General features: G+C 34.2%; 5 protein-coding genes, 1 long non-coding RNA gene and 2 pseudogenes across 6 annotated transcripts; 3 read left to right on the forward strand and 5 right to left on the reverse strand.

Annotated features, from left to right (window-relative positions):
- Positions 1-4,594: 4,594 nt before the first annotated feature.
- Positions 4,595-6,402, reverse strand: LOC128174574 (uncharacterized). The gene has a single exon (XM_052840094.1). The coding sequence runs from the start codon at positions 6,269-6,271 to the stop codon at positions 4,595-4,597; it is 1,677 nt and encodes a 558-aa protein (XP_052696054.1). The 5' UTR covers positions 6,272-6,402.
- Positions 6,403-6,898: 496 nt separating this feature from the next.
- On the reverse strand, positions 6,899-10,225 carry LOC128174575 (uncharacterized). The gene has a single exon (XM_052840095.1). It carries the CDS (start codon positions 10,223-10,225, stop codon positions 6,899-6,901), a length of 3,327 nt encoding a protein of 1,108 aa, XP_052696055.1.
- Positions 10,226-11,767: 1,542 nt separating this feature from the next.
- On the forward strand, positions 11,768-14,458 carry LOC128173718 (uncharacterized; annotated as a pseudogene).
- A 1,202-nt stretch (positions 14,459-15,660) lies between these two features.
- LOC128174576 (uncharacterized) lies at positions 15,661-21,795 on the reverse strand (annotated as a pseudogene).
- A 4,223-nt stretch (positions 21,796-26,018) lies between these two features.
- On the reverse strand, positions 26,019-34,980 carry LOC128173721 (uncharacterized). Its single transcript, XR_008242545.1, has 5 exons — positions 34,771-34,980; positions 29,880-29,960; positions 29,531-29,613; positions 26,976-27,061; positions 26,019-26,375 (listed from the first exon to the last, which is right to left on the reverse strand). It is a non-coding gene; the product is annotated as an uncharacterized LOC128173721 (long non-coding RNA).
- A 5,253-nt stretch (positions 34,981-40,233) lies between these two features.
- Positions 40,234-41,124, forward strand: LOC128174577 (uncharacterized). The gene is made up of 3 exons (XM_052840096.1): positions 40,234-40,424; positions 40,523-40,595; positions 40,937-41,124. Exons 1-3 carry the CDS (start codon positions 40,242-40,244, stop codon positions 41,122-41,124), a joined length of 444 nt encoding a protein of 147 aa, XP_052696056.1. The 5' UTR covers positions 40,234-40,241.
- Positions 41,125-52,551: 11,427 nt separating this feature from the next.
- LOC128173714 (uncharacterized) lies at positions 52,552-57,048 on the reverse strand. Its single transcript, XM_052839380.1, has 4 exons — positions 56,737-57,048; positions 55,859-55,955; positions 53,201-53,425; positions 52,552-52,861 (listed from the first exon to the last, which is right to left on the reverse strand). Exons 1-4 carry the CDS (start codon positions 57,034-57,036, stop codon positions 52,647-52,649), a joined length of 837 nt encoding a protein of 278 aa, XP_052695340.1. The 5' UTR covers positions 57,037-57,048; the 3' UTR covers positions 52,552-52,646.
- A 959-nt stretch (positions 57,049-58,007) lies between these two features.
- On the forward strand, positions 58,008-70,737 carry LOC128173679 (uncharacterized). The gene is made up of 7 exons (XM_052839352.1): positions 58,008-62,317; positions 62,464-62,531; positions 62,621-64,430; positions 64,521-64,601; positions 64,713-64,787; positions 64,900-65,055; positions 65,168-70,737. The coding sequence occupies exons 1-7, from the start codon at positions 62,239-62,241 to the stop codon at positions 70,405-70,407; spliced, it is 7,509 nt and encodes a 2,502-aa protein (XP_052695312.1). The 5' UTR covers positions 58,008-62,238; the 3' UTR covers positions 70,408-70,737.
- The last annotated feature ends 1,352 nt before the right edge of the window (positions 70,738-72,089 follow it).

The raw sequence follows: 72,089 nt of genomic DNA on the forward strand, positions 1-72,089 counted from the left end.
AAAAAGAACATGGTATCTTCTGTTTCTTCAGCTTAATTTTGCATAGGGACAAAAATTTACTTCAGAACTAATGACGAATTTAAAGTTTATAAATTTCAGCTCAACACTTCTTTACAAGTAAATCGTACAATTAACCGTTAGTAATTATGATTTAAGCATACTTTCTTTTCCATGTACAAAACAAGTTTTCCCGGAAGACATTTATCACAGGGTATGTAGTTAGGAAGTTCAATGTTTACTATAGTTTTACGATTTTTTCCCTACAAAATGGGTTTTCTTAACTTATAAAGAACCATGAACCTTTTTCTCTTTCGAATTGTGAAAGCCCTTATAGATATACACCCTGGTATTCGCTGTTAAACAAACATGCCCACCAAGTGATTTCCGAGACTTTAAAAAATATTTCTTAATAACAAATTTAAATACCTTAAAGCTGACATGAACTCATAAAAGCGTTTGGTCGCCATATTAGTTTTCATCGCTCCTCTACTGCCACTGGGGTATATATACCGGTCGAGAGAGTTACGGTCGGTTGCTTTCCGATCGAGGCATTCAGGTTACACGGACTTCTAAATGCATGAACTACATATTGTAGTAAAATCGTTGTAGTAAAGAATAATGGAATCAGCAATCGATAAAATACAAAATATATTTATTCTTTGAAAGAATTTCCAAGGTATCCGTACTATTTTGCACAAATAGTGCAGCCTTACTTCACATGCACATCGAACACGCGTGTCGTTCATACAGAGTGCATAACGTCTGCATCTTTTTGAAGTCACCGGCGGCACTACATACAACACAGTAGATAAATGATAGTAAATCCAAGAAAGTAACAACGTGACATCGTTTCCATCGGTTTCTACAAAAAAAAAATCCAAGCGATCATTGACAATACTCGATCTGCCACAGTGTGTGATTGCGCATGTGCAATGTTATAACACACACAGGAAAACGGTCTAAAATTATCGAGGATTTTTGAAGCATCTGTGTCTGGATTTCAGTTTGTCTTGTTTCGTCGTTCATTGGATATTTCTTGCCAGTGCAGTAGTTGTCATATTATTTTTTGTTCAAAACGCGTTTCTATACGTCTTTTCGTCCAAGGTAACGTGTTCGGGTGAATGAAATACCTGAATGCGGTGAAGCATGAATAGTGCTTTCGGCCTTATATAGGGGGTGTGTAGCGATGAGCAGAACAATAGAAATCGACAACTAATATGGCGGTAGTCGGAGATAAAAGGGAAATAATGCGTATTTATGAATTCATGTCAGCTTTAATAGAGAAAAATCACAATACAGGTGTCAAGATTCATTCACCTGTGAAAGAGGCGCTAGAAGGATTACTCCACCTTAAATGAATCCGTCTAACATAATACAAGCATTTAGGGGTACTTATTTTAAACTTACTGATCAATATACTTCATAAACAATAAAGAAAACAAAACAAACACAATGAATTCATAATTTCCTAAAAATAATTCGGAAATAAAAACGTTACCAGAAAAGTTTGAAAAGTAGTTAAACATCCACGGATTGTTAATTCTATCCTAATTAGGTCGCTTGTTTTTTTTTCCACTAGGGCATCAAATTTTAGCTCATAAATTTAAGACGGACAGTGTTTAAAATGTCAAATTACTTAAATGATTCTCGGTCGTATGTGTTTGATTCATTTTGATAAACGTGTACAATGTTTTAAGGTATAAATTAACATTTTGCGAAGGTCTGCAGATATGTTAACCCGTACCTAATATATTTTTTTCTCCGTTTTGAATGAAGGTCTCAAACCAATACATTTCCAAAGTTTCACTACAAATCATGGTTTTAGACAAAATAATTCCCTATTTCGATCTGAGAGATTTCCTGCCAGCAACATGGATTGTACGTTTTATGAGATAAAAACAACATGTATAACAGTGAAATACAAGCTTGATTTGGCCTCCTGGGAACATTTCGAGGCTATTTTGGTTGTTGACTGTCTGTTGTTTCCTGAGGGGGTAAAAAGCCTGGACTCGAACAATGATATTTAAACTCAGTATGATATCCGCACAAGCGCGAGAATTGTCGTATTCTTAATCTGTAGGTCTCGGTCTGTAAAAAATCTTAACGTTTACCATAATTATTTTCGGTCTAAAACGGGGGTTTTCACTCCAACGTTCAAAATGTAAACAAAAGCTTTGTTTACATGTGCATAGCAATGAATTGTAAGCTTTGTAACTCGCTTATATCTCAACAATTGACACCTACATTTTGGTTGCCTATTAAAAATGCCTTACTTAAGCATTGTAAACATTAAACCCGGGAATTTTTTTTGGACAAAAATCGTGACCATGCCCCTTTAAGAATTGTACTTTTTTTTAGAAGTTGTTTAAAGTGTCCTGGAAGTCTAATAAAAAGTTATGTTGAAAAGGTGTAGTTTAATAAATAAAATATCTTATTTTTTTCTGCCTAAACATCTTTTATACATGAGATATCGGCGAAAAACGGCGATCTCCCCTTTTTCACACCTTTACGAAACCAAAAACAAGCTGTTTCCGGATGTGACGTCCCAACACAGCTTTGGCGCTATTTTTGATGTAAACACTTTGAAGAAATACTCAGGTTTTCATCGTTAAAATGAGTGGGAAAAGCAAGGGACGCATGTGTGTAGTAGAGGCAGACGGACGATGTATCGGTGCATTCCTTTCTCAAGGATGAACGTCAGAGGGCTGCATGGACTCGTTTTGTGAAACTCACCAGGGCTGACTGGACTGGACCATCGCAGTATACTGTGATATGTAAGCGAACATTTTAATGAGGAGTGTTACGAACGGCAGCATTTTCTTATGAAGGATTTTGGTATCCCTACGAAGAAGCGATTGGTTCCTGGATCGGTCCCTTCCATTTATCCGAAGAGGAAGAGAGACGAGCTGAATGAGGCGTTCATCGCGTGTCCGAGTCCTTCCTTGCCTCCGCCAACACAGGAACGCGGGGCTCACGCAAAGCGCGAAAAACTAAGGGTAAGTTGAATAAAAACAAAATGTAATAATCAGTAAATTGTTTTCGATTTTATGCAATATTGCATTATAAGTTCGAATTTCCTCGGATATATATGGAACAAGTATTGGAGGCGAATCCAAATCGCCATTTTATACGGGACCTTATCATGATTTCAAATGATGCTTTAAATAATTATAACACCACAAACAAAATATTATTTAATTTTATGTGCATCTTTTTTCAGATTTTGTCAGAACTGCTGCAAAAAAACAACATTCCATCTTGACAGCATGAGATACAGCAAACTTGTAATGACCAAGAAGATCCAGCTTTCGTAAATACAAATATAAAGCAGCTACCTTAGCTATCGGTTGATTTATGACCTGTTAAAACATAAGTCATAAAGTGATGAGACTATCCTGCATGTTTAGTATTGCTATTAATGCTACAGTGATTCTCATATTTATTATTGACTAAAAGTTTGAAATAGTTTATAGATAAATTTAGTAACTAGCATTTTCTTTTTAGAAATAGAAATATGGCAAGCTAACTTAAACATATTTTTATGTTTAGGAATCTGAAGAAGTTGCTACTTCCTCAATTGCATGCCAGACCCCAGCACCAGTGAAAGTTGGAACACGAAGCATGAAAATTCAAGTCGGTGCAAAGATGAAAGAAAAAGGTAAGTTGTAGGAATTCACAAATTTGAGTGTGTAAACATATATGTGTATCTCTAGTAAGTATCATGTATTGTTTAGTATTTTTAACAAAGAATTAATCGTTGTTGCAGAAAATGCATTTTTTTTAATAATTTAAATGTAAACTGTAATTTTAAGTCTGTTTTTCATACAATTAGCCACTTTATCTAATCTAAAATGTTAAAAAGTGATACATTAAGCATGTTGTGTGCTGTTAGAAGAACAGCTAAGTTAACCATGGAAGGCAATGTTACAATCTTCTAAGTTTTATTGATAAAGCGTATGCCAACATATGGTAAAAGGCTGTTACAAAAAATAGAACACAAATAAAGACAGCATTACAATACCATGTCATACAATACACACACAGTCACATGCATTTATATTCTAGCAAGCTATCTTTAAGAGTTAATAGAGAGAAATTACATATTCAGAAAGCTTAATAAATTCAAGATCTATTAATATACCAGAAACTTTTAAAACAAACTGTTGATACTAAATATACAGAAATAGCACATTTAAATATGGCCGCCAAAGTATCGATTAAAGTATTTAACTGTGTTCGATTAAAAAGAGTTGATTTACACATAAAAAGCAATCTAAGAAACAGAGATATTCATAACTATGAGTTTATATAATCAGTCTTACATTTTGAGCAGGCTAGGATAGCATTCAAATCAAGGAAACGAAGGTGGAGCACCTCGTGTATTTCAACTAGGTAAAACGTTGGATCAACGAAAACATTGAAGAGTTCCAAAATACAAAAACATTAGATAACTCGTACAACAAAGACAAAAAAGGGGCATAACTCTTGTTTGATTACAGCAAACTCCCCGTCTGGTATCTTACTGATACCACTATTACATTTAGTAAAGAAAAATAATACAATAAACAATCGATGACAAGGTTCGACTAGACTATTACTCTAACAACACGACAAGTTCTTGCACTGGTCTGGTATAGAAGGTAGGTTTCCCGTCACGGATGGTTCTAACCTCAACTTTCCGGACTAAGTCATCTTCACTCTTAAAAACTCTCGAGACAACGCCTACTGGCCAATTGTTCCGATGCTCCGAAGAATCTCGAATAAGTACAACATCATCAGGATTCAGGTTGCGATGTTCATGCTTCCATTTACGGCGGGTTTGTAGAATGCTCAGGTATTCCCTCCTCCAATGACGCCAAAAGATATCAGCGAGCACCTGCACATGCTTCCATTGCGCTCGATAGATGTCTGGAAGATTCAAGGAATCGGGCACAACAGGTAAGAAATCCACTTTTCCTGTCAGAAGCATGGACGGACTAAGAATCATGGGCATCTCTGGGTCTGTCGATATTGGAACAATTGGGCGCGAATTAATAATGGCGCAGACTTCACATAAAAAGGTAGCAAGAGTTTCATGTGTGAGGGGTTTGGATCTGGATTCAAGTAGCATAGAGTCTAAAATCTTTCTGGTCATCCCTCTCATTCTTTCCCAGATGCCTCCCATATGTGAAGCATGAGGAACATTGAATATCCAAGTAATTCCAGAGTTGCGCAAGAATTCTTGAACGGGTCCTTCCTCTACCTTTACTGTATTCATCTTCATTTCTTCAGCTGCTCCGATAAAATTGGAGCCTCTATCAGAGTGTATAAACTTCACAGGGCCACGGATTGCCAAGAAACGACGGAAGGCGTTTATAAATGAAGAACTTGACATCTCCTCTACAATTTCTATATGCACTGCCCTACAAAATAGGCATGTAAAAATGATTCCCCATCTTTTGCTGTTAGCGGCACCTCCTCGAGTTTTGCGTGTAGCCACCTGCCAGGGTCCAAAGGCATCAATGCCGACTGATGTAAAGGGGGGTCCTGGGGTTATCCTGTCTGTAGGAACATCAGCCATTTTCTGAGTTTCTAAACTGCGTCTTAGTTTACGACAAGTCACGCACTTGTGTATGAGAGAAGAAATCAATCGTTTGGCGCCAATGAGCCAATATCCTCCTGTGCGCAGAGCTCCTTCCGTAATAAGTCTTCCTTGATGCTTGGTTTGTTCATGAAAGTGACGAATAAGTAAGGTGGAAACGTGGCTAGCTTTAGGTAGGATGATAGGGTTGACTTCTCTTGCAGGTATTTGTCCGGCTGCTCGATTGATCCTGCCTCCAACACGAAGTAGCCCATTCTCATCAAGATAGGGTGAAAGTGTCGCAATACTGCTGTTCTTTGCTAGAGGTTTATCATTGGCCAGGCATTTAATGTCTGTAGTAAAATGTGCTTGCTGAGTTTCCTTCAGAATGAGAATCTCAGCTTTTCTAAGAGCATCACACTGGCTAATGGGTTTGGTGTCATGATATCCATCACGTCGATTCCGAACTATGCGTTGAAGAGATGCGATTGCGGAAACCAGAGACTTCCAGCTAGAAAAACGCTCAAAGCGCTTTGTTCCGAGACAAGCAGGCACCGGGAAAAGATGGTTGGTGGTGATTTTTGTCATCAGTGGCCTAACTTCCGCATCATAATCAGGTTCAATGAGTGGAAAATACTCCGAGGTACCAGTGCATTCTGATGTACTTGTATTGCTTAACCACTGTGGGCCAATTATCCAAGGAAGCTGCATGATATCAATGACTGAAGTGATACATCTGGTGCAGGAATCGGCAGGATTCTTGTCTGTAGGAACATACTTCCATTGATCAGCAGTGGAGATTTTCAGAATGCGGTCCACTCTATTACTCACATACGTATAAAAACGACGAGTACAATTGCTGATATATCCCAGCACAACTTTGCTGTCTGTGTAATAATGCATAGAGTCCAATGAGATGTTTAGCTGTATGGATATTATTTCTGCAAGTTCTGTTGCCAGAACAGCTCCACAGAGCTCTAAGCGTGGAATAGTGTGACCTCTAGGTGGGGCTAGCTTGCCCTTGCCCATCAAGAACCTAACGCTGTTGCAGCCTTGGTCATCTTCCACTTTAATATATGCTGATGCTCCAATAGCTTTTTCAGATGCGTCGCAAAATATATGAACTTCAGCAGTCTTGGCTAGGCTCACAGACATGTGCGATAACATCCGTGGTATGGCGACTTCTTTTAAGCTCTGAAGTGAAGACTGCCACTCTGTCCACTTCTGAAGGTAGCTGGAGGGTAAGGGTTCATCCCAGTCTACACCAGGGGGTGTTGCATCTCGAAGGAGGATCTTTCCACTTATAGTAATGGGTGTTATAAATCCTATGGGGTCAAATTAACTATTCACCGTTGACAATAGACCACGTCGAGTGAATGGCTTTTCCTTCACTGGCACTGTAAATCTAAATGTGTCATCTTTCAGGTTCCAACAGAGACCAAGGCTTCTATGGACCAAATCGTCGTCGTCAAACTCCTTGAGTTGTTCACCATGGTCACTTGGATCAAATGCTTCCATCACTGCCAGTTTATTAGAGGTAATTTTGTGTAGTCTTAATCTACCTTCTGACTTCATGACGGACTGGGTGCGTTTCATGAGGTCGATAGCGCTGGCTTCATCAGGCAAGGAAATGAGTCCATCGTCAACATAAAAGTTACGATTCACAAAGTCCTTCACATCTTCATCAGCATTCTCTACTGTCTTGCGTATTCCGTAAGTTGCTATGGCAGGCGATGGAGTATTGCCAAATACGTGTGCACGCATTCTGTATTCAACAAGGATGTCGTCAGGATCATTCTCTCTGTACCAATAAAAACGTAGGAAGTCCCGATGGTCCTCATCCACCCGAAAACGGTAGAACATTTGTTCAATGTCCGCAGTAATTGCCACTTCATCCTTCCTGAAGCGAAGTAGGATTCCTAATAGGCTGTTAACCATGTCTGGACCAGAGATAAGAAGGCTGTTGAGTGAGATACCTTCATTGACAGCAGATGAATCAAAAACACCTCTAATTTGTTCTGGCTTTCTCGGGTGGCGAACTCCAAATAACGGTAGATACCAACAAACTGCATTTGAAGACAAAGGAGCCACTTCTGCTGCTCTACTGTCCAGTACTTTACGCATGAATGCCACAAACTGTTCTTTCTTAACATGATCTCTTTGCAAGTTTGTATGCAGTATTTGGGCTCGGTGAAATGCTTGTGGTTTGTTGTTGGGTAAGTATTCAGGAAGTTGTCTAAAGGGCAGAGGGGCTGTCCAATAACCTTCCTCGTCCTTCTTGAAAGTTTTGTCCATAAGCTTTAGGAACAAACGATCCTCAACTGATAAACCAAGTTGGTCATCGTCAGGCGTCTTTGTGAATACATTATCACCCCGAAAACCACGAGCACAAACTAAACTGTTAGAAGTTGAAATCTGTTCTTTGATGTGCAAATGATTCGGACAAAGTTCATTGCATGTCACTCTACCGTCATTCAAAACTGAGACTTTCTTCACGTTAAGGGACGTTCTCTGATGAATCCTCCCAAGACAGACTTCGCCAATAATGGCCCAACCAAGAACGAGTTTCTGTGCGAACGGTGCTCCTCGGGGTCCAAGGATTTGCTCTTCAACATGATTGGCTTCCAGTAGATCTCTGCCAATCAGTAAGTGAACTTTTGAGTCTGGATCAAACTCAGGAATCTTAGATGTGATAACACTAAGATGATGATAGGATTCTGCAATCTCCGGTGTTGGGATTTCAGATAAATCGTTAGGTATGTCCTCGCATTCGAGAGTAGATGGAAGGTCTAAAGTAACGTTCTTGTCAATAGATCGCACTTTGAGTCCGAGAACATTTCTGCCATACATAGCTGTCTTTCCTGAACATGTAGTTAGGGTGAATTTGGTAGGTACACTAGAGATATTCAGGATATCTAACAGTTCGGGTGAAGCAAGTGTCTGATTGCACTGATCGTCCACGATCACATAAATACGGTGCACATTGTTCGGGTTGTTTTCATGAAACACATCCACAAGAAAGGTTTTGCTGCAAGATTTTCCTTGGAATCTGTCCCCGCAGAAAGTCGTACACTTTGATGTCACAGTACTACTTGTCGAAACCTTGGACGTTGAAGGTAAGTTTGCTTGGCCAGGACCAGAGGAGAGTGGTTGTGTAAAGGAGTTGCGAATTCCCTCCCCGCCATGAATGCTTGGGCTCCAAGATGAAACTTTATCCACATGTAGTGCTGTGGCGTGGTTGGAATACCCGCAGATTTTGCACTGAATTCTCACTTGACAGTCCTTAGGTAAGTGTTGGGTTGACAAACAACATCTTGTGCAAATGTTTCTGCTTTGTAAAAAGTTTTTTCTCTCAGTAAGTGGCTTTGCACGAAAACCATAACAGTCATGTATGCTGTGATCAGCCTTGTGATAAGGACACCGGTTCGGATCAACTCGTCCAGGGTCAGTCACCTCTGATTTACGACTTTGCACCATAGGAGTACGTACGGGTCTGTTCTTATTAGCAGGAACTGCTGGTCTGCTATACACAAATACAGGGTCATTTCTTATAGCACACATTTCCTTGAGAAAAGTAACAAAAAAGGAAAAGGGTGGAAATGGGACTTGATTTGTTCTTTTGTGGGCAGATGCTCTAGTGATCCACTTTTCTTGGAGGCTGTAAGGTAACTTGCTGATAATGGGGTTCACTCCTGAAGATGAATCATAATAGGCTAAGCTTGTGGCAAACTGGGGGTTTGTTTTCAACGATTCAATCTTGATTAAAATGTTCAGTAGGTCGTATAGTCTACTATTTTCACTCGAACCTATTTGTCGAAAGTTCTCTAATTGTGAACGCAGCGAAGACTCAATCAGTTCAGGTCTACCATACATCTCGTCTAATCGTTCCCATATCAGTTTGACAGCACGGTCGGTTTCACCAGAGTTGGCATTACGGATGCTGGTGGCCACTTCCTTCGACCTTCCTGAGAGACGGTTTACGAGCAATTCAAGCTCTTCAAATTTTAACACTTTTAGTTCAGCCACAATGCTTTGAAATGAAGATTTCCAAGAATTATACGATTCAACTTTATCGTCGAAATTAGAGAATCTTTCTGGAACAAGCTGTTTTCGCATGAGGAATAATGTCAACTCTGACAAATGTGAGTCTGCAGATGACATCTGGGTTTGAGTGTTCTGTATATCAACTGTATTTGACAGAGGATCAACATGATCAACAGGAAAATGAGCTGCACTATTGTCTGCAAAATGTTGTCGCTGGATATAAGACGGGCGATAAGGTGTGGGAATTGGAACACTTTCGGCAGGAATCGGAGTACGAAGGTCTGCATCTTCACGTTCAATGTCATTATCATGTGAGTTCAAGTTTTCAACATATCTTCTAGTTCGGTCCTTTCTATTGTCTGTTGTAACAGATAACGACACATCATCCTCTTCATCCATCATCACAGCACTTTCTTGTTTGAGTAGATTCAGATTTATCTCTTCTTCTTGTTTCTTTCTTGCTGCTTCCGCTTTGTGGGTAATTTCTTCTTGTTCTAATTTCAGCTTTTCTTTCTGAAGTTCTGCTTCCTTCTTCAGGTATGTTAATTTCCGCTCTCCTCTTCTTCTTCTTTCTGAACTTGAAGTAGTAGAAATATGTGACGCATTTTCCACCAGGTCCATTCTTAAATTCTTTATTTCTTCTAAAGCGTTTTCTACAAGTTGTGACGCTCTTGTATAATTTGCTTTCAGTTTCTCTTCTTCTTTTCTTGCAAGTTCATTATTAACTCTGCGTAAACATTCTGCATACACATTGACTCTTTCGGTGTATTCTTCAAACACAACACGAATGTCATTGTCGAGTTTTCGTAAAGATTTTACATCTTTCTCACTATCATGTATACTAAGTATAGAATCTTCAACAGAATTCCAGGCTCTGTCTATAAGTTTTCCATTTTCCTTACACAATGTTTCAAAGTTCTCTAAACCTTTCTCTGTAAACTTAATTTCACGTTTAACTTCTCTTTCTTCTTTGTCTGCTGACTTATCTTCTTGTTTATCTGCTGACATTTTTTCAAGCTGACTGTATCACACTGTGTACTGTATGGGGTAATGTGAGTTTCAATGGATCCATAAACCTGGTAAATCCTTTTACTGTGCTGTTAGAAGAACAGCTAAGTTAACCATGGAAGGCAATGTTACAATCTTCTAAGTTTTATTGATAAAGCGTATGCCAACATATGGTAAAAGGCTGTAACAAAAAATAGAACACAAATAAAGACAGCATTACAATACCATGTCATACAATACACACACAGTCACATGCATTTATATTCTAGCAAGCTATCTTTAAGAGTTAATAGAGAGAAATTACATATTCAGAAAGCTTAATAAATTCAAGATCTATTAATATACCAGAAACTTTTAAAACAAACTGTTGATACTAAATATACAGAAGTAGCACATTTAAATATGGCCGCCAAAGTATCGATTAAAGTATTTAACCGTGTTCGATTAAAAAGAGTTGATTTACACATAAAAAGCAATCTAAGAAACAGAGATATTCCTAACTATGAGTTTATATAATCAGTCTTACATTTTGAGCAGGCTAGGATAGCATTCAAATCAAGGAAACGAAGGTGGAGCACCTCGTGTATTTCAAGTAGGTAAAACGTTGGATCAACGAAAACATTGAAGAGTTCCAAAATACAAAAACATTAGATAACTCGTACAACAAAGACCAAAAAGGGGCATAACTCTTGTTTGATTACAGCACATGTTGGCCATATAACTCTAAAACATTTCTGGCAATTTTTTAGACTCACAAGCTGATATGAGGTCAAGAGTTAGAAGTATAGGAGTCCAATGCAATGGCACCGATATCCCCCCACTACCTAGACCAGACAGAGAACCAGCTAGAAATGAGCCTTTGAGCAGCAGCGAGGAATCCAGCGAGACAGACAGTGATCATGGGTCTGTCTATGAGCCATCTTCTACAGGATCTGAGGAGTCCCAAATCCAAGATGATCAGAAAGTATGCTTGGAACAATAAAAATTATATGATATATGTATTTGAAAATTTATTTCTCAATTAATATTTTTCTGTCTAAATATTGACAAATGCTGCATATTATAATTTAAAAAATGATGTAAATATCCATCATTTACTAATCTTGTAATTATAATTAATATGAATTTATTTTGTGTTTTCTTTTTTAGGAATTATGTACCCAATCCTTTTGAAGAAACCAAATTCATCGTCTCCAAGTCCAAGCTGATGGAGCTGTTCAGTGCCTGTCGGAGATGTCATCGACATGCTGTGGATTGTGTTCAACACCTGGTTCGAAACAATGGTGAAGATAGTAGCTGAATGCCAGTTTTGTGGTTTTTCATGGCAGTGGTGCAGTCAACCATACCTTTCATCCATTCCAGCTGGAAACCTTGGACTATCTGATGGTATTCTCTTCTCTGGTGCCCTTGCAGCCAAAGTCCTTAGGGTCCTGCAGTGCATGGGAGTAGCCACCATCACCCAGAGGACATTTTCCTCCCACCAGTCATCGATTTTGTTCCCTTCTGTGGCTAGAGTATGGGACAAGCATCAGAGGGATTACGTCAGGATGGCAGAGGAAATAGGGGAACCACTTGTCCTTGGTGGAGATGGCAGAGCTGACTCTCCTGGACACTGTGCCAAGTACGGGTCCTACAGCACCATTGACTTAGAACAGGCCATTGTTGTGGATATTCAGCTTGTTCAGGTAATATATATATTTTTCTTATTTGATAAAAATGCCATTAATCTTTATCATGCATTTTTATTTAAGGATCTACAATTATAACCAAAATATTGTTTACATGTTATTTGTGTGTGTGTGTTATTTTAACATGATTTTTATTACTAATTACAGAGTAATCAAGTGAAGAACAGTAATGCTATGGAGAAACGAGGACTTGAGCTTGCTGTGAGATGGCTTCAAGAACATCACTTGCAGATTGGCATCATCATTACAGATCGCCATCTTCAGATCCAAAAGTGGATAAGAGAGAACCTCCCACAAACAACCCACTATTATGATGTGTGGCATGTAGCAAAAGGTAAGCTAGTTGCCAGAAAAGAACAATTAGTCTTAAAGAACCAACAAATCCATGTTTGTATTGTAGTATTACAGCTGTTCACTTCATCATTTATTTTTATTCAGGCTTAACAAAGAAGATACTGGCAGCATCAAAGCTTAAAGAATGCGAAGACATCTCTAGATGGAACAAAAGCCTGACCAACCATTTGTACTGGGTGGCAGCCTCTACGCCAGATGGGGATGGAGATGTAATGTGGGCCAAGTGGGAATCGGTGGAGAATCACATCCATAATGTTCATGAAGGCCACAGTGATGCATTTCCAACCTCCGCCCATGAGACACTTGTTGGGGACCAGAGACAAAAGAAATGGATCAAGCCAGGTAAGTTAGTAAACCAACTTTCATCTTTAATATTCTCATCTTGTGACTTTATCAATTTAATATAGATTTTTTGTTCATTTTTTCAGAAACGAAAGCCAGTGAAAAGCTATCAGAGATCATCTTGTCGAAACAAATGAAGAAAGATGTTCCCAAACTGTCTCCTCTGCATCAGACTTCACAGGTCGAAGCTTTCCACAGCACCATAAACCACTTTGTACCAAAGATGGTTTCCTTTTCCTACCATGGAATGTACTGTAGGTATGTAGTATTTATATACATGTAATGATATATATTTTTTTAAATTATTTATACAATGAAAATGGGGTGTTTCATAGACATCTATATTTGCTTTTCGTAAGAAGCTTAAATACACTGTATTCCTATTTGTTTATTAAAATTTATTCATTCCTAACCCATTGATTTTTAAGGTTGATGATTGCTGCCCTTCATTTTAATGAAAATTCTTCGAGACCCAGTGCCACAACCAAAGAGGGTGACTTGCAATACAAGATTTCATTTCCAAAGTTTAAGCATGGGGACTACAGTGTGCGGAAGAAGAGTGTTGATCCAAATATGGTAAGCACATTCATCTTCTGATGTATGACTTATTAGTAATCAAACAACAGTGTGTCAGGTTTATATACTTTTATTTTGACAAAAAATGCAAAATCAAACAGTTTATTATGTACAGTTTGTTTATATCGCCCACTTTATTTCAGGGTATACATCAACCCTTATGCAGGAGACGCTATTTGCCGTAAAAGGAGCGTGTGATGATCCTGTTCCATGTTTGCCAGCTGTACAGCCACCTCCATTATGTAGCGGGTTCATCCATCCTGAAAAAGAAGATGCCATACTTCACTTCCAGTCAAGATTTGCAGGCAGAGAGACAACAGTGTAGGAAATGTTGTGACTGTATATATGTTTGATTCACCATCATATACATGTATATTTGATGTGTACACTTAACTACTGTTCTAAGGCATTTTGTATATATCCCCCCCCCACCCTATTGATGTTGCTCTAACCCTCCCCTGTTGTATATATGGGAAGATGAAAGCAGGGTCCACGTCCCGTTCCTGGATGCATATAATCTGTTTACTTATTGTACTCAAATTTTTATGTAACTGATGCTTTATTTGTTATTACTTTTTTTTTTAATATGTTTAATTTTGTTTTGTTTGAACATTTGTATTATGTTGCATGTTTATTTATTTTTTTAAACAAACTTACTTATTCTGTGTCTTGGAACCCTCTGTACTGGTTGGACTGAAAGTTGGTCTAATCTTGGTCACTGCACATGCAGGTAGGGGAACACGGACGTTTCTTCCTAAATAGCCCCAACACCACCGAACAAGCTGGCGATATAGGCTGTGTACCTATTTCTTCTGTAATAAAAAAAGCATATTTATGAGTACAAGTTGATGAAACATCAATCAATGTGTATGAAATAAATGCTACATTTATACAACTTACTCTTCTGTGGTTGTTCTTAATTCTCCATACTGGGATCTGTACTGGTAGTATGCTGTCTCGAGTACATACTCGTCCAGACAAACTGGTCCAAACCCCGGGTGCCGAGTTATACAGGTCAACTGATGAATAGATCCCCTCTTGGCATCGATCTGTTGTACTTCTTGGCAGCAGATGCTTTCCTTTGCAGTGGGCATAGCTGTACAACTTGCACCTCATTGGGTGTAATAAAATAATAAAGTATACGGATGTGTCAAAATCAAAAAAAAAAATTAATCAGGTGAATGTGTAAATAAAACAGGTCAATCAAGAACATTAATACGAGATTTGATCAATGTTGGAGCTAGATTTTATCAAAAATGTTGAATAATATTGACTCTTATATTGATAAAATTACAGATTCCTTAGTTATTATTTAATCAAATAAGTAGAATTTTTATAATGTACATTTGTAGTAACTTGGCGTCGATCGGTAAATTCGCCATTTTGGTTAATAGTGTAGATTTATAATATGGGTAATTAGCCGTATTTCAAACGTATTTTATTTCAAAATAATGTCTTAGGTTTCAAATTGTGTCATATTATATATAAACAAAGCTTTTACATGTCAAAAATGCCGTACCAGTCCGTATTTCCTACTCTGTCGACGATATCATCCTCGGGGTTGTCCCCTGTGGAGTCGTCCGATTCGTCGGAACTGCTTGCTTCTGGCTCAAATCTGTAAGGCTGGATGTTCTGGGGGGCTTCATGAACACTTTCTTCAAACGAACCCACCTCAAACGACATTTGGAGGTCAATATCGGACGAGGAAATACTGGAAATGCTGCTATCGCTTCTGTTGGCCATCTTCGAAAAAGCTGTGTTGTGACGTCACGCCTAATTTCTCTATTTGTAGTAAAACCGGAAGTTGCGCTGATTGGTTTTGAGCAGGTGCGAAAGTCAACAACTTTGACGGCGGATAACTCGCTTATTAGGCCACGCATGGAAAATTTGTTGTTTTACACTTCGTTTTATTATAAAATCTGCGTAATTTAAACTCAAGTTATATTTTGACTTCCAGGACACTTTAAAGAAAATTAATCAACTATTGGGGCACCCTTTAGCCACCAACACACCTACTCTCCATTTTCACTATGTCAAAAATTGAATTTTTTCTATTGGAAAGCTCAGTTAAAAATTCTGGTAGGTAGCTTACCTTCTCTTCTTCTTCTTGCCATCAAATCCTTCCCTGCAAAAATATTGTTTAATAATTTGTAAGTACAATTAGTACTTAAGTGTGAATTGATACATTTCCTCTACAGTGCACACACATCAAGGTAAACAACGTACTGCATACTAGTATTTATGTAAACCCTTAATCTTCTTTAAAAAACTCATTCTCATTTGGGACAATACCCTTAATAAAAATCAATATCAATATCTCGTTTTGGACAACCCCCTAAATGAAAATCAAACAAACAAAAAATGAAACCTTGTGCATTCATTCTTTTGGAATTTTTCATTCATCCCACTATCCCATCTTGCAAAAAGTCGTGTCCATCTTCTTCTTACTATGAGCAGCTAAAGTAGTATGTGGACCAAAACTAGTAGCATACAACTCAAAAGAGTCAGTTCAATAACAGTGGGTCCTTCCATTCTTCACATTAAAGGCATACTTATTCATCTGCACTTGCTCAACACAGCCCGAGACATACTGTAATATGTCCTAACAACTTTCTCTCTCTGACCTAACAACTTTCTCTTTCTGTCCTAACAACTTTCTCTCTCTTATACTTCTTGTAAAATGTCTTCACATTTAAAAACTGTATCTTGCCCTGTCCTGCTTGAGTATATCTTATAACTGGGTTCTGCAACACAATCTACTACGAAGAATTTTGAGACACTTACAGACGTGTGTATCAATCATGATAAGATATGAAAAAGCTTTTCAAAAAGATCAAGATTATGCAATTAAAAAATACTAATTATTTACTTTTTAGTTTTTTTAATACAAATTTAGATATTAAGGTCAAGTAAATTATTTCAGTGTCTAATTTATATCTGAAAAAAAAAATCTACGGTTCATAATTTTGATTCTCTTTTTTCAAAATGGAAATATATTAGAAATATAATTTTTTTTAGAAATCAGATGTTTGTATTCATGTTTTTTTCCCTCTTTATTTCTATATAAATTAGCAAAAGTTGCTTAGAGGTTCTTTTTTTATGTATTAACATAGAAAGTAAACTTACCAAAAATCTTGGTACGAGTGATGTGTGCAAATTAGTACGGGTTGTCTGTGCAATAAATATCACTTTTTAGTTTAATTTCTACACGCAAGTTCCGAGTTCTGCAGGAGTTATCTCCCGTAATTGCAACTCGCGCGTTTGGAGGTGAAATAGTTGTGCGTCATTAGCTACGGTGGGTACAAATACGCTAGACATCGTCTGCATATAACAACATGCCGTAGTTTAGTGTTGTGTTTCAGAATGTACGGATTCGAAACGAAAATTACAGCAGTTAGATAAATATTCATGGATGAGAAATGTTACGTTTATTTCTTTACCTGATAGGCGTAAAAACAGACGTGAATATTTTCGATGGTTGCGGCTGATTCGCCGAAAAAATAGTTGGAAAACAACTAAGTATACGAGAATATGTTCCCGTCATTTTGCCAAGGTGAAACTGTACCAACACTTTTTCCCTACAACAACTATAAAACATGTGCACTAAGGTAATTATTATTCTGCCCATGTTATATGTCGTTTTATCAATCATGACACCCCCCCCCCCCCCAACATCAAACAGTTAAGGCGTCATTCGTTGGCTTTAAGGCCATGTTGCATAATTCATATTATAATAAAACATAATGATAATAATTTATATTAATGAATCCTTACACTGTCAAATATTAGATACTTTTTAAAAATAATACATTAACTGACCACTACATTACACTGCATTATGTGTTGTGTATGACTAAATACTAATTATTATTATGTAAGGGATTAACAATTATCTTGCTCCTTTAAAAGATCCACAACAACCTCAACAAGCGTCAACAGTAATGTTGATATTCCCTCTTATCAAAATAATGGAGAATATGCTGCTTTTACCAATCTGTATGAAGATGACAATGTTCCATATTTGGTTGGTGAGGTGGAAGCTCAGTATACAGAACCTAGTCCAACAGGTTAGTAAATATTTTCATGTATTACGTACAATAAACCAGTACATGTATTTACATACAAAACATATACACAAATGCATATACATACAGTGATCGATCAATACTTTGCACCTCTATTTCATTTAAAGAATATATACACACTAAATATTACTTGTACAGATTCAGTCGAGAGGACCAGTATTCAGATGCTGAGGGATACAGAACGATGGATGCCTCCAAGAGATCACCCCTATTGTGATACTGGAAATAATGAGCCTATCACCATTTCCTCTGAATACCAGACAAACATTTCATTCGTTCAAATGGAATATATGGAAAGATATGTGAACGACAAAGACTCATTTTTTAGAGAGGTCTTTGTAGAGAAGGTTACAAGTTCTGATGCGTCTGTCCAACAATATACGGGAATTCCATCTATAGCATTATTGTTTGGCTTATTCAATATTATTTATTCAAAATGTTCAAATTTGAAATATTGGAATGGTCCCAATAGTGCAAATGAAAAAAATTATCAGCAAGGATTAAAAAACAAACCAGGACCTTCACGTAAATTAACCTTATTTCATGAATTTATACTTACACTAGTTCGATTTAGATTAGGCTTAGTTGGATTTCTTTTGTCTGATATATTTGGAATTTCAAATTCACGTGTTTCACAAATTTGTGTTACCTGGATAACATTTCTTGCTACTTGCTTTGGAAAGTTAATAAAATGGCCAAGTAAACTACAGGTTAAAAAGAACATGCCAAAATCTTTTAGAAATACCTATCCTAAAACTAGAGTAATAATTGATTGCACTGAATTTTTTTTTCAAAGACCAAGATCCCCATCTGCTCAGTCTGAAACGTATAGTACATACAAGTCAAAAAACACTGGAAAATGTTTACTTGGAATTTCTCCATCAGGTACATTTATTTTTGTCTCCGATGTTTATGGTGGAAATGTTTCCGACAGGTTTATTACTGAACATTCAAATTTTCTTGAGTTAATTGAGGAGGGAGAGGATGTCATGGCTGATAGGGGGATTACTATTAGAGATTTGTTAACAAAAAGGAAAGCCACTCTGAATATTCCGCCATTTACAAGAAAATGTACATGGGGCAAGAAAAACAGATTAAATGTTAATGAAATAAAGCAAACTAGAAACATTGCAAAGGTGCGTATACATGTTGAGCGAGCAATTCAACGTTTGAAACTGTTCAAGCTTTTGGGTTATAATATACCATGGCATCTGAAACCAGTTGTTAATCAAATGGTAAAAGTTGGTGCCTTTCTGTGTAATCTGATGCCAAAACTAGTAAGAAAATGAATTCAACAACATCATTGTTTATGATTTCATGCATTTATTTGTGTAATGAAAAGCATTTTTCAGTTTAATATTACAGTATATATATTTTTTTGGAAAACATTTCTGATATGTCATCATATGCATAATTTTGAAAATACAATTAATCTTCATCAATGTAAAAAAAAGGATGAAGACAATTAGAAGTCTTACTACCTTGTGACTGTATTAAAATTGTTTTTGCACATTCTTACAATCAAGTCACATTATTGTAATTATATGTATACATGTTCCAATGAGATTTAAAAATTGTATACATTAATAAAGAATCAAACAAGAGAATTCAGTATTCTTTTTAACAATTTTGAATCATGGAGATGATGAAATCATAGAAAGGAAGCATTAGGAAAAACTGAAAAATACATGCTTATTACGATACGTGCATGTTCTGTACATTTTATGCATGTACAGTACATGCATAAAATGATTTACATAACAGTTTACGTACATGCTCTAATATTGATTCATAGAACATTGTAGCTGAATCAAGAAAATGTGCAGTATCATTTTGTGTAAATATTTATACAGACAACAGTCTTGGGACAACAAATTTTTCATAAAATGAATTAATACTTTTCAAACATTCTGCCCAGAACTGTGCATTGAACTCAATTCTTTAAACATGAATTTTGTGTTTACAAGCTGCTACACCCTCTAAGTACATCACAAAATCACAATACAATAAATCTGCAACAGCTAACTGACACTGAATCTGATAATACCATAGAGAGGTGTGCTTAAGCCTCATTTCATTATTTGAATCTAGAAAAATATGATAATTTTCTTTACAAATTTGATCCACAGTGCAATATCTGTATTTATATGGACATTTGATTTCTAATAAAGTTTTCTGACAACAATCACAAGTAACAACACCATCAGGACTTGCAGCAATATGTGGATATTTTGGATTTACCAAAAGACCTGGAATTTTTACATTGTGTTTACAGTGATCAGTTTTACATTGAGAATCATACAATTCTCGTGCTAATGACTCTCTTTTTCTCCCATATAAAATTGCAGGACTTGAGACATCTAACTTTTCTGTTAAAATCTTTTTAACAATAGAATTGTGGACATTGTCTCCTTTATATTAAACAACATCATGCACAATTGATGAAGTAACTCTGCCTACTCTATACTTAAACCAGTTCACATTTTCACTCTGACCCTCAGTTAAAGTGTCAATATCCATACAAGCTGACTTATCTATACTTTCTTGCATAAATTTGACAAATGGCATACTACATTTACTTTGTCTATATGATAAAGCAAGTAATGGTACAGGTTGAGGTTCATTAACATTATTATTATTTGTACAATCTTTGTCTAAAACTTCTATGAAATTTGTATCATAATTCTTAACAAGCTCAAAAATTTCCATTTCAAAATCATCATCTGTAACATTTTCCTCATGAATAGGATGATAGATATCTGTGTAAGGATAGACCATATTAATGTCAGATTTACTAATATCAAGTTTTTTGGGCTTCGACTCTCTTCTCGGCTTGTCCCACATACACTGGACATCTGTACATGTTGCTGTGTTCATGTCGGTATGCCGCTCACTCCACTCAACTAAGCTAAAAAGGAGAGCTACGACGTGCTTACAACCACCGTCATCCCTGAAACAGAGAGCGGGGTAACCGTAAAATTTAAGAATATATATGAGACCAGATTGATATACAGGGCTGCGTGGTTTCTACCTAAGTGATTACCCATGGTCAGTTCAGTCTCATTAAATGATTCCCAGTGCATAACATATCTTACTAATAGTAATTAAATAGTTATATATCATATAAATGTAATTTTAATTCATATAGAGTAATACAATTTTTCAGATTAAGAATTGAATCATTTATAAATCACGGCTTGAATATATATGAAATTATGGTTATACATGTAAGTCACTTGCAACAAAATTTTTACACATATAAGACTTTAATAATAGCCCCATCGTCGGAACCCACGGGTTTTCTATCCGTTACACTGCTTTCAACAGCAGTGTAACGGATAGAAAACCCGTGGGTTCCGACGATGTAATACCCCATTATATGTAAACATTGTAAGCCCTACATTTGAAATGTGTAAATACCCCTTGAGGGCCCTTCCCAAAGTGATTACTGAATAAATAAACATACATAATGTACCAGGAACATATATTGATAAACAATGCAAGTTTGAAAGACTAAAACCTAATTTTTATAAAAGCTGATTGATCATAAAAATTAGAAAACTATGATAACAGAAACTTACGCTGTACATTCACATCCAGCTGATTTGATGGTGCCATTGCTGTCAGTCATACACCATACGAAGTATGGCTTTTCACTTTGCGAAGTTTCTCTCAGACACTTGGCTCGAATGTACATATGGTCTTCGGGTAATGCATGGCACTGAACGGCACTGATATGGTTGCATTTAAACAATCTATACCCCTTCTCTTGTTTGTAACACTTGGTGCGGTAAGCTGTCCACTGGGCTTTAGAGAGTAAATGGACGAAAATATCTGCACAAACTATGTCTGGCATGCATGACAAATCATATGTCCAAATTTTCAAACTTACATCGCACACAAATGGAAAGTTTATCACTCAATCTTTAAGGGCAATCGTAGAGCGTTTTCTGAACGAATCGATGACGTCGTCTTTCTGCGATATAACCGGTAATTTCATTTCCGATGCTTTATTAGCGAGCTCTCGAAGTTGTGACACATTATAGTCGGTAACAGTGATTCCTCTTGCCAACAGATATGACCTAAGCTCGAGTTTGAGCATGTTTATAACATCACTGACAACACTCGATTCCGCCATTTTCATTCGAAGCGTCCTCACCGACGCGCACTCATCGGTATTAAATGTACCTCCCTTACTAGAGAGCAGGTATCTCGGAACTTGCGTATTAATGTTCATGTAACTCATATAGTGTTGAGAGTAAAATATCAAATTATACGATATGTCCCCTTCAGGTTCAAAAAAATATATAGTCACCCTAAGGTTGAAAGCAGATATATATCTATACTACTATATTAAAAAAAAAAGACTCGAAATTTTTAGCTTTAATACCGATCAATCGGAAGAGTACTGTCTTTTGTTTTATATATTTCAAACATCATTGGTACTTGAAGATTACCAATTTGTATTTATTTTTTCTCAATCAAGCTTCGGTAATTAATAATCAACGAAAACTCCTCAAAAAATTCCGGAAATCATCTGAATGTTTTGGATTTTAAAATCTTGCGCATGCGCATTACATTCACACTAAACCACGGAGACTCTTTATTTTATGTTTCCACAATATCACATTTGCATGGATAAACTTGGAAACGATAAAACAAATGCGTGTTAATTTTCATTGGAAATTTTTCTGTTCATCAAAGAAAATACGGGAGATAACTCTAACACAGTGCATTTATTAAAAAAAATCCCGAGAGTTTCGAATGTCAACATGGTGTGTAAAAAACGTTGTTGAAATATGTTGAATTCTTCAATTATAGAATTAAACTTTTTAAAGAAAGGTATTTATAGCCTCAACACAATTTGACTGTTATTTTCAATGCAATTTTATTAATTTTCTCCAGAGACATAAATAAAATGCTATCTACATGTATGTCTCTGTTTTCTCCAAAATCGTTTTTTTTTTTTTTGGCTACATTACGGGAATATGGGAGGCATTTTAACTGTGGTGAAGGCCTTCCCCGAGACACAGTTAGATTATTCCAACTCAGCAGAGTGTAGTGAAATTAATAGCCTAAACATTATTGCAGGCTTCAAGTTTGGTTATGCAAATGTCAATAATATACGGTGTTTCGATGTCTCTTTTCTGTAAATGCTAGATACCATATGCAATTTCAACCCGTGCGTGCACGGGTCAAAGTCTAGTATATAAATATCATAATTAAGAGATATCTCAAAATTATATAATATAGGAAGAAGTGGGTACCATTAGCGCATTGATTGGCCCATACCAAGTGAATGCTGGATATCAAATCTTTGGAAGGTTCGAATTGGATAACCGACCAGGTAAATCATACAGTCTTATCTATTCCTTCAATGATTGTATGTTTCTGTTGATAAGATATTAATTCTTAGATCCTGGATATTACAAATGTGATGCTTTAATAATGTTTTTTTGTATTATTGCTATCTGAAGCCATACTTTAAAGCTGATTCCAACAGAAAGCTGTTATTTTCCAACAGGTTGTAAACTCCTATTTGTATATGATACTGTCATGTACAAACGACACGGCATTCCTGGATTCCTTTTGGATTCCACATTGTATAAAAAGGGGTTATGCGGGTCAGAAAAGTTAACAATTTGGAACACAAAAGTGTGTTGCTAATCCCTGTACACAAACCTGCACATTGGGGACTTGTGGTATGTTCTTGCATCACAACTGTTTACATTATATAGTTTAATGGTATTGAATTTACTTCTATTGATTGGGTTCATTTAACTATGTCTTATATTACAGTTTCTGTTTATATTGTTGCAGATTGCATACATCCAAGAGGGATACTTCGTTGTTGTTAATACACTTAAAGCATTTGGAAAGGGAGTAGCAACAATCGTTTGGTAAAATTATCCCTACTGTATTATATAGGATGAAAAGATACAGACATACATGTGTGTTCGGATAAAAGGGCAAAACTGTGCCATAATGAGTTATGCATACAGACGATGACAACTGTAGTATCAGAAAGCTCAAATACGATTAAATACATGGTATTCACATTAAAACTGAAGAGAACATTACATTTTGATTTCTCTCATCATCTTTCATGTTGAAAATTCTTAGTTGCACTTATTTTTAAATGTTTTTTATCAAAACTTTCAGACGCTTCCTGCTTCGACATAAAATTGAGGCATCGAGGAACAAAGCATAAGCGCAGGTTTGCGACTGTCTTGTTACTTATTTTCTGTGGTAAATTGTTTCCTTTGAAAGTTTGTCATAAGAATTGTAAGTAAATCTAATTTGCTTAAAATTCAAACCTCCAGCGGGTCACATGAACCATTGTGGCTCGTATATTCTCCAAGTGGCGAAGAATGAAGCTTTACAACTCCCGCAGATAAAGATAACACACACACACACACACACACACACATACTCGTAAAGACATGAAACTCACTACACATGACTTTTCACCAGAAAGTCACTACACTATTTTCTAAGGGTCGTCAAGAAAAAATTTGAGCAAATTTATAAAAGACTGTCTACTCTTATTAGCCTAGGGGGCTGATAATTCGTAAATTCATTATATTAAAAATTTGGGTTTTCCCCTGAACTCCACTACATCAGACCACGTGACCCACCAGTTAGACACACATGATTCTCACTACATTGTCAGGTTTGAAATACACACATGAAACTGACTACTTACATTAATTTTACTTATTTATCCCATCTTCTCATTATCAAATGATTTGATACACCATACATTCTTTGTACAGTTTCTAAAGAATTATAGCACACAAGTTTTGTGATTTATAGTGGATTTTAAATAACGTATGTGGCAACGCACTTTGAGAAAAGTACACACTTAAAAAAAAATAAAACGCGTTAAACTTAGGACTACGCTAACGCAGTTTGAAAAAAAAATTCAAAGTGCGTTATGAAGGAACTTCAACATTTTTTATTATCGAAACACTTAACGCACTTTAAAAAAATATGTTAAAATAGAAAAATCTGGAATTGAATATCTAATTTGCTGATTGTATGATGAATTGTTAACACTAGTAAATCTCATTAACCGTCTTTGAGAACGGGGGTGGGTGTGGGTTAACCAATCATACAGGTCAATTACTAGTGCATCATTTACTAGTAATTGATTTCAGGAAGAAGGTTGCCTACCCCTTATCTTTCTATCCAAAACGTATGATATTCAGCAACTTGAGTTAAACGTTTCTGACATAGCCCAATGTATCAGATAAGAAGTACATTAATTTTGCTGCATATAGACAAAAAAGAAAAAGGGAATTGCTACGCGATGCAGTTTATGTCATAGTTGGATAATTTAAAACTCCTGATTTGTTCTTGTGTAAATTGTCAAACTACGTAAGCTTATGAGAAAAAATTCTAATCGAGAAACTGTTTATAAAGTAAGCTGAGAATGCATTGGGTTCTTTTTTTTTTTAAATATATCCCATTGAGCTAAACAATATCAAACCAAGGTTAAAACAATCAGTTATTGTATGTCAATAAAAGTATCAATTATTTGGACCAAATCCTGAACAGTTTTTTTTATAATATCGACGATATCAACGCACTTTGAAAAAAAAATAAAAGCGCGTTTAACTGGTTCCAAAATTACTAGTAACACACTTTGAATTTTTTTCAAAGTACGAAATATTTCAAAGTGCATGTAACAAACCTATAAATCTTTGAATAAACTCAGTTATTTGTTTTTCAATTATTTTTTTGATTTTTGAATAGCTAAAACCGAATGTTGTTATTAGAATAACTAATGGACCGTGGCAGTTTAGTTATTGAAAGAGAAATCCTATCACAGGCCCCTTCTACCTACATGTACATGTATATCACACGCATATACAAGCATCCATCATCTTTCATTTTCAGCCAAAGCTGTATGGTTATTTAAAGACAGAATGACGGCACAACTTCTGAGTAGAGCACTAGTTTTAATGGTGAAATTACAGATTATGATATAAAAATTCATGCAATTGTTCACACCAAAATGCTCAATCACATTGATTATTTCTACATAATATTGCTAGGCATATACAAAAACAAGATCATGCATTAGCTAAGCTTATTTCATGCTAGGATCTAGAGGGAGGTCAGGGGGGTCTGAACCCCCCCCCCCCCCTTGCAAAATTAAAATTTCTTTAAATTACATTATAAAATTACCAAAAATATGCCTCGGACCCTCCCCCCCCCCCCCCCGACAAACTCAAATAACCGTCCGACCTCCCTGGAATTCTTTTTGGATCCGCGCATGTATTTTTTGACGTAGTGATGTTGATACATTAAATAAAAATGAATATCAATGATTATGAAAGTAATTAAGACATTACATTAGACTATGACTTTTTATTGAGTATTACTAAAACATTTAAATATTAATATGAACAAGGCAATATGATCGTTTAGGAACATTAAAACAGCAAAATATGTAAATTGTATAACCCAACTTTCAACGCTACTGAAATTACACGTACATGTACACGTAAAAAGTGTATTAATTCTCTCATATCCTCATTTTTGGGAAAATACATGAAAACCACACGATCAATAAAAAATGTACCACAGTTTCATTATCATTTCTAAACCAGTATTGATTAAAACAATATTCATGGCGTATATTTTTTTCCGTTGACACTATTGGTCCTCAATCGTCTATCTAGGAAGTTAACCTATGTCTGAACACTGGTGCTGCAACACAAAAATACTTGTCAAAATATAAATTCTGAGAATGTGTTTCATCTCTGTAAAGCAAGACTTTTAAATGTACTTTTTTCAGATTTTATGCAATACTAAAAGGTATCACTACTCACTCTCTCTCTCTGTCTGTCTGTCTGTCTGTTTGTCTCTCTCTCTCTCTCTCTCTCTCTCTCTCTCTCTCTCTCTCTCTCTCCCTCTCTCTCTCTGTCTCTCTCTCTCATAACTATCAATGAAAAACACATGTAGAGGCATTAAGTTAAAAATTCACTTTAAACTTTAAATTCACACACTATCTCCCTCTCTATCTATTTTAAATTTTCCCTATCTCTCAATTTTTTTAATGCCTTATCTCAGTTTAATGCTGTTATCCCTTTTTTACACACATCTAGTGACATTCAGGAAAAGTGTATCAATGATGAATTAACTTGATGAAAACTAAAAGCAGTTTTCTCTGTATTCTCTTTCTAATTTTTTTTTTATTTCTCCCCTCTCTCTTCATCTCTCTTTATTTCTCTCTCTCTCTCTCTCTCTCTCTCTCTCTCTCTCATGCTTATTTCTTTTTAAGAAATAACATTTAATTTAAACATTTACCTTAATATGTATAATCTTAGACAATGGCTTTTCCATGTGAGACAAACACTTTTCTCAGGAAACCTCATTTAGCTTGGATATTTTTCCTGAAAGCATAAGACAACAATAAACATAAAAAAAAACATTTTGTTTACTTTGTTTTACTCTTTATAAAAAAAGGTTATGTTTTGTTATACAAGGAAGTTTTTAGAAATGTATAATTGACCTTTATATAAGTGTTCAAATATTGCTGCTGTTGTTATGTTCTACATGATCTCTCTCTCTCTCTCTCTCTCTCTCTCTCTCTCTCTCTCTCTCTCTCTCATTTGAACAAATTTCTTTTATAAGTCCTCTCACTCCCTCTCTACCTTCTGCAAAATGTCTTTGTCTCTAACTTTGTTTCAATTTCACTGACTCTCTCTCTCTCTCTCTCTCTCTCACTCTCTCTCTCTCTCTCTAATTGCCATCACATTTAGTTATTTACACACATGTAGTGACATTCAGGTAAAGTATCTCAATAGAACAAAAATCCCTTGATTTAAACAAAATATTTAAATAAGTCCTCTAACTTCCTCTCTCTCTTCCGCTTTAATTTCTTTATCTTTAACTTATTTTCTATCAACTTCTTTCTCTCTTTTAAATGAACATTACTTTTCATTATTTACACACACATAGTGAAATTCAGGTAAAGTATCTCAATAAATAAAAAAAAATTACCTCCTTTGAAGAAAAAGCTGTAAAAAGGCCTCTCACTTCCTCTCTCCCTTTCAATCTAATTATTTTATCTCTTAATTTCTATCAATTTCTCTGACTATTTCAAACAGACATCACATTTCGTTATTTACACCCATGTAGTGACATTCAGGTCAAATATCTAAATTGAAAAACATGTTTTACTTAAACTAAATGTTAATAATTCCTCTCTCTTCCTCTCTCCCTTTTGATATAATTCCTTTAAATCTAACTTAGTGTCTCTCTCTCTCTCTCTCTCTCTCTCTCTCTCTCTCTCTCTATCTCTCTCTCTCATTTGAACACATTTCTTTTATAAGTCCTCTCACTCCCTCTCTACCTTCTGCAAAATGTCTTTGTCTCTAACTTTGTTTCAATTTCACTGACTCTCTCTCTCTCACTCTCTCTCTCTCTCTCTCTCTCTCTCTCTCTCTAATTGCCATCACATTTAGTTATTTACACACATGTAGTGACATTCAGGTAAAGTATCTCCATAGAAAAAAAGTGCTTCACTTAAACAAAAAGTTGTAATAAGTCCTCACTTTCTCTCTCTCTTCTGATCTAATTCTTCTATCTCTAAATTTATATCTATTTCTCTGACTTTTTCAAATACACTTTACATTTACTTATTTACACACATGTAGTGACATTTAGGTAAAATATCTAAATTGAAAAAAAACAATGCTTTATTTTAACAAAATATTAATAATTCTTCTCCCTTCCTCTCTCAATTCTGATCTAATTCCTTTATATCAAGCTTAGTTTCTATCAACTTTTCTCTCTCTCTCTCTCTCTCTCTCTCTCTCTCTCTCTCTCTCTCTCTCTCTCTCTCTCTCTTTCAAATTGACATCACATTAAGTTATTTACACGCATGTAGTGACATTCAGGTAAAGTATCTAAATAGAAAAATTACTTTATTTATACAAAAAGTTGAAAATTGTCATCTCACTTCCTATCTTAATCCCTGTACTCTAATTTCTTCAACTTTTATTTCCTATCAACTTCTCTCTCTCTCTCTCTCTCTCTCTCTCTCTCTCTCTCTCTCTCTCTCTCTCTCTCTCTCAAATTTACACCACATTTAGTTATTTACACTCATGTGGTGACATTCAGGCAAACATTTTTAAAGAAAAAATTGCTTCATTTGAACAAAAAAAACATGTCCTCTATCTTCTTCTCTCCCTTCCAATCCAATTTCTTTTTTCATATTTTCTATTAAGTTATCTGCCTCTCTTTTTCAAATTGACATAACATTTAGTTATTTACACACTTGTAGTGACATTCAGGTAAAGTATCTCCATAGAAAAAAATTGCTTCACTTTAAACAAAAAGTTTTAATAAGTCCTCTCACTTCCTCTCTCCCTTCCAATCTAATTCCTTTGTTTCTTATTTTCTATCAAGTTTTCTGACTTTTTTTCAAATAGACATTACATTTAGTTATTTACACATATGTAGTGACATTCATGTATTATATCCAAATAGAAAAAATGCTTCATTTTTTTTCTCAATAATTCCTCTCTCTCTCTCTCTTCCTCTCTCCCTTCCAATCTAATTCCTTTAAATCAAACTTAGTGTCTATCGACTTCTCTCTCTCTCTTTCAAATTGACATCACATTTAGTTATTTACACGCATGTAGTGACATTCAGGTAAAATATCTAAATAGAAAAATTACTTCATTTATACAAATAGTTGTATTAAGTCATCTCACTATTTCTCCCCTTCAATCTAATTCTCTCTCTCTCACTCTCTTTCTCTCTCTCACACGCACACACACATAGCATTTCTCTTTTTCTGTTATTATTTGTAATAGTTAGTTGTTTACAATAAGTAACAAAAATTATACTGATACCTTCAAAAGCATCATTTTAAACATCTGCATCAAAAAACATATCAGTCATTGTCTGCAGATGTTTTCCATTTTGGGCCATTTCTCTTAAAAGAAAATGTAGAAAAATTTCAGATATGCATAGTATCATTCACAATTAATTGTTCATTCTTAATTTCTTAATAATCATATATATTGTATACAGTAATATATAATTATATAAAGAATTTAATTCAGCTCACTCAGATCAAATGTAAAAGTATTACTCATAGACACTAAAGTACAAATAAAGCTTCTTTCTCTTCTATATCCCTCTTTCTTTTTTTCCCTTAAACATGTGTTTGTTTACAGTAAGAAAAAAATTGTTCATTACCTGGAAAAGCACAATATCCAACATCTACATCATAAGGCACATCAGTCACTATTTGCAAACAAAATTTTTGGTTTTGACTCTCTAAAAGAAAATGTAAAAAAGAAGAATAATATTTGTTACATGTTGAGTTCATTAATGCAACGAAATAATCACCGTGAGTATATAAAATAATCCTTTTGTAAAGTATTGGACCCCCATGAGGAAACCAATATCTCTTGCTTTTAACTTGAAAAAATCAGTATACATTATGTACATGTAATTGATTATTAAAAAAACCCACCTATATCACCATTATAGTTTAAATAAAAATCCTTTCCTATTGAACTAAATAGACCTCCATGAGGACACCCATGCTTTTCATTTCAATGTTAAAAATTCAGTTTATTTATTTACTCCAAAAACCTCATAAATATTTTTGGATCTTTACTTCTACCCTGATTTGTCTTAAATTACATTAACACTAAGAAATATTCACCATTAGTTTAAGTAAAAATCCTTTCCTGTTGAACTTAGACCCCCATGAGTAAATTTATACTTTTAATTTTAACGCTATAAATTCAGTATACTTGATCACTAAGGAAACTCCCTAAATTTATTTAAATCAATATTTGTACCCTTATTTATCCTAAATTACACAAATACTATCTTATAATTACCATAAGTTTAAGTAAAAATCCTTTCCTATTAAACTTACACACCCATGAGGAAAATCATTCTTTTCATTTTAACGTTATAAAATCAGTAAACTAAATCACTTAGGAAACCCCTTAAATCATTTTCAATCAAAATTTTTACCCTAATTGATCCTAAATTACACTAATACTAAGAAAAAATAACCATTAATGTAAGTAAAAATCCTTTCCTGTTGAACTTAGACCCCCATGAAGAAACCCACACTTTTCATTTTAACGTTCTAAACTCAGTATACTTATTCACATAGGAAACCCCTTAAATCTTTTTCAATCAATATTTGTACCCTAATTTATCTTTAATTACACTAATACTAAAAAATTATTACCAATAGTTTAGGTAAAATCCTTTCCTGTTAAATTTAGACTCCCATGAGGAAACCCATAATTTTCATTCAACGTTCTAAAATCAGTATACTTATTCAATTCGGAAACCCCCTAAATATTTTTCAGTCAATTTTTATTCCCTAATTTATACTTTATTACATAAACACTAAGAAAAAATAACCATTGATTTAAGTCAAAATCCATTCCTGTTGAACTTGGACTTCCATGAGGAAACTCATACTTTTCATTTTAATGTTATAAAATCAGTATACTTATATATATAATCACTAAGGAAACCCTTAAATCTTTTTCAATCAATATTTGTACCCTAATTTATCCTAAACTACATTAACACTTAGAAATAATCACCATTAGTTAAAGTAAAAGTTCTTTCCTATTGAACTTTAAGACCCCCATGATGAAAACCATACTTTTTATTTTAACGTTCTAAAATCAGAATGTTTTTACTTAGGAAACCCCTTAAATCTTTTTCAATCAATATTTGTACCCTAATTTATTCTAAATTACACTAATGCTAAGAAATATTCATCATTTGTATATGTAAAAATTCTTTACTTTTGAACTTGGACTCCCTTGAGGAAACCCATAATTTTCATTTTAACGTGTTAAAATCAGTATACAGCTTATTAACTTAGGAAACCCCCTAAATCTTTCTCAGTCAATATTTGTACTCTAATTTATCCTAAATTACACTAATGGTAAGAAATATTCATCATTAATATAAGTAAAAATCCTTTCCTATTAAACTTAAACTCCCATGAGGAAGCCCATAATTTTAATTTAAACGTTATGAAATCAGTATAGTTATTCACTTAGGAAACCCCTTAAATCTTCTTCAATCAATATTTGTACCCTAATTTATCCAAAACTACACTAATGTTAAGAAATAATCATCATTAGTTTAAGTAAAAATCCTTTCCTATTGAACTTAGACCCCCATGAGGAAACTCATACTTTTCATTTTAACCCTCTTAAATCAGTATACTAAATCACTTAGGAAACCCCTTAAATCTTTTTCAATCAATATTTGTACCTTAATTTATTCTAAATTACACTAATACTAAGAAATAATCACCATTAGTGTAAGTTAAATCCTTTTCTGTTATATTTAGACTCCCATGAGGAAATCCATAATTTTCATTTTAACGTTATAAAATCAGTATACTTGATCACTTAGGACACCCCCTAAATCTTTTTCAATCAATGTTTGTGCCCTAATTTATCTTAAATTACACTAATACTATGAATTAATCATCATTAGTTTAAGTAAAAATCCTCTCATATTGAACTTAGACTTCCATAAGGAAACCCTTAATTTTCATTTTAACGTTCTAAAATCAGTATAGTATTTATTTAGGAACCCCCCCCCCCCTAAATTTTTTAAATCAATATGTGTATCCTAATTTATCCTCAACTACACTAAAACTAGGAAATATTCATCATTAGTTTAAGTAAAAATCCTATCCTATTGAACTTAGACCCCCATGAGGAAACTCATACTTTTCATTTTAACACTCTTAAATCAGTATACTCAATCACTTAGGAAACCCCTTAAATCTTTTTCAATCAATATTTGTACCCTAATTTATTCTAAATTACACTAATAATAAGAAATAATCATCATTAGTGTAAGTTAAATCCTTTTCTGTTTTATTTCGACTCCCATGAGGAAACCCATAATTTTAATTTTAATGTTATAAAACCAGTATACTTGATCACTTAGGAAACCCCCTAAATCTTTTTCAATCAATGTTTGTGCCCTAATCTATCTTAAATTACACTAATACTATGAATTAATCATCATTAGTTTAAGTAAAAATCCTTTCCTATTGAACTTAGACTTCCATAAGGAAACCCTTAATTTTATTTTAACGTTCTAAAATCAGTATAGTATTTATTTAAGAACCCCCCCCCCCCCCTTAACTTTTTAAATCAATATTTGTATCCTAATTTATCTTAAATTACACTAAAACTAAGATATAATCGCCATTAGTTTAAGTAAAAATCCTTTCCTATTGAACTTAGACTCCGATGAAGAAACCCATAATTTTATTTTAAACGTTATGAATTCAGTATAGTTATTCACTTAGGAAACCCCTTAAATCTTTTTCAATCAATATTTGTACCTTAATTTATTCTAAATTACACTAATACTAAAAAATAATCACCATTAGTGTAAGTTAAATCCTTGTCTGTTAAATTTAGACTCCCATGAGGAAACCCATAATTTTCATTTTAACGTTATAAAATCAGTATACTTGATCACTTAGGACACCCCCTAAATCTTTTTCAATCAATATTTGTACCCTAATTTTCCTAAATTACACTAATACTATGAATTAATCATCATTAGTTTAAGTAAAAATCCTTTCCTATTGAACTTAGACTCCCATGAAGAAACCCATAATTTTCATTTTAACGTTCTAAAATCAGTATAGTGTTTATTTAGGAAACCCGCCCTTAAATTTTTTAAATCAATATCTGTACCATAATTTATCTTAAATTACACTAATACTAAGAAATAATCACCAATAGTTGAAGTAAAAATCCTTTTTTATTGAACTTAGACTCCCATGAAGAAACCCATAATTTTAATTTAAACGTTATGAATTCAGTATACTTATTCACTTAGGAAACCATCTAAATCTTTTTCAATCAATAGTTGTACCCTAATTTATCCTAAACTACACTAATGTTAAGAAATAATCATCATTAGTTTAAGTAAAAATCCTCTCCTATTGAACTTAGACCCCCATGAGGAAACTTATATTTTTCATTTTAACACTCTTAAATCAGTATACTAAATCACTTAGGAAACCCCTTAAATCTTTTTCAATCAATAATTGTACCTAAATTTATCCTAAATTATACTAATACTAAGAAATAATCACCATTAGTGTAAGTTAAATATAAGGATATAAATATGAGGAAACCTGTACTTTTCATTATAATGTTAAAAAATCAATCTGTACACTTAATCACTTAGGAAACCCTCTAAATCTTTTTGGATCATTATCTGTACCCAAATTTATCTCAGATCGTACTAATATTAAGAAATAATCACCATTAGCTTAAGTAAATATCATTTATTTTGAAATTTAACCCCATGAGAAAACTCATACTTTTCATTTTAATGATAAAAATCAGTATTTCCTACTAAATCACTTTTTTTAAAGTAACATTTCCTAATATGTTTGTATTAATATAATTATGTAACGTAATTCATCCGTATTTTTTAATGAAATTGTACAATTGAAAAGGTATATCAATCAAGTACATGTATGTGGAAACAGCATAACGATTCCACAGAACACAGCATTATGATTTTAAGAAAGATAGAGGAAATTAGGATTAAAAGTTGGAAATGTTTACAGAATGTTTTTAAACAGATATTATGATAAAAGCTATGGTGATTATGGTTAAAAGATCACATATTTTGCTTTTAATACATATTATTTATTTAAAAGAATTAAATATAGACTCAGTGTTAACCAGTTGGGAAAAAATACCGCTAAATTGAGGAAATATCACCTATTTCTAATTAGGAATGGGGCCGAATTTCGGCCACTAAGAAGGTACTGATATATCCCTTAAAATATAAGTAATAATCTGTTCCATAATTAAATAAATCTTGAAATAAAATAGACACATTTTAATTCTATATAAGTTACGATCCCTTCTTTGATTATGAATATGGCATTCGCATGATGTCAAAATTAGATCTCGTGTTCTCTTATCAGTGAAAAACTTAACAGGAAAGACAATGCCTGACTTTGTTATAGTCGTTTACCAGATTTATCTATTAGAATAGAATGATATAATTCCCTAGATATCGAAGAAAAAATGATACTTACTGTAAACAATTATTTCCATCTTCGAGTAGGAAGTTCCGATTGCGCATGCGCTATTTATATCCAATGGAGGAAAGTGTGTAAAGTACTCTTATGGACTCCACGATGAGTGTCAAAAAATTCACATACACACCGGAAACCCAAACATAGTACGATTTTATATTTTTTGAATCAAGTACGATGAGAAATAACGTTTCCGAACGATTTTACTTCCCACTACACGGGTGCATGTAGTGGGAAGAAAAAATGTAGTTGGATAAAACGTGTGTATTCATACTCGTGTAGTGGTATTCAGGTGCTTACAAACACACACACACACACAGATATATATATATATATTTTAATATTTTATTTATGAATTTTTATTAACTATTTTATACTTCTCAATAATTTATACAGAAATGTTACTCTCATTGCATCTTCAAAATCATTTAAATTAAAATTATTTAAAATTAAAATGAATTCAAATCAAATGAAATTAAATTATAGATATTATTAACTGATTCATGTCCTGGAGTTTTTCCAGAAAGAAATGAGTATTATTCTCCAAGAGATTAAAGGAGAGATTTCCCGCAAACATATCTGTGTAAAATTAACATGGAACACCTTTATTGCTTTAAATTTCTTTGTTTTTTCTTCATTAAAAAATACAAATCTTCCATCTACATATATTCTATTCATCTTCAAATACCACACTTTTAGGGAAAATGCACTACATTTGCATAGGAGCCCGAACCTCAAAAACTAGAGATGACCACATCGCCATAAATTCACCGTGGTAGTGGTATACCACTAGCAATTTGACCCTGAACATCTTTGGCCCAAATTATGAATTTTATATTTTGAATTGCGAACTGCGTTCTTTAACGCAGTCAACTTTTCAATTGAATATAAGCCCGATTCTCAAAAACTAGAGAAAGCTGCATAACCATATTTTCACAGTGGTAGTGTTATACGACTAGTATATGCCCCTTAAAATTTCGGGCCCCGAATATGAATTTTAAATTTTGAATTCCGAACTGCGTTCTAGAACGCGGTTCACGATTCAATTATGAAAAGGCCAAAATTTCAAAAACTAGAGAAGACCACTTCACCAAATTTTCATGGTGGCGCTGGCATACCACCAGTAAAAGCCCCTGAATATTTCGAGCCCCAAATATGAATTTTTGAATTTTGAGTTGCGAACTGCGTTCTAGAACGCAATTCACTATTCAATTTTAAATAAGCCCGATTCTCATAAACTATAGATAACTGCATCACCATATTTTCACGGTGGTAGTGAAATACCACTAGTAGATGGCCCTGAAAATTTCGGAACCGAAATATGAATTCTAAATTTTGAATTGCGAACTGCGTTATAGAATGCAATTCACTATTCAATTTTATTCAAGCCCGATTTTCAAAAACTATAGATAACTGTATCACCATATTTTTCACGGTGGCAGTGAAATACCACTTGTAGATGCCCCTGAAAATTGATTTGAATTCTAAATTTTGAATTGCAAACTGCGTTCTAGAACGCAATTCACTATTCAATTGTATATGAGCTTGATGCTAAAAAACTATAGATAACCGCATCACCATATTTTCACGGTGGTAGTGAAATACCACAAGTAGAAGCCCCTGAAAATATTGGAGATTAAAGGAGAGATTTCCCGTGGACATATCTGTGTAAAATAAACAAGGAACACCTTTCCTGCTTTAAATTTCTTTGTTTTTTCTTCATTATAAAATACTAATTCATCTATATATATTCAATTCATCTTCAAATACCACACGTTTGGGGAAATGCACAATTGGATGGGAGCCCAAACCTCAACAACTAGAGATGACCACATCGCCATATATTCACCGTGGTAGTGGTATACCACTAGCAATTTGACCCTAAACATTTTTGGCCCAAAATATTGCGAAAAGGACAAAATTTAAAAAAACTACAGAAGACCACTTCACCAAATGTTCATGGTGGCAGTGGTATACCACACGTAAAAGCCCCTGAAAATTTCTGGCCCCAAATATGAATTCTAAATTTTGTTTCAAAATTCTCTCTATTAATCTAGTAAATCAGTAAAATATTTGTATTCAGATAAATGGTTTATGGAGAAAATTCGGATTGACAGTCTGTCATGTTTACATTCTTAAAATCTAGAATAACCGACATTAATTTTCTGATTAAGATTTGCACAATAACTGATTTGAATTTCATATACGTCAAAAATTAAGTATCTTGGCTTGCTTTTGCAAAAACAATGTACCCGAGAGATCCACCGCTTTCTTATTTTGTTGTTCCTTAAGCGGGTGGGAGACGGGGAAAAATCGACTCCTTCCATTGCAGGATACTTTACCAGGTTCCGCTTTATACTTCCGTCTGACGTACAACCTGCGACAACACACCAGTACTTGGAAATATTTGGTAAAGCTATGAAACAAATTGTCCACAATTATGACAATATGACTAACAAATCAGCATCGTCACGTGACTGCGGTGCGTAAAATAAAAACCAATACGGTAAAACAGAGCATCTCGGAAATCGGCTATTATTTGTAACAATCCGTCAACCCTTAAACTATTTATTTAATTTCAGGAGTCTCCACGTCTTTGCATTTCCAGTAGATTGTCGATTTAATAGCCATATCTTCCAAATTGTGTCTGCTGCAGGGAAATGTATATGCAATAGTTATGTAGCTCTACATTCATCCTCAGTGTTTATACTATTTGCCATACATCCTCACATATTTTTCCCTTTTTATATAACGTAAAGCATTTCATGACTCACTGTAATATAACATTTTTTTTGTTAAAAATTTTATCATTTACTAAATTGAGCCCCTTACACACTTTTTTCCAAAATCATTTTTTATATTATTCTTTCACCATCGTTGTGCAATATCTACTTTCACCATCTTAAACAATATTTTGTATTCAACTTGTAGTGCAATATCAGCACTTAAAAATTTTTACATAAAAAACCTCTACCTTTGCAATTTTTTTCACCTGGGCAATGCTTGGTTACACTTCAATAACATAATTTTCTTTTTCTTATTCAATATAGGCAGCAAAATCGTCCCTGTCTGTTGAATTCTTCTCCTAAAATGGGCTCTATCAATGACATAATTCATCCATTCACCTTTCCTATCTTCGTATGGAACTAACAGAGTGTGAACGTTATCGTTAAACTGAACTTTTTTCATTGATAACTTTGTCTGTCTTGCATTCATCGTGTTTCGTATCAGGCGCTCACAGGGGCATAACTCAACGTTTTAATTGCGTGGACCCTGAGGTCCACGCAGAAAATACATAAGCTAGGTTAAACCGGATGCTATGGGGAAAATTCAGCCTGCGCATGAGTTAGCCCGGTTCCTGTGCGTAATGGGTAGCTAAGGGAACCAGGCTAACACACGTTTATCTGAATCGGGATCAGGATTCCGTGCCATATGCACACATAAGTTCAAAGGCGCTGTAATTGTAAAGTGGTCGGTAAACAGTAAAGAAACATAGTATTCCTTTAAAAAATGATTGGCATGTGATATGAATTATCAGTATTATGAAATAAGTTAATGTTATGCCGAAACTACAACATGCATCATATAGCATAATTTGCAATGTTTGGTTGTTTTCCGAATACACATGTAGCTTAACTTTACTTTTATAGTAGGCGGGGCTAGAGAACTTCCCGATGAAATTTTTTTAAGCATTTAAGTATGAGTGAATAATTATGTCACTGTATAAAGGTATAAATCTCAAGAAAAATGCATCAAAATATGAAATTTTTAAATTACACAAAGCTGTCACTGCATAGTTAACAAAGTAGTGCGAATCGTAATGTGTGCGCAAATAGTAGAATTCACCGAATGCCTGATACTACACATGTACATGCAAATTTCATTCATAGATAGATCATAATTATTTGAGAAGTATGAACACTTTAAATTCTGAGATAAAAAGTCAGGGCTATACATACATGTATACGTAATACAACGTACAAATTTAGTGGTTAAAAGCAGAGGGCTAGAGTCGGTGGAATCTCTGATAATCTTAAGGCTTTCGCGTTTTCGTTGGAAACACATGCAAATGGTCCACGTATTGTAGTCCTTTTTTAAAGGACAGCAACTTGTAAAATTTCATTAGTTCCCCAGATGTCAGCAAAATCGTAGCCGTTTCGGGTCATTTCTCTTAAATCTTTTATACAAACTTTCTTATTATCAAACCAACGACTCTCATTCAATGTCCACCTTTTGGGATTTTTCTCATCTTTTTTCAATGCACTCCTTGCTATAATTTTCCATTTGTACTGTACTCCTTGAAAATCCATAATGAAATGATTGTTATTACATAAATGAATAAACTAAAAATCTTTTTTTTTGCGAATGTTCATTATCTGGTATAGTAATCAACTCTATAATGAATATGTTTCTATGCAAACTCTATAACAATACCTTTCTAAATAAAACGATGACAAACAAGTTCTGTACAGAACCTCTTCTATAAATAGCTATGCCATCACCTCTATATTCAATCCTCCAATGAGAACACGACCTCTATAAATTTACTGTTTTCAAAAGTCCCCTCTATAAGGCCTCATTAGTAACTACCGTACGTCATCACCTCTATATCCAATCCACCAATGAAATCACCACCTCTCTAAAAATACCCTCTAGGAGACCCCAATAGTTACGTAATCGCTCTAAAACCTCACCTCTAAAAGGAACTATATGCAGCAAAGCGATGAAGTGGGGGAGTTTCCTCGGGAGGCTACGGGAGAACCGGCGTCGTGGGACGGTGATGAGAGAAATTCATACTAAGCAAAGGTGAAACCGGCTAAGTTAAAAAATCTATAAACTATCCAGCCGACAACCTCATCACAACCACGGATATCGTCCGGAAAGTAGAGGACATCGCCCGAGGGGAGAAAATGGCTTTTCGCATGAATATTTCTGTGGGATTTATCCTACGGCACATCGAAACGGGGGAGTACCGATATTTCATTCCGGACAGGAATAAAACTCTCTTTCCCAGCCCAATTCTCGTCAGCAGTATAAGCGATGTGGGAAAGAAAATCAAATCTCAAATGGACTATATAAATCTTTTTGAACATTTGATGCGGCAAAGGCCGGACAGAAGTGGAGGACTGACAAAATTACAAACATAAATATCGTTCTTTTTAGGACGAGATATATTTTGAATTGATGGCGACTAAACCCTCTTGTATATGTGTGTAAAAAGGTTTTTTTTTTAATTTTTGTGTATAGCTTGTTCATAACCAATGCCTTTGACGTGGGCACTGTCCGGCTAGCGCTTCACGCTTGAGCAACACGCGGGGGACTCTGTGTATATACACATTGAAGTCCCCTGGCTGACCAGCTGCAGACCCCATACTCTCATTTGTTCGGAGGAAACCATGATGAAGACAGTGTTGATAGTGTTTTCGTACTTGTGTTGCATTGCATCTTGCTGTCAAAGAAGGGACGACGCGATGGTGTGTCAAGAACTCCTTTCTTCTCCACGTCTTGAAGGTGTGAAGGTCCTGACGAAGCAGTTAAACCTCAGGGCCTACGACATGGAGAAAGTCATGGTGCAGTTTTCCGACCTGCAGTGTGACGAGATTTTGCCCAGACCAGGCACCAAAGTCTTCTTTGGGGACAGGTTATGTACACATGTAAGTGTAATTTATGTTCAAATGTTGACTTTACGTGCATACTGTGTAAACTTGTACATATTGTGATTGATTTATAACCAATGCCGTTATTTTTTCAGGCTTCAACTGCCCGACAGAAGAGTTACCCCTCTACGACAACAGCCATGATGGAGACGGCAGCCATTGGGTTTAGTAAGTGTATTTTATTATATAGTATAAAATATTTTCTTAAATCATGAATAGTTATATTTTCAAAAAATGAAAATGCTCTACAAATATAATGTGCTGGAACAGAAACGAAATTTTGAGCATATCTGTTATTTTCTAGACACTCCCTGGATCATAGTCACAGAAATATCGTCCCTCGCCATCTCCTGCATTGCGATTTGTGTGTGTGTCGTCATCGTGCGCAAGCAATGTGCCAGGAAAAAAAGCCTTCACAGACTTTCAGCAGCGATGGACGATATTTCTGTGTCTGAGGTTGGATATGAAAATGTTAAGCTAGACTAACTACAGTTTTCTTTTGTACATAGTGCTTTTCGTATTCTGGAAGTGTCTTACATGTTGCCGCGGACCAACCGTGACAGTCCCCGCGTCAGTCCAGATCCCCGCACACCATCAAAGGGAGCCGACACCCGTCCCCGTTCTTAGACGCTCGCGATGTGCGAGAAGAGCGCCCCAGAGATATGGTTTTCGAAGCGTGTGGGCCATCAACTGTTAAAGTCAAACTTATTTCATGGTATAGAAACTGTGTTTGTATCTAAAGTTTTGATGTGTTAAAATGTATATGTTATCAAAATATATAAAGAGACGCAGAACATGTGAGAATTTGTTTGTGAGTTTTAAGGAAAAAAAGGTGACAGGATGATATCTTACATTCATTAAAAGATAATACAAATCCTCATTTCAATATGACTCATTTTAGATTGAGCAATAGAAACTGAACGGGGAAAGGGCCATTACGTAATGATAAGATATTTTATTTATGTCATACCCCGGACACTGGGCAAACAACTATCTTTTGAATTGACAGTAAATTGAAGAGTCTTATACCTTTTATTAAAGACATTACATCACAAGATGGCGATTTAAATGGTTTGTTACACTGTTTAAGTATCGGGATATTGTGAACCACATATCATCATTTCGAAACTGCTTGAACTTTATTAAATTTAAATATAAACATTCATCTAAAATGGGCATTTTTTCACCTATTTGACATACTTCATATTGATCATGCTTTCTGTCATTACCAGGTAATTTTCTGCTGATTTGATAAAATATTTCAAGGTGTATTGTAGTGTGTTGTCCTTATTAATCTGATTCTGGTCTAAGATAACGCTTGTATGATTAGATTGCCATCTTCCCCTGTTCTGTATTTGACTTTCAGGTATACCTGCCATATACAAATGAGTAGCAGCACCTATTCTGAAAGAATGAGATTTGAATGTTTTTGTATCACCTGTAAAAAGTTCAGGTACTTTTGTAAAATGCTAGAAAATTGAAATGATGTTAAGGGTTCGGCATTAATATGACAAAAAAGTGGGCCTAATTGGCTTGGCCTACACTGCCAGTAAGAGTTAAGAAACTGAAAGCATACATTTTATTCTGGGCATTTTGTGATGGTAAAAGTTGCACCACTACCAAACTGATCATGATCAGTCTTGGAATATCTTAAAAACAAGTGAATTGTATGTGAATCAATGTATGTATCTGTTCACTGCAGTATTTTCTCAACAGAACTGTGCCGAGTCAGTGTTATCCCCCCAACTCTGAACATATCAAACAAGAGGCCCATGGGGCCTCATCGCTCACCTGAGCAACAATGGGCGTTAAAAAGATATTGTGCCATATGGTCCATCAGTAATTTTCCGCTGTGATATTTTCTTAGGAATAGCGATTATTACTTTATCCCCGCAACAGAACTGTGTCAGAACTATGGAAACTGTTTTAAAGATGTTTTTATTCACCGGTGTCTGAAAAACTATCAAAATTGATGTAGATTTCACATTATTTATTGTATAAAGATGGGGCCCCATGCAGGAAACATGCACTATAACAAATAAAGAACACAATTTATTTTTTTTCGAAATGACACACACACACACACACACACACACACACACACACACATATATATATATATATATATATATATATATATATATATATATATATATATATATATATATATTTATATATATATTTATATATATATACCTACATATTTCCGTCAGCGATATCAAACTCTATTTAAACTGAATAAACTCGAGAAAATGCCGAGCATCTCAACAAATCCTATTGCATTAATCTTCCATTACGCAAAAGATAATGCCGAATTACTGATAGAATGAATTGTATTTCAGTACTTTTTTGATACATCAGATTTTGATTAATTTGCGCAGGTAAACAGTTAACTGTTTGATTTGCCGAACTCTCTGTTTGATTTGACACGTAAAAATCACGAAATACAGACGATAGTTCCAAGGTTACAAAGTATTAATAATGAAAACGAAACAAAAATCAGAACAAGCTAACACCAACGTCATGTGTGAAAACTGTCAACGCATTGAAATATTTAGCCTCAATTTACTTCACAAAATCGGCACCAATATATTTTGCATGTTTAAAAAATATCCCTTCATACGCGAACTGTTGCATAGCAAGAAAATTCATCATAGTCAGATCGACCCTTTTTCGTATAATGTCATGGCTGCTTTACACAAAGAGTATGAAATACGACCCAAACAGAAAAAATAGCCTACGGGATCATATCAATGGCTTGTGGGTAAATCATGGTTTTGAGATGATTTTGGTTTAGGAAAATTTCACATGCAAATGAGTTTATGGATCATGATTCTCGGGTGTTCTGTAAAACTAAACAAATTGCAAGAAAACCATGGTCCTTGTATGATCAGTTGTAACTCACAACTCATATCAAAACCATGGTCCTGGCATGATCTGTTGTAACTAACAACTCATATCAAAACCATGGTCCTGAATTACTGGAAAAAAATTAAACTTTATGTGTTATATCCATTTTTATTAACAAGAGTTAAGCTTTTTTTTTTACAGATTAATACATGGCAAACGTAAGACCTTTTTGTTGCTATAGCATGAAATTTCAGGGATGATAAGAAATGATAATATCTCGATGATTTTTTCCGTTTTTTCAGAATTCATTTCCTATTGTCCGTTTTTTTTTTGTCCCGCGACAAAATTTTTGTCACACCGAGATCTTAAAAACAATAAAGACTTTGGGATCAAGACTTTGTAGGATGATAAACCTGTAGTTGTAGATGTATTTTGTTTTGTTTGTCGTAACTTCCGGTCGTCATCGCATTCCACATAGAATTGAATTATAAATATAAATTCTTACATATGCTATCTATAGAATGTTAAATAAAAAAATCTTCTTCCGGTGAGAGAACACAGGATCAAAACCTTCCATAATTTAGATGATAATTATACTGTTATTTAAAACTCTTCTAGCCATTATTACATGAATTGTACAAATTAAAATCTTACGTATGCATTTCAAACCCTAGCTGCAGGTCAGTAGCTCTCGGTCTGAACTAATGATACATGTACATCCATGCAGTAGTTGCTTGCTTCTCTAAATAAATCACTTGATAGTGTATTGTAAATAACTCTTTATAAAATATTATTTACCTCAAGTGAATAAGAATATATTCCCCCAAAATACTTCCATAAATTCACTTTAAAAATATGCCAAGATAGAGCAAGATGCCCAACAATAACAAATTTTCCTGACATGTACATCACATTTAAGCTCCAAGATGAACATTCAAAATTTGCAACTCAACTTCCGGTTATGCAGAAATCTTAATTCTTAGTGGTCAGTTTATCTGGCAATTAACGAATCATTTCAAACGCATGCTCTGTTGCTTTCTAAGATAATAGCACATACCAGAATCACAAGAAAATCATAGCAGACTCAAAACCAAGAAACAAACCATGTCAGGATCATACTTCCTTATTTGTCACCTTTGATTTGGGTATGATTCATTTAATGGATCATGTCTAAATCATAGAACAAAATCATGAATTTGTGAGTTTGATATGATTTTTAAGTGATTTTGATATGATTTCTTAAGAAAAGTTTTTGTTTGGGGAGTCTTGGTAAAATGGGTATGCAAACCCGGGCCGTTGCAAAATAAAAGCCGGGGAAGATCGGCAATCGTCAATTCCAAATACGCAATATTTTGCAGCAATATTTACAGCAAATACAAATATACTGGTCCATCAAATATCCTGAAATTTTAATGAGATTGGCAGATTAATACCTGCCAATCTTTTGTTTTGCTCAGGCCAAGTCTTGCCTACCCATTTTACCGTATGCCGAACCCGAAGCTATTAAACTGATTGAAAAACGCCTTTCCTTAATTATTTTCGTAATAACTCAGATTTGAAACAGAATTAGCACTTAATTTTTGAAATTTATATTTCCCTTCCCATAAGGATAATTTATGCTAAACTACGTTGAATTAGACTCGGTTTTTTTTTTTAGAAGAAAATTTTTTAAAATACACCCCCCTTTTTCTATAGTTTCAAGGTTTTCTCCTCTTTAAATACAGATCGGACTTTTATTTCTGCAATTTATATTCGCCCTCCCATAAGGATGCTTTGTGCCAAATTTGGTTGAAATTGGATAAGCGGTTTTAGAGAAGAAGTTCAAAATGTAAAAAGTTTACAGACGGACAGACAGACGGACGGACAGACGGACGACGGACAAAATGTGATCTGAATAGCTCACTTGAGCTTTCAGCTAAGGTGAGCTAAAAATGCTAGGGAAAAAGCAACGCCAAACAAGTGACTTTCATACAATTGTCAAATTGTGTCAAATTTTGTCAAATTAGGTTAAGCGCTCAATATTTTACTCAACATTAAGTATGTAATGGGACTTCTGATATCTTTGTGTAGGATTTTGCCGTCTAAAACCTGTCAATATTTTTTATAAATTGATGTTTTGTAGCTAATTATGGGTGTTTTCCGATGGTTTTTCGACTGGGCATAGGCTTGCTGACGAAAATTATATTTTAAAATCGCACTTAAGCAGACCTGCGCTCTATACTTCCGAATGCAAAATATAGAGCAAAAAATGAGAATATTTTGTTATTTGTTTGCGAATTTGCGGGAATTAGGTCATTAAGGTGACGTCATAGATAAACAGCGAATGAGCAATGATGACTAAATCAAGATTAAAGTTATAGGCATCCTCTATACAATGATTTGTGAAGATTTTATTTTTATGGGATACTATTCAAAAATTGTTTGATAGGGGGCATATATATTGACCACAGCGCACATAGTCGTTTATTAACTGATCAGCTGTAAGTGGCCAAGTTTGCTGCAAACCAAATTGTGCCCGAAACAACTGAAAAGCTTGAACTGCTTTTTCATATGCATTTGTAGTATTAGTTGATAAGCTTGATTGAACTAACTTTTAGACATGGTCAACAAAAGTTGGTAAAATTTTGTAGGAACTTGACAAGGATAAGGGTCTGCCCAAGGCGCAAGGTCTCGAAACTTCTTCCACTGAAAACGAGAAATGGAGTCAGCAATTTGTTTTTTTGAACCAGGTACATAATCAGCTCTAACCTAAATATTAAACTGCAAGCAAACAAAACGAGATATCTTACTAGTGACATCACTTTTTCATTCTTTAATGTCTTATTGTTGAGAACATGAACTAATGCCAAACTGTCAATGTGCAATAACAGTTTCTGACTCTGTAATGCTTCAGCCCAAAGTTTAATGCCTAAAACAACTTGGACAAGTTCTAACACTGTAATATCAGTGATTGATGATTTTTTCCAACTTTCAGGCCATTCGTAAAATGCCCATGCTGTCTTAAAAATTATGCCACAACCATGCGATGCTGAACCATCAGAATAAAAATGTAAACATTGATATGATTGCCAGTTCAATGAAGAAAATGTTGTTGTTTCCTTAAATTCTTTCAAAAAAGTTAGCCACATCTGCCAGTCATATTAAATTCCCCTAGACAACCTAATAAGAAGATTGGGCTTAGATGCACCAGACAGGAGACCATACAAACAATATGAAAACGCCCTTCCAGCTGACAATGCCTTAGCGGTAAAAGCAAAAGACTGAAGTTACTTAAGTGTTTTTTTTTTACAAAAGCACGTTAAATGGTGGTTAAAATGACATAGCTGGTGCTTTATTTATATTATACGTTTAGAATAATGATGCAATGAGTCATAGCGTAAAACAACCATTTGGTCACCATCACATTTATATGGTGTTCTCGTATATCAGTTGGTCAGTACAGTATGTTAAATGGTTGCCACTCCTCGCTATTGAGTGAGAGTTATATGGTTGGTTACATGCTTTAAAAGATGCGTCCAAAACATTGGTTGGTGTGCCGAACATTTCATCTGGTTGGGAAAATACATTAAATGGTGACAACGATAATTTAAATGGTGAAGTATTTTTATTACGCAGTGAAAAAGAGACTATCATTCTATTATTGATCTTTGTCATGTAATAAACTTACAACTTGTCCTCCATATTTATACATATTTAGTCTGAGTTGATTGAAAGCCAAGCAAGGTCATCTAAATAGCTACAATGTCTTGTGTAAAAGGGAAATGTTTGTAAGGGCATCTTGTTGCAAATCTGCATGATATTCTGTATTTTAAGTGGTGGGAACCTCAGAAAAGAATACCAGGAGTTTGAAATTATAAACTTAAAGCTGAACACCGCTCGTAAATAGGCATACGCCATATTAGTTTTTCTATCTCCGATATCTCACACTAGGGTATACTCTCCGATTTCGTTACGCCTAATTGCTTTCAAGTCACTACCATCGACGTGACAAAACCTCCGTGTTTCAAGGGGCGCCAAGAGGTGTAATGAAATGAAAATGAAAAAAATAAAAATCACAACTGAAAAAGAAACCCTTTATATCACTCTTCCGTAAAATGCGCACAGCAATAAAATGTTCACCTGCATTTAAAAGGGTTACAGACCTCTCGCAGAACCTTTATTCAACTGTAGTACTGTACGCGTTTGTACGTTGGAAAATTCATCCGGCAAAGTCACACGTGCTTACTTCGAACAACCGCTGCCTGTCGACAAATATCTGCAAAGCTTCCACAATAGGTAAGAAGTTAAAGTATATAAATACCTAAATAGAAAATATTTCTCCAATGCCAATAAAATGTACACAAACTCGCGTTTTCAAAGACACCACGTTTCACTGACATCCATCCCTCCGATATTTGTCATTGGACTAAACTGCGCATGTGTAATAGAAGACGAAGGTAGCACTTTGTTGACCCTGACCATTGTAGTCGAATGGAAGTCGTGTACATGTGTCGGTTATTTTGCATTGCTACTTTGCTTATAATTTACTGCATTTATGGCATTTTGCTGTTTTGTTGCATAGCACTAACCTGTGCAGTTGATGCCATTTTTTACTTGGAGTCTTTCTTCACTAATTGCGGAATGGTACGTGAGTACTCGGTCAGCGTGTTCGAGGACTTTATTTACGATGGCAAAGCGTGGTTAGCACCTACACAGGTGAAACCCGAACATCGAAATGCGTTGGACCGTTAACTAACAAAAGGCTTATATAGGAGCTCTGGAATGAAAGGCGAATTGGAAAGAAATATGGCGGACAATGCTTATTTACGAGCGGTGTTCAGCTTTAACGAGATGTGTTTTACACTCACTGAGAAAATGGGATTTGCAGAAATCCCATGAATTCCTTCGGCTAGAAATATGTTTTTCAGATTAGTCTTTGTTATTGACGCAATCTTATTTTGGTGTACATAGAATGTTGATAGTTGAAACTCATACAGACATTCATATGTTACATAAGTGTTTATGACTTTGATCTTTGTTCAATATATTTTTTATCTTTCTGTCCACTGGAAATCTAAATATCTTTGAAGTTACACCATTGAAATTACACATTCATTACATTTATCATGTGTGTGCAGAATTAATTGAGCCAGGTTTCCTGATTTTGTCATATAAATGATACATTGTACTGCTTTAAAAAGTATATATCACTTGTGACTTACTGGTATATTAGTTCCAATTCCATTTGTAAAATCATTTGACAATTTAAAGTGTTTTGTTGGACTGAAATGTTATTATGGTTTTAAAATTACTGAAAGTACATGCACATGATGCAACTATTTTTTGACCCTGTATATAAAGCAAAAAGAAACTGTCAGTTGGGTTTAAAATTAGTGGCCAAATGATTTAATACATGTATGTACAATTCTTCTGTTCATTCCTAAGACCTATACATTTATCAGACACTTTTACATATACTATGTCTATTCCCCATTCTTACTAAGTAATTTGTTCTGTTTGTATACAAAAGAGAATATTAGAAAAGATTACATTGTTAGATATAGCACATTCTTGAAATAACTGCATTGAATATATACATGTCAGTATTTGATGAGTGCACAATGTTTGCAAAAATTACATGTAATTCTCTTAACACACTGTATTTATTCTATCTTAGTTTCCAGACCATGACATTAATGAATATTTCTTGAATGGAATGCATGAGGATTAGGATGAAACCTTCTTCTGCTTAATTACCAACTCACACCATCTTTTTAAGATTTATGGAGCCAACCACAGAAGAATTTGTTCTATACACAGCATTCATAACATTCTTATTGATATAACATAACTTTAACTGTGTCTGGATGAATTGTTACATCAATAAGTGTTCACATAATGAATACTAGCAAACTTTTCACCGAGTGCACTTATTTTGTACTTTTCCTACCTATATATCTAACGTATGTTTTATAAAACATATTCATATACATATAACATTTTTGGAAACAGCTTTTTTTGTCCCCCGCCGCAACGCGGAGCGGGAACATAGAAATGTCGGGCGCCCGTGTGTCGGTCCGTCACACTTTTTCGTAAGCGCTCTCATGCCTAAAAATTTTGACGGATTTTCATTAAATTTATACCAAATGTTAATACCACTAATACTTTGGTCAATGTCGAAAATCAGCATTGGTCGATACTTTTTGTTGGAGTTATAGGACTTTGACCACAATAATGACTCCGTTTTATCCAAAAATTTACCTTGTAAGCGCTCTCATGCCTACAAATTTTGACGGATTTACATGAAATTTACACCAAATGTTTTTACCACTAATACCTTGTCCAAGTTCCTAAATCAGCCTTAGTTGATACTAGTATACTGCTTGACCGGCCCCAGGAATTCTATTAATAATTTATTGAAATTTAGCCTTACTATTCTATACAAGTTTTTTAATATACTCTTTTGTATACAAACAGAAGAAAAATAATTAGTTACAATGGGGAATGGACATAATGTATGTAAAAGTGTCTGATAAATGCATAGGTCATGGTGAACAGAAGAATTTGACAGAAAAATATACAGTTTTAGGCATCAAATACAAATATTAATATTTTTTTAAGAATATTATTCAATTTTAGTAACATTTTAAATTGCTGTACAGTATATCCTATTGATTCCTATAATATATCACTTTAGTTTCTTGAACAGCATGTTTATTACTTTTACTTGTAAACAGGGTCATTAACTTATTTTCATTATATTCAACTAGATACAAATAGGCCTTCTGCAACCTTTTCATTGTTTAAATGGTATGAATTTTTAATTACCTTTCAAATGAAAAATGACATCTAAATCTTAAATTTATATCCTATCCATCTAATGTATCGCTTTTTTTATGTTGAACTTCGTGTATATTATCATTATGATTTTTTAAAATGGTATATGCAATTTCATGAATTTATTTCTCATTTTAAGAAAGTGTCGGACCTTTGATCCGTATGTTACCGGGTCTGAAAAATATGGAGGAGACACTGTACAGTAATTTCCAGATCTTTATTGGCGGGAATATGGTACATTATTAACTGACAATATACAGTCCACATTATAACAATTAAATTATTCAGAGTGTTATGCACTAATAATCATGTACATGAGCCCTAGGTCTCCTATAATAAACCATGAGATCTTTTTTTAATTATATTATATTAATTATATATTATATAATTATATTATATAATGCTAATGAATAAAGTTATAAACATTTATCTATCAATGACTAGATATCAGTATATGAAAGCTATAAACGGACTAGAACTTCAGTACACAAAACTGTGACGTGTTACGTCACAACCATGCAGTTTTAACTTTGCTTGCCAAGAAATCTAATAAAATACCTTGGTGCGTTCAAAAATACAGCAACAGCTTATTGCACCTATTAATATGAAACATAATACTTATTCTTGACAACGGTTACTATTATGCAAACAAGTACATTATGCATATTTACCTGAAAAATATGGAGGAGACACTGTACAGTACTTTCCAGATCTTTATTGGCGGGAATACAGTAACCTTCCCGCACTGAAGAGCTCTACTAAATGAAAATTTGAGCCCCCCTCCCAAAATAACAATCTGGAACACTACACGTACCTCCCGTGTTCGAATCCCGTAAGGGCTTCCGTTTTTACTTATAGGGATAATTATTTTAGGTATTCAGTTATTTATCCCAAACTGCAAATTTTTTGCTTATCTGACATTTGTACAGAAATTTTTTTTTATAATTTTAATGACTTTTTCCAGATGTGTTATTCCACCTTAAAGGTCTATGGAACGCTGGGTGAAGTACGAGCCAGTTCTCGCCATGGGGAGAGAATATATGCTGCAGACGGACGGATGGACGGAGAGACTGATACTATGGGTACATATTCTTCAACTGGGGGGGGGGGGATATCTGATGCCTTTTTTATGTGATGTACGCGTACATTTGATTTTCAGTAGTAAAGAAATAAATAACAAGCAATTTTATTTGTTGCCATTAATATTTGTGGTGATCAGGTAAAGAAATTTGTAATGCTTCTATATTGGACTAATATAACAATGTTATCAATACAGGTGAATGTACATTACTTATTTATGTAACCTCATCAGCAGACACACAAAAAGACTTTAAGCTTCAAAATGTCTTTATTTTGCAATCTAGACGACACAATCAGAAAAAAAACTTTATAGAAATTTCTCTCTACTGTTCTGTTTAAAAGATACACAAAAACAGTTTATTTCTTTAATTTAGGTGGTATGGGACATCTCCATGTCGTGTTAATCGAAATTAATTATAAAATGAAGTGTATTTATATAAGTAGTTTCTTCCCCAATATTGTCCCCTAACAGCGTAGCGCAGTTGGTTAGATAAGAATCTGTAAATCATGAGTTCGAATCCCGCCATGGGCTTTAGATTTTTTACCTCTAATAGTTTTAAAAGCTATTTTTCGTTAAATATTGTAGAATTTGAAAATTCTAAACCGGTAAAAGCATTGTAATTATAATGTACTTTAATCTACATTAATATCAACAGATGTCCAACACCACCTTACTAACTACATAGTTATAAAACAAAATGTTATTGCACATATGCTACATGCTAATTAGAATGGGTTTTTTTTCTCAAACGCTGTATAAAATATAAAGGTACACAGTTAAAATATATACTGCATGAACTATTAAAAAAAAAAAAAACAAACGAAAGGAAATTCAATGAGCAACTTTTAAAAAATATTTGTTAATATGAGTAAGAATTGGCACAACTAGAACGATTTAATCTGACGCGATACTAACAGCCGCATTTAATGGTGCAATGCCATATTATTCAGGATGCACAAATTATAGAAATATACAGTAACATTAAGTATACGGTATCACACCGATAGGCGATCAATCAAAATGAACTTGGTCAATAGTTAATTCATATATACTTCAGAATAATTTTTTACTTGACTTTTACTTTTTAGATCTTACTTTTCTCAATTAAAAAAAAATATGTTGTTCCTCTGAGAAGGATATTTGCTGTATTTTGTTCAATGATGATTATTTTCATAGGAACTACTTCTTGTAACACAGGAAATCCGCTTTCTTTGGAGTGTGACGTCTTTTACAAAAACATAGGAAAACACGTCGTTTTGAGGTTTGTTGTCAGATATTTTGAGAAAGTGCCGCATCATGTGCCTTTTGTTTGGTGTCAGCTGATGTGATAGGGAGCAAATAATATTTCCTTCGAACATCTTGTCATGAGAAGAACAAACTGATTTTTAAGACTTTTTTACCTCTATTGTGTTACATGTATAGAGTGAAATCAATAACAGGTGTGTACCTTGAAACATAAATAATTATGATAATTATACGGATACACCGAACACGTCAACTTCACAAAGAGTGAGAACCGAGGTTGTCTTGGATATCTTTACGAATCTCCCTTGTGGTGACGTCGGACAGTTGATGACAACCAGCTGTGACGCAGTACCGGGACCAGCAAAGACACCACAGGGAGTGTTGAGGTCTGATTTAGTCAGCCCTACAGTGACGGAAACATTTCGAAGCCGGTTTGAATAATCTAGAATAGTGAAAAAAAACATTGTAAAAGAAAATAACATTTCAAGAAATGCATTTTTCAAATTTTAATAATTTATTTTCTCGTTATATTATTATTATGCGTGTTATATAAGAATATGAATGACTTTACAAGGAACAAATTTGAGACAAATTAAACTTGATACGTAATAAAATTCTTCCTGCAAAGAAAACAAGAAACTAAATGATAACGTTTACATATGTACGCTAAAGATTCAATGATTTTGTCAAAATGATAGAGCATTACTGAAAAGCTAGAAAAGTCACATTGTATCCATACATGATATTTCTATTTTGCTGTGCTGATACTTTGTACGCTTACCTTCACCACTGTCTATTCCTCTGTTGAGTATTCTGACAGATTTGATGGAATAAACAGTCAGTAGATCCACCCTCCACCAGGGATTGGTGTCGTTTTCAGCTGTGTGTGTACACATGTCTTTGAATATGTCTGTACCTTTGTTGCCATCCACTGCATATTCAGCCCCATAGGCTCCAAGTGTTGACGACTGTTTCGTATGTTTGCCCAATGCAAGACCTAGCAGAGCTGTCAACGATATTTCAGATGTGTGGGAGTAGAGCGGATGATTTTTAAACGTTACATAGATCAACACTTTACATTCAACCCCACCCCCAAATTCAAAACACATACCCCCTTGGACATGAAATATACAATTTTGGTTGTGAGCTTCCTAGTCTACATAATTATGAATTTAGTAGTGATGATTCCTTGGTAGTAAAGATGTTTTTTTACATTATATACCTTCAAATTTTCATAAACTATGTCTTTAAAGAGTGGAAAAAAGCTTTTTGTCAAATTTTAGCTTCTAATATTTCCATTAATACAAGAAATGAACAGACCAAATTTAGCATTTTTGAAACAATAACATTGAACTTCCTCAATTGACCTTCGGTCAAGGTCATGACACACCCTTACGTCATAAGCAATATTTGTGTGAAGTAAGAACATTCATTGCTTCTCCATAAGGAAGATATGGACCGGACACGAATTTTGCATTTTTTTTGCCAGTGACCTTGACCTTGCCCAGATGACCTTAGGTCATGGTCACAACACAAACTTATGTAATAAGCAATCTGTGCGAAATAAGATCCTCCAATGTTTCTCAATAAGAAAGATATGGACCGGACACGAATTTTGCATTTTTTTCTGCCAGTGACTTTGACCTTGCACGAATGACCTTAGGTCAAGGTTATGACACACCCTTAGGTCATAAGCAATCTTTTTGTGAAGTAAGAACGTCCGATGTTTCTCCATAAGAAAGATATTGACCGGACACGATTGCACAGACAGACGGACGGACGGACAAGGTGATTCCTATATACCCCCCCCCCCCCCAACTTTGTTTGGGGAGTATAATAAGGCAAACATTCAATTTCATTTACACACTTTTTTTTATAGCATATCGCAAAACATCAATTGTGCAGTAAATGTATTGAAATTGCTTAAAAGTACGACGAAAATTGAACAAAAAAACCTCTTTTTTTTCGTTATATAACTAAAACCAGATAATGGAGTCTTCCTTGCTTGTTCGTATTTAGTTATAAATTATTGAATATAAAGAATTAGGAAGTTTTATGATAAAAATTCAACATTTTTTGTTATTTCTAATTAAACAAATAGACTTGCTAATATTAAAGTATTAATTAGCTAACCACAATCAGTAATAAGCAGTACATTTAAAATGATTTTGATGTAAATGCCAGACGGTGAATCTGTCAATGAAGGTTAAATATTCAAAAGATTTTACAGGAGAAGTGAGTAACACATGGTAGATTTTAGAGCTTATTCTTTGGATTAAATGTCCACAGGGAGAGTGTCTGTCACCTGTGGGGATTGGAGATGCAGGTTGTTTTAAATTAGCTACCCTGGTTTTGTTTATCTATGAAAGCATATATTGTTATACACATAAAAAGTTATAAAAGTAACCAAATATGTTGAAATTATTTTTATCAGTCATGCCCCTTTTTAAAGTAGATCCAGTGTTCTGTGACGTCACACTTTTTTGTAAAACTTTGAATTCTTTAAAAATTGTGCAGGATAGTTTTATTTATTTTATGTGAATATAATCACATGGATGTAATTAGAATTATTGGTAGGTTCAAGATATTTTCGCTCTTAATTTTAAACTAAATTTCCAAATTTTTATATATTTTATCTATGCAAAGGGGAAATAACTCTTTTTCTGACTTTTCTCTCAGGTGTATGTCTAAATGCTATAGTTTTTCTTATTCCAACGATTAATTTTAAAATATTTTTGTAATTTTAGTTTTCTGATAAAGTTGACATTAAAATTAAACAAGAAAAACAGATTTCTGCCTACAAGATTTTACTTTTAACAAAAAAGAAATACATTTTTCTAATGCTAAAATATGCTTTAGTTTATGTTTATCTGGCATCTCAAAAAGTGTGATGACATGTATATTTTTTTCTAACAATTGATGACATTTAAGTCTATTAAGTCGAAATCAGTTCAGTTTTTCAACTTTCCTCAGAGAATTTTACGAGCATGGAGCTACCTTAATATCAGGTCATGCACTTCATTACGGTCATTATTTTTTTCCCAAAAATTGTTAGCCTCATAGTCCTATTTAAAATATTTCTTGCATGGAGGTGGTGGTCATTACAATATTATTTTTCTACTCCGTTATGAAACTTAATGCAAATATGAGACTCCTCGACAAATGTTTGTATAAGCAATGATACTTAAATGACTATTTTTTTTTGTTGTAATAAGCTAGATTATGCATGTTTCTTTTTAACGTTATGGGGATTTTTTTTTATTGGTCTGGAAATAAAATATATGCATGCGCCGATACTTTATGTTGCAGCAAAAATCATATCAATGAAACAAATATATCGATCACTTTAAGAAATAGGGATCACTGTTTAATCATTTTTATTTTATATTATCTCAACAGACTTGCATTGTCTGTATAAAATAATCGACATTTAACCCACCTCGAATGCAATGGACTTTCTTACTGGAAAGCGTCACACACTGATCGTCTGAGGAGCACGCCAGACATTCCTGGTTCATTTCTAATTCATTTACAGTCTACAAAACGGTCACAATTGATTATAAAAGCATGTTATATATGGGTATCTGTTGGGTTTGATTTTATTATTTTAATAAGAAAGTTTGCGATTGTCAATCGCTTATGTTTTATTTAAAGATGTTCTACAATGTATCTTATGTTGCTGTTGATAAAACACACCATGTCAATATTCATAAGTAAAAAAGAATTTTCATTCATTTATTCCACCATTTACTGGCTTCAATTAGCGAGTGATGGACTATACAGTACATGTAGGTCTCAAATGGTATTGTAACTAAGCCTACCTGGGATTTTGGTTAATCGGTGCATTTTAACCCTGAGAAATCCTTTTTCGTTTTTTATTTTGCAAAATCGCTTTATTTATTTTTATGATAGTTATATCTTTTATTCATTACCGTTCTAATTACTAATAACTTACAAGTTTACAAGATGCAAACAAAAAATAAAAAAATAAAAATGGGTATCTAAAAAGCTATGATTTAAACAAAATAGCCTTTTAACTATCTGAGGGTTCTTGCACAAAAGTTTCAGCTTTTTTGGCCAAATCATTCTCCTGAAGAATATTTGTTTCATATCTTGTAAATTTACAAAAATGCTTTATTATTCCCCCTTAAAAATAAGGAGCCTGTTTTTCTAACAATCTTGAATTCCTAAGGACGTATGATAAAACAAGCAATATTATAAATGTATGACCTTAAAAAAATTGTCATTGATACTTCGTATTATGAGCATTTCTTCCGTATTATTGACCAGTCAAAAACAGAAGAGATAAATCAATACCTGATTGAGTTCAATTCTAACATAGTCAGGATTGGTTTCCGTTTTGACGATGGCCGACACGAGTTCACACAGCAGTTCCTGTTTCCGATAGTTGACTCCCCGACATAGCTTGGGTCTGTGTCTACATTCCCGGACACACTGCTGTTGTCCAATGATCTCCAACACCTGGACAATGGGACCACGATACCTCTCACCTTGAACAACCGCAGATGTTACTCCCTCGTACAATGATACAGCACACAGCAGTACTGTTGTGAATGTCACTTCATTCAAATATTTACTAATCAGAAGATGAACCATTCTGTGCTTGTTTTAGACTTGTGTATACAGTGAACTGATTTTTTTTTTGTTTTCTTTGCTCTTCTTAAACAATTACACTCTGTAATTGTCCCACCAGTCTATTACGTTTATCTTTTTCGCAGCAAAAATATAAATTAAAATTGAATGAATTTCTATCAATGAACTTTCCTTGAAAAGCTTCTAACAAAATTAATAATATATATTAAAAGTATCTCAAGAATAACCGTCTTTGAACAAAGGAATCGACAACAAATTCAGTTCAAAGAATGACTACGTCATAAACAGAATGTGATATTTGTTCAAATTAGTTTGTTCTTTTTGATATTTCTACATAATTCAAAATCAATTTCCCTTTTAACTGTTCAATTAACTTCTGAATTCAAGATCTACTGGTATTTCTGAAAATTGTAAGACATCGTTGCCATCTTCCGTATAATCAGTGTACCCTTCTGTTAATTCACTGTACATCTACTGTACAGAGGCACTGTACTCTACAGGACACCACTGTACCTACCGACTGACCAGCACTGTACCCAACTGTACGAGAAAGAGCAAGCTTCTATTTTTTTAGGAGGGGGGGGGGGGGGTTCTATAGCATTGAATCATGATTTTTTTTTCAGTACACTATCTCATAACTGCACCGTTGTGTGCATACAAATTAAGTAAATCGCGTTAGCGCGTTATGAAAATTTGTATGCACACATCAATGAAGTTATGAGACTGTATACTTCAAAAAATCATGATTTAATGCTTTTATTTACATTTTTTTAACGTCATGCCTTGTCTACAAATGAGATTTATAGCTTAAACTTCTTATCTTATCCTAAGGGTAAGTTCATATTAATGGAAGAGCCACAGTAACAGCCACAAGCATGACTTTTGATTTTCGCTTGCGACGTTGCAGTTTACAGCGTTCAACGTTTGTGTCGTCATTATAAAACTCGTTATTATGTCTCCCCTTTCAAAGGGGAGACATATTGTTTTTGTCGACTTTCTTATTCTTCTTCTTCTTATTCTTCTTATTCTTCTTATTCTTCATATTCTTCTTATTCTTCTTCATCCAAATTTGTCCAGGCCGTAACTTAAATACCCTTTGACATTAAGACTTCAAACTTGGAACATAGGTAGATGGTATGGAGAAGGAGTGCACGCCACCAAAAGTTTTGACCTTGACCTATTTTGTTCTTCAAGGTCAAGCTTTTCATAAAAAATATTGTCCGGACTATAACACAAGACTCCTTAAACATACAGACTTTTAACTTGTATCATGGATAGATGGTATATAACCTAGTTGAACCTTACCAAAAATTTTGACCTTGACCTAGAATTTTTATTTCAAGGTCATATTAGAAAAAAACTTCATTGTTTAACTCCTGAATATACTTTGACAGAAGGACTTCAAACTTTAAACAAAGAACAATAATAATACACTTAAGTGTACCATTGAATAATATTTGACCTTGACCATGTTTTACTCAAGGTCAAATTAAGAAAAAAATAGTAAAATTTTGTCTCGGTCATAACTTTAATACCCTTTGACATTAAGACTTTAAACTTGGAACATAGGTAGATGGTATTGAGAAGGAGTGCACACCACCAAAAGTTTTGACCTTGACCTATTTTGTTTTTCAAGGTCAAGCTTTTCATAAAAAATATTGTCCGGACCATATTACAAGACTCCTTTAACATACAGACTTTTAACTTGTATCATAGATAGATGGTATATAACCTAGTTGAACCCAACCAAAATGTTTGACCTTGACCTAGAATTTTTATTTCAAGGTCATATGAGAAAAAACTTCATTGTTCAACTTCTGAATATACTTTGACAGAAGGACTTCAAACTTTAAACAAAGAACAATAATAATACACTTAAGTGTACCATTGAATAATATTTGACCTTGACCATGTTTTACTCAAGGTCAAATTAAGAAAAAAATAATAAAATTTTGTCTGGGTCATAACCTTAATACCCTCTGACATTAAGACTTCAAACTTAGAACATAGGTAGATGGTATTGAGAAGGAGTGCACTCCACCAAAAGTTTTGACCTTGACCTATTTTGTTCTTCAAGGTCAAGCTTTTCGTAAAAAATATTGTCCAGGCCATAACACAAGACTCCTTTAACATACAGACTTTTTACTTGTATCATAGATAGATGGTATATAACCTAGCTGAACCCAACCAAAATTTTTGACCTTGACCTAAAATTAATGTCTCCTCTTTCAAAGGAAAATTTTCTTGCCCTAACTTGAACACCTTATGAGATCAGAGCTTGAACCTTGGAATATTGTTAATGTTAAATGACACCAAGTAGAGATGCACTGGTTAAAATGGTCTAAATTATAACTTTTGAATTATTCAACACTTTTTAAATTTAAATCTTTACTTGAGACAAAATTTATGACACCAATGGAATGTTGTCCCAAATTTATTGTTTATGGCCTAATTAAAAAAAAAAGTTTGAATTATGTCTTTGAATTGTTTGACATAGAGTCACCTTAACAAAATATTAAATTGGGAGCCAATTACAAATATTATCAAGCTATTTTGGGTGTTTATGACTTCTTATGTTGTTGCACTTCCTACCAACACACAAAAAATACTTAACAACGGAAACCACACGGTCTTTGGAAAGAAAATACATTGAAGAAATTTTTATGAACTACTGAGGTGAGTATCATATTTTATCTCATATCTTTCTAATCATATATCTAATCCATTTGGTGCCAAGCAAAGTTTGCATCATTATATATTTGATTCAAACTTTGCACAGAGAAGTGATATCTAATAGGCAATATTTGGATATGGTTAAAATAAGGTTTCATTACTTTTTATTAAAAAATAGATTAGCAAAGAATTTACAGTCTGGAAATTAACATATAACACATGTAACTGACATGTACTACTTATTATTGGTTAACTAATCATTACCAAAATATAACTTATTTCAACTTTCACAGTGTACTGTAGACTATTAGATTTCACTTTGCATGATCTGTCTTTAATGTACATGTCTGGCTACAAATGTATAATGAGGATCCTCTTCGTGGTGGCACTAGTAACAGACCCCTTGCTATTGTAGCTGTTTAAATTACTGTAGTATTATGTATTATAGTGAGCTTCTCTGTCACTATTAGTTTTGTTATGCACTCTTGCTTCACATCTTCTGCGTAACTTCATCACAAAAACTTATCTGAAATTTTAAACCATAAATCCTTGTAACTTCAGTATTACATTTTACTTACATATTTCATATAGCAATGAGCCTGGCTAAAAGATCATGCTTTTTATGTGATATATTTCAATGCATGTTTCATTTACTAATTAGCTTGTCATTATGGTATCATTAATTTTCATTGACACCACTTTTTATGAATTTTCTCAAATACACAGTGTTTGAAGGACACATTAATTCCTGGACAAGAACTCTTTCAATAGAAATTGTTTTCATATATTCTTAGATGAACTTTAAATTTTGTTGATCTGTTCAACCATGAATCCACAAAAATTGGTGTTCAATAAATAATTCATGACACCATAGTAACTTCTGTTATGCTTACAGCCGTAGTTTCTTTTTGTATCCTTATTTTTTTCTGATACATGTATTGCATTACCTCCCATTTTTAATACACCCTATGTGTGTCCCTGTGTGTGTTCATTATAAACAGTCACAACTCTGATACTTAGATTCATATATGATATTTTTAATGAGGTATTTGCAGAATATATGTCTAGAACTTCGATTTGCACCTTCCCAGCAGAAGAGGTCAATGATTACATATCTGAAATGGTTCCAAAATGCTCTGTAACGTTCATTGGGTATCGGACCTCCTGAATTCTTCATTCCATTTTCATTACTCTAGATACACATGGAGTCATACAGAACACATTTAAAGGAATCATGGAGAACATTGGAAATGTTTAAGATTTCTCTTTTTGATTTACAGGAAAAGAGAAAAATTATTCACTAATCTTGATTTTTTTTTAAATTTTAGCTCTCATCTGTAGTCAACAAATTAATGTTGTTCCATTGCCTTTGGTAGTTTCAGGTCATTCAGTTCAGAGCGAAAACATTAACTGTTTTTTTAAAGAAATTATAATTGTAGTTTTGTTTAGATCAGGATGGCTTCACCGTCAAAAATACAAAGGTTGGATACTTTCCTAACAGACTTTACAGAGGAGGTAGACACAGAACTAAAAGCTGTCTGCTATGACATTTCTACTAAAAACAGTGGACAAGCTATTAAGGCTGTAGAAAAAATAAGAAGAAAATTAAAAGCCATGGAAGGAAAAGTTAAAACAATCATAAAGTTGAATGAAATTGAAAATTCTAAACTTTCAAAAGAAAATTTGGAAATGAAAAAGGAGGTTGAAAATTTAAAGAAGAAAATCGAAAACCTAGAAGAGGATGATTTCTTCCTTTCTTCTCAAGATTGCAGTGATGTATCTTCTAAAGATACTAAATCTTCTCCAAATCCGAAACCTGGATCATCAAAAGACAAATAAACATACCCATAAACAGAAGTTAACTTCTAACCTGACTAATTTTACAGACATTTCCTTTAATTTATGTGCAGAGTATGCAGCGAAGATTCTGTTTGCCAAACTTGACTTTTTTCTTTAGGAAATACCTTTGTTATCCTATACTGTATTTTAGAAAATATTAGTCAAAATTTAAAAAAATAAATGTTTCTTCTGTTTTACCTTTAATGCAGTGTATATCTATATTTTTAGGGGATACGTCATGAAAATTAGATCTTTATTTTATTGTTTATATATATTCCTATCATTTGCTTTTTTAACATTAACAACTTGCTTGTTCATGAAATAAGTACATTCCTATGAGAGTTATTACATGTATATTAAATTATGTGAATATAACATTTATCAAAAAGCTAGTATAGATTTCAAACTCATAGAAATTAGCTTCTAATTCAAATATTCAACTGCTAAGTACATGCATACAAGTATTTACCCTAAAGACCCAATGCTGCATCGAAGATACATTATCTTTTAGTTCCATAGAAATTTAGTTTCATTATGAAAATACATATTGATAATCAATGCATGTATGTACTTTATTTGTGTCATTTAAAGAAAACCTGTTTATTATGTGCATATAAGAATGTCATGCATTAGTTTTTAAAAATAAATTTCTTTTCAGGCTACTTTAAGAATTGCATATGATGATGAATAATCATGAGTGGGAGAAGCAAAAGAAAAAAAGACAAAGAAAGGAAAAAGAAAATTCGCTCAGAAAATTTGGCAAAAAATGCAGGTATAAATCATAAATGATTGCTGTATTTCATTTTATTTTGTTTACAATTTTATAACATGTAGTACAGAGAAATATAAAATCAAGCATCATTAAATTATTGTATTATTAATGGATTTTTTTTAATTTGGCATTTAATTTCCCTCCAGGTCTTTCCACCCAAAATTATGAATCACAATCAACTGCAGCAGAGCAAGACAAAAACTCAAGTTTTGAGGTAAAAATTACCAGACTTTTGATTTTACTTTGTAAATGTTAAAACATCATTATTAGAGAAAAAGATTCATATCAAAATTTTATCTTTAGGCAGAAAAACCAGACTGGTTGTGTAACTACCTTTCACAACAACAGCACTTTGAGAAACAAAGACTTACAAGAAAGCAACAAATGAAAATTTGGTACCAACAAAATAAAGAAAAGAAAAAACAGTATGAAAGAAATAGGTATCAAGATGATGAGAAGGCCAAAAGAAAAAAGCAGTACATGAGAGAACAATATTGTATTCCAGCGAATGCTGAGAAAAAGAAACAGAGGATCAGGAAAAATTACAGTATTCCAAAGATTGCAGAAAAAATGAAACAGAGTATGAAAGAAAATTACAGTATTCCAGAGAATGCAGAAAAAAAGAAACAGAGTATGAAAGAAAAATACAGTATTCCAGAGAATGCTGAGAAAAAGAAACAGAGGATCAGGAAAAATTACAGTATTCCGCGGATTGCAGAAAGAATGAAACAGAGTATGAAAGAAAATTACAGTATTCCAGAGAATGCAGAAAAAAAGAAACAGAGTATGAAAGAAAAATACAGTATTCCAGAGAATGCTGAGAAAAAGAAACAGAGGATCAGGAAAAATTACAGTATTCCGCGGATTGCAGAAAAAATGAAACAGAGTATGAAAGAAAATTACAGTATTCCAGAGAATGCAGAAAAAAAGAAACAGAGTATGAAAGAAAAATACAGTATTCCGGAGAATGCTGAGAAAAAGAAACAGAGGATCAGGAAAAATTACAGTATTCCACGGATTGCAGAAAAAATGAAACAGAGTATGAAAGAAAATTACAGTATTCCAGAGAATGCAGAAAAAAAGAAACAGAGTATGAAAGAAAAATACAGTATTCCAGAGAATGCTGAGAAAAAGAAACAGAGGATCAGGAAAAATTACAGTATTCCGCGGATTGCAGAAAAAATGAAACAGAGTATGAAGGAAAATTACAGTATTCCAGAGAATGCAGAAAAAAAGAAACAGAGTATGAAAGAAAAATACAGTATTCCAGAGAATGCTGAGAAAAAGAAACAGAGCCTCAGGAAAAAATATAGTATTCCGCGGATTGCAGAAAAAATGAAACAGAGTATGAAGAAAAGGTACAGTATTCCAAAGAATGCAGAAAAAAAGAAACAGAGGACCAGGGAAAACTACAAGATTCAGGAAAAGTCACAAAAACAAAGAGAATATGAAAAACAAAAATATCAGATACCAGAAACAAGAAAAAGGAAGAGAGAACAAAGTTTACAAAACTATCACACAAAGAAAGCTAAATCACTAACTAATGGTGATGGAGCACTTCAGAAATTTAGAACCTTATGCAAAGAATATCCGATTTATCCATGTGTTGTATGTGGACGGATTATGTTTCGTTTGCAGGTTCATAAATTTGTCAAGAAGAAATACAAAAAAACACAAATATCTACTTTACTGAACAGTCTTTCAGCAACCACTATCGAACATATTTGTGTTTTATGTGACAAGACCATGAAAAATGGCAAAGTTCCAGCACAGGCCTTAGCTAACAATATGGATTTAAGTACTGCTAGAGCCGAATTAAGTGAACTTAATAAACTGGAGAGACACCTGGTATCTCCAGTAATTCCATTTATGAAAATAGTCAATTTGCCAAAACATACACAAAAAGGAATTCATGGACCAGTAATTTCAGTTCGCTCAGATATTACGAAAGTTACGACAACTTTGCCTAGAAACATTTCTGATGAATCGTTCATCAAGGTAAAACTGAAGCGCAAGTTGTGTTTTAAAGGCCATCATCTCTACCAGGAAGTACGTCCTAATAAAATCTTCAAAGCACTTGAATTTCTAAAGAAAACAAACCCACACTTTGCAGGTTAGTCATTTTTAGCAACTTATGGAGTACGAAGAAATTCCTTTTTTCCTTTATGATGAAAAATGGTACAAATGTTCTTTTTTTTTTCAGATATAGAAATTAAAGATGATATATTTAAAAGTGGAGAATATATAGATGATAGTGAAAACTACTCAGCTGTAGATACCAGTGGTAAGTTTTAAGTGTTTTAAAGAATGTCTTTACATTGTTAACATAAACTGAATGAACACATATGAAAAAATATTACAATGATAAAACTTCAGTAAATTATTTACAAAACAGGTGCTGATAAGGAGAGGGAATCTGAACCTGGAAATAATGACCACAATGAAAGCAACATCAATGCTGAATGTGATGGTAAAAACTATTGAACTGTTGTTTGGAAATCCATGTTTTAACAGAAGTCTTGGGACACTTTGTTGGTGCATCAGAAGTAAACAGTTAAATAATGCCTTTTTGTTTTCAACAGATCCTGACACAGAGGAAGGAGAGTCAACAGAAGAATCTCATGACTTTGCACCACCACTTGATACATCTATTTACAAAACAGGTGCTGATAAGGAGAGTGAATCTGAACCTGGAAATAATGACCACAATGAAAGCAACATCAATGCTGAATGTGATGGTAAAATCTATTGAACTGTTGTTTGGAAATCCATGTTTTAACAGAAGTCTTGGGACACTTTGTTGGTGCATCAGAAGTAAACAGTTAAATAATGCCTTTTTGTTTTCAACAGATTCTGACACAGAGGAAGAAGAGTCAACAGAAGAATCTCATGACTTTGCACCACCACTTGATACATCTCTTCAACCATCAGACTTAACACAGTATTATGCTGATCAAAATCCAAACTCCATATTTTGTATTGCCCCGGCAGAAGGAAACACACCAACAAAAGTCATCCATTCTGAAGGACAGGCATTTCCAATTCATTTCCCAAATGGAAAAAAAACATACACAGACAAACGCAATACAAAAATATCAATGAAACGGTATTTCAACAGTAGATTGTTTTCAAGTGACCATAGATTTGCTAGTGATCCAGAATATATATTTTTTGCACAGTATACAGCAGAACTTGAGGAAATCTTTTCTTCTGTTTCTATTGCAATGCGAAAGTCAGTTGATTTGAGCCATTTGACCTCATCTACCTTCTTGGATTCTTCCAAAATGAAAAAGATGCTTAAAAAAGATGAATGTTACCGCTTTTTGCAGGCAGTTCGCGGTTCCCCAGCATACTGGGAAAAAACCATGCGAGATCTTTTTGCCATGCTTAAACAGCTTGGCATACCTACATTTTTCATAACTTTTTCTGCAGCAGAAAGAAGATGGACAGAAATTATGGAAGCAATTTGTCTCCAGCAAGGCATTGAAGTTCCTAAAGACCCTGATTGGCAGCAGTACTACAACATATTGAATAGCAACATTGTAACTGCTACACGGATGTTTGATAAAAGACTTCATGATTTTATTAATCAAGTCATTATGAGTCCATCCAATCCTATTGGTAAGGTAACCGACATTTTTGGAAGAATTGAGTTTCAAGCAAGAGGTTGGCCACATTATCATGGACTAGTTTGGATTGAAAATGCTCCTGAATGGCAGAAATCCCCTGATAGTGAAGTCACAGCTTTTATCGACAAGTACATTTCTTGTCAAATACCAAATGAAGAAGAAAATAAGGAACTATTTGATATAGTTTCCTCAGTGCAACTACACAGTAAAGCACACACAAAAACATGCAAAAAAGGAGGAAAAGATTGTCGTTTTAATTTCCCTCGCCCATGCTCCTTGCAAACATTTATTGCCAGTCCACCCAAAGATGAAGACATAGAACCAAAACAATCAAATAATTTAAACAAAATGTCAAAAAACACTGCTAAAGACATTCTGAAAATTTTTTGGGATCTACTTACCGCTGAGTCGGACTTGTGCACAGCAGACATTTTGAGCCATGGTAACATTACCCAAGAGATCCTACAAGAGGCACTAAATGTATTGTCACAAAGACCTACAGTGGTTCACAGAAGAGAAGCCAAAGACTGTTGGGTGAATCCTTATAATCCTGCTCTTCTACATGCATGGAATGGTAACATGGATATACAGTTTATACTAGACCCGTATAGCTGTATTATGTACATAATGTCCTATATTACCAAGGCAGAAAAAGAATTGGGAGAGCTCATTAAAGCTGCCCAAAGAGAGGCAAGACAGAATAATGAAGAGGCAATACAAGAGCTCAGAAAGCTTGGAAATGTATATCTCACCCATCGGGAGATAAGTGTTATGGAAGCAGTCTACAGAGTTTGTGGTCTAAAGCTTAAACATTGTTCTCGAGACGTTGTATGGATTCCAACTGATACAGAAAATACCAGAATAACACTTCCTATGCATGTGATAAAATCCAATGCATCTCGTGGTGATGACAACATATGGATGACAAGCATCTTGGATAGATATCTAGCAAGGCCACTGACAAATGAATTTGCCAATATGTGTTTAGCAACTTTTGTATCAAGGTATAGAGTGATAGCAAACTCCACCCATACAGAAGACGCAGATTTAGAAGAGGAATCAAAGACAGAGACTGGGAAAAAAATACGGCTGCTTCACAACATGGGTACAATTACAAGAAGGACCAAAAAGGATGCAGTCATTAGATATCCAAAGTTTTCACAATCCAAAGATCCTGAGAAATATTATTTTAATTTGTTGAGATTATATTGTCCTCACAGAGAAAATAGATTTCTTCCATCTGAGTATAACTCCTTCCAACAGTACTATGAAACAGGAAAATTAGGATTGACGTTAGTTTGTAATATTGTTAATGAAAATATGAAACAATTCCAAAAACTAACTGATCAGCTTGATGAGACTTGGTCCCTAATGAAAGACATGCATCCACTGGAAGAAGCATGGGCTCAAGTGGCACCTAACTCAGAACAGGAAAGAATTGAAAATGAAGAAGAAAAGGAATTGCTCGATGATGAAGAATTTCTTTCAGCAGTAGACATTCCTGAAATGAAATCTACACCACAGACAAACAAGAATTCATACTCACAGAATGTGTACACGGAGCCAAATCCCAATACTATAACTGATGAAAAGCTTTTGCAGATGTACAGATTGCTGAATAAAGAACAAATGGAACTGCTCAATTTTATAAAAGAGTGGTGCTTGCAGGTGTTACACTCAAACTCTCATGACAATTTTCACATATTTCTGACAGGGGGAGCGGGAGCTGGAAAGTCTTTGCTCATTCACTGCATTTACCACATGGCAAACAAATTATTTCACAAGATACGTGAAACACCAGATGATGTCATTATTCTTAAAGTTGCTTACACTGGAAAAGCAGCTTTGAACATCAATGGTCAGACTATTCATTCAGCCTTTGCATTGAAGAAGAACATGAAAACACAGTATCAACCTCTAGGTGAAAATGATTTAAATACTCTACGAGCCAGGCTTTCAAACATTCAGCTACTTATTATTGATGAAATATCAATGGTCAGCAAAACGGTTTTGTCATATATATCAGGAAGACTAAACCAAATCAAATCCCTGCAGCAGAATTCAAAACCATTTGGAGGCATATCTGTTCTATGTGTTGGAGATTTCTACCAGATACCACCCGTGTTTGGCAAAAGTCTTCTTAACGTTGATGCAGGAGCTCTTCCACAAGATCTTTGGACTTTGTTTAAAGTGCACAAATTACAAAAGATAATGAGACAGAAAGAGGATTTACTTTTTGCAGAAGCTTTAAACATAATTCGAACAAAGGATCGTGATGATCCCATGAATCAAGATGTGGAAAATCTCTTGAGAAGTCGTTTGGAAACTTCAAATTGTCCAAGTGATGCAATTCATATCTTCTCTACTAATGAACAAGTTCGTCATCATAACCTTTCCAAACTACAGCAACTTGGAAAACCAATAATCAGCATGACAGCAGTTGACATATTACATTCATCAAGTGGTAAAGTGTTTCAAAGACAGACACCCTTTGAGAACTTAGATACCTGCTTACAATCTGAACTGAAACTGGCAATGGGTGCTAGAGTTATGTTGACAGTGAACATAGACACAAGCGATGGCCTAGTAAATGGAACACTTGGAACAGTAATAGATATTGTTAATGGAAGTATGCCATACGGATTTCCAGAATACATTGTATTACAGTTTGACGATGAGCACATTGGTAATAATTACAGAATTCGTAATACTACACAACTGTGCAATGACAAATGTGTACCATTTAGAATCTTGTCCCAGAAAGTGCAGTATAAAACTGGATATATAACAAGATTCCAGTTCCCATTTACACTCTCCTGGGCTTGTACTATTCATAAAGTCCAGGGACAAACATTCAAGGAAGTAGCAGTGTCGCTCAAAAGAGTTTTCAAGGGTGGAATGGCATACGTTGCACTCAGTAGGGTTACACATCTTGAGGGACTGCATTTACTTGACTATGACCCTTCTGTGATTTATGCTGATTCTAGTGTAAAACAATCTTTGAATCAGATGGAGGTTTTGTCACTCACAGACTCTGTCCTACAGCCCAATGAAAGAGAAGATAATTTCTTACTTCTACATCACAATGTACAGTCACTTAGAAAACATTTCCCAGATGTAAAGAAAATGCTAGAATTCTACTCGCCTAATGTTTTTTGTGCTACAGAAACATGGCTTGGAGAAGACTCAAATCAGACATGTTATGATGTTGATGGATTCAATCTAGAATCTGTAAATAGTGTCCAGGACAGAGGGGCTGGAGCTGCTGTTTATATAAAAATTGATACCACCTTCCATATTGTAAAAACTGATGCTAAGGATGACTATGAAATGATCTGCATTTTCTTTCCCAAAATTAGCACGATGGTTGCTACTGTGTACAGGCACTGTAATGCCTCTCTTGCATCGTTTTTACATGTACCACAGTGTCTGCTTGATATTTGTAAAACTAACAACATTCCTAGGATTGTTGTGCTTGGTGACTTTAACAACAGCACTGGAGATATAAGTAGATCATTTCTATCACTTGGATTCCAGCAGGTAATCCATTCACCAACAACCATTGCTGGCTCAACTCTCGACAACATTTTTATATGCAACATATCATCTTTCAAAAGTGGAGTTTTATCGTCCTATTTTTCGTTTCATCTGCCAATTTATATTTCCATTAACATATGTGAAGTTCAGCATGTAAAAGCAGAAAAGAAAAAAACAAGTGTAAAAGCAGAAAAGAAAAAAACAAGTGTAAAAGCAAACACCAAAGTCCAGCCAATTGTTAAAAGGTATAAAAACCTTAAAAACAAAAAGCTTATTACTGATAAACAACAGATACCAGACAAAAGGAAAACAATTGTTGGATTTGAAGCCGATTCTTTCACGCCACAGTTTCCCTTACCCTATACACCTTTTATGACAACATTATACCAACATCTTGGTTTAACAGCGAGAGTAGTGGATATGTGGTGTGGGAACAACAACACACTTCATCTTGTACAGTGGCTACAGACTGTTGGCTTCAATGTTGTTCCCACACTTGGTACCCAACAATACAGTGTTTCATGTGGCTATGTGGCAGCAAACACTGCATGGATATTTCATAATGCAGAATTAAACAACTGGTTGGAGGTTGAAATTCAACCTACGCTGGACAAATGCATTATTCATCAGTATAATTCTATAATTGGTATACCAGGCCATGAACCAACTTTTCTAATGGATACTCAGATTATCGAAATATTGGCCCATCTCCACAATGCTGAATCAAGGTCTGTGCCTTTTACATGGATTGATGGACCCATGCCCATTAATTTCTTCATTCTGGGATTACGTCGTTCCCTTTCTGGTAGAAAAACAAGGAAAGACTCTAATCTTCGGATTGCCATTGTCAACACAACTCCAACAGATTCATCAACAGTACTCTCAGGCGATCACTGGATTACAGTTGCATATAAACTTTGTTAGCTGTTTAATGTGTATGGTGTGTATCTGTTATATTATCACATTGATCCAATCTAAAAATGCTGACAGTATGTATACTAAATAGAAATAAAACTTAATTTTATTTTACATCACAAATGACACATATATCACATATGACATATATCACATATCCTCAAGTCTCTGGCCATGAAGAGCAAGAAAGAGGCGGGTCAGCTCAATATACCATCTACCAGTACATGTAACAAGATGTTTTGTTTTAAAATTTCCCTCCTGTCTTTTAAAACTGAAGCTCCATTTCAGGTTCTTTCCATTTTGTTACAAATACATAACAAAGGGGAGACATGTGTTTTTTGTTAAAAAACAATACCCACTAGTTTTAACTTCTGAGTACCCGCTGTGTATTACAGTGTTATAACTGCCGTAGCTTTCAACACATTTTACAAGCAACAAAAAAAAAAAAAAAAAAAAACTCGTGGAGTGTAAATATATTATTACATAAGCTGATTTAGAATTTTTTTTTCGGGAAAGTGCACCATGGGTATGTAAACTACCCCATCCCATAGATCAGTTCATGTATTAAAAATCAGAATTCAGTTAGCACTCATGATATACTGCCTTTAAAAAGGACAATTATTGTGCGATTTAAAACTAAATGAGTTTTGTACTATAAAGTAAATTCAGTAATATTAATATTTTTAACAATGAAAAAACATATTATTAAAGAATTTTTAAAATAAAAATTGAAGATAATCGTTCACTCCTGACTTCAAGCGTATATAGTTAAATCTATGTCATATTTTCGTTGTTAGTCTTTTTTGGTTTAAAATCAACTAGTTGACTATATTTGATCTACACATTTATAAGCGAATGGACGTGTCATTGGACTTTTATGTCATGGTCGACTGGCAAACAGTTATCATCAAGTCATTTTCACAGTAACGACTGGACTGGCAGCTTAACAAATGCAGTACACATTTGACTGCACGTGCCACTCCCATACAAATCGCAATTTATTTTAATTTTCCAGCGGTGTCTTATATTTCAACAAGTGTCCCTGTAAAAAAAGGCAGTCAAGGACAATGCAAAAGAAATCTTATATCAATTGTTATATAATTATATAAAGTGTAGTGTAACAGTAATGTAACAGTTGAAACATGCATTTATTTTTCTCAGCGTGTTTATTGAAACCGCACATGCCATAACCGACTTTATGTGTATACTACCCGTGTGATACACCCTCGTGCGGGTATGTTAAGGCTTCCTACAGCGATGTATAGAAGATCATTTGTCTGTACTTCATACAATATGACGGTATAATTAACTTTGACATCACAATCTGCATTTCATTCGATAGTACTCAGGGAATGTAACGTAACGTTGATATTGAAACATTAATTAAAACTTCGTGTTTCATTTACATAGATTTTTCCATTAATAATAATGTAGACTATAGAACTCAATAATATTGATGATAAGTATCAATTAGTCGACAGATTATATGAGCTAAGTATATGAATATAAGTATGCTTACAAGGTACTGATTTAAAAAAACTGCTTTCGTACTGATCAAATAAAGTATCTAACATTGCTGGGAATCTATCATCAGTGTAATGATACGGAATTTATCCGTCCGTGTTTTGAATTTTACGTTGTCCCTGTTCTGTTTGTTGTGTACATCCGGGAAGACCCCCGCATTTGTTTAT

The sequence above is a fragment of the Crassostrea angulata genome, chromosome 2, assembly GCF_025612915.1.
Source record: "Crassostrea angulata isolate pt1a10 chromosome 2, ASM2561291v2, whole genome shotgun sequence".
Classification (NCBI taxonomy): Eukaryota; Metazoa; Mollusca; class Bivalvia; order Ostreida; family Ostreidae; genus Magallana; species Magallana angulata.

Bases quoted from the DNA above. Each gene is read 5' to 3' on its own strand.
- LOC128174577 (XM_052840096.1), top strand. From the start codon at position 40,242: ATGGTGTGTCAAGAACTCCTTTCTTCTCCACGTCTTGAAGGTGTGAAG. The intron at 40,425-40,522 runs GTAAGTGTAATT...TTATTTTTTCAG, and splicing joins GGGACAGGTTATGTACACAT to GCTTCAACTGCCCGACAGAA. The intron at 40,596-40,936 runs GTAAGTGTATTT...TTTTGTACATAG, and splicing joins GACGGCAGCCATTGGGTTTA to TGCTTTTCGTATTCTGGAAG.
- LOC128173679 (XM_052839352.1), top strand. From the start codon at position 62,239: ATGAGTGGGAGAAGCAAAAGAAAAAAAGACAAAGAAAGGAAAAAGAAA. The intron at 62,318-62,463 runs GTATAAATCATA...ATTTCCCTCCAG, and splicing joins AAATTTGGCAAAAAATGCAG to GTCTTTCCACCCAAAATTAT. The intron at 64,788-64,899 runs GTAAAAACTATT...TGTTTTCAACAG, and splicing joins CATCAATGCTGAATGTGATG to ATCCTGACACAGAGGAAGGA.
- LOC128174575 (XM_052840095.1), bottom strand. From the start codon at position 10,225: ATGGACCTGGTGGAAAATGCGTCACATATTTCTACTACTTCAAGTTCA.
- LOC128173714 (XM_052839380.1), bottom strand. From the start codon at position 57,036: ATGGTTCATCTTCTGATTAGTAAATATTTGAATGAAGTGACATTCACA. The intron at 55,956-56,736 runs GTATTGATTTAT...ACCGTTTTGTAG, and splicing joins TTAGAATTGAACTCAATCAG to ACTGTAAATGAATTAGAAAT. The intron at 52,862-53,200 runs GTAAGCGTACAA...TCACTATTCTAG, and splicing joins AGGAATAGACAGTGGTGAAG to ATTATTCAAACCGGCTTCGA.
- LOC128174574 (XM_052840094.1), bottom strand. From the start codon at position 6,271: ATGCAGCTTCCTTGGATAATTGGCCCACAGTGGTTAAGCAATACAAGT.